Source organism: Cornus florida, unplaced genomic scaffold, assembly GCF_030987335.1.
Source record: "Cornus florida cultivar Cherokee Brave unplaced genomic scaffold, ASM3098733v1 CherokeeBrave_3.0.0_Hap2_Chr06, whole genome shotgun sequence".
Taxonomy (NCBI): Eukaryota; Viridiplantae; Streptophyta; class Magnoliopsida; order Cornales; family Cornaceae; genus Cornus; species Cornus florida.
The window spans coordinates 61727827-61799915 of record NW_026775576.1 but is presented as its reverse complement, the minus strand read 5'-3'; the positions used below and the strand labels follow the sequence as shown (position 1 = coordinate 61799915).

At 36.7% G+C, this 72089-nt stretch overlaps 1 non-coding gene across 1 annotated transcript; it reads right to left on the bottom strand.

The window, feature by feature from the left end:
- Nucleotides 1-28499: 28499 nt before the first annotated feature.
- On the bottom strand, nucleotides 28500-28605 carry LOC132315433 (small nucleolar RNA R71). The gene has a single exon (XR_009483644.1). It is a non-coding gene; the product is annotated as a small nucleolar RNA R71 (small nucleolar RNA).
- Nucleotides 28606-72089: the final 43484 nt, after the last annotated feature.

Here is a 72089-nt window from a genome sequence, read left to right as displayed (position 1 = left end):
GAACATAGCCTGCAGTGGCTGCCTGTGCTGCCTCTCTCTATAGCTGTGCCTGCAGTCTCTTCATGTCCCTGTTGGCTCTATTCTTGCGGCATGAATTGAAGGTCTTATTCCACCGGGCCAGATCGTAAACTCTCTTTGCCCAGTTAGTGTCCAGCTTTGCAATCTCCTCAAGGTCAAGCTGATACCCCTGGTCTAAGAGTAGCTATGTGATCAAATAACCAAAAAGTAAAGGCCAGGTCTCTACTCTAGTGGTAGGCGAAAAATGCAAGTTCTTCCAGAACTTGTGGATAAGCTCCCATATGAGTGCAAGAATAGAGAACCAGTAACCCTGATCTATGCAGTATAAAGCCTAGAAGATCCCCTTTCTCATCTGAGTGCCGTGACCGGTAGGGAAAGCATTGAGGTGAAGCATGGAATCGAAGAACCAGTACCGGGGATCAATCTTGACCAAGTCTGCAAATGTGTGCCCCTCATATGCCACCTGTGGTGATAGTGTAGCTACCATGGTCAACTTAGTAGGAAATGGTAGATGTGTAGGGAACAAAGGCTCCTGAGTATCATCAGCCAATAGAAAAGTGTGGGGGCATCGACCGGCAGCAGCTATGGCCGGGAGAGAAATATCAATCTCCTGACCGTCAATGGTAGCGTGTAGAAGAAGTCTGTTATCCTCATCCATCTAGAGGTGCTGGTAGAAGAGAGCAACCAACCAGGGGTAGACGACTGTGTCTACTGGAGTCATAATAGCATCAATGCCCTGCTTCACTAACTCATCATAAGAACACTAGGTTTGGTCCAAGGTGGAGAATAGATCTTGATCAAATCTATACTCAGTCTCCCATGTCTTACTGGCGTAAAACTCAATTGGGACCTCTCTGATAATGGAATGCTCGGTATCTATAGCAGATGATGAAGAAGAAGATGAAGTGGAAGACTCTGCAAGTAGAGATACAGGTTGTGGCACTTTGGGAACTCTCTTCTTGGCAAGAGTCTTTCTTCCACGCTGCATCTACAAAAACAATTATAAATCAGTGCCAAGTAGAAAATATGGTAAGTAACTGATAAGGAAACACAAAGCATGCCTAAAATAGTTAGAATGGGCAAATAGACAAATAAGATCATGCTTATGCAAGAAGTGATTAGGAAAGCTTCAAAATCATCATTTTACATGCCTCAGTTAAACAAAATAGATCAAATATGCAATGATGACATAGAGGGCAGAAAAGTCACCTATGAGACAATCTGAGCAAAAATATAATCAACAGGACAAACATAGACTATGATGTTCATATCATCAGCCACGTGCATTCACAAACCTAAAACTCAAGAAGATAATGCAATGGTATGACAAGTAGACTCTAGGATGACATCGTATCAATTCTTAGCAAGAATGTCTACAGGTGCAACAATGAAGATCAAAATAGAGCAACAGGATAGCATAGAGCATATAGGCATAGAAAATGTCAACCTAGGACTCAAGAAACAGGCATGTCATGCAATAAAGACTAAGTGAAATGCACGGTTACAAAACACAACAATCCAAGGCATGTTATGATAGACAAGTTCAAGAAAGAATCCTGGACATGGTATGCAACTAGATGGCATATATTTGAATGATGCACAAATAAGAACAACTTCAGACAAAGATATATCCTATATAACAATGCAATAAAATTAACATCCTATGATCACTCATGGCTTGTGACCGCCTTTGATGCTTAAATGAAGCAGAGAATGGTTAAATACTGAGAGTATAAGAAGCTTACCATCTATAAGTCAAAATCTGGACCGAAAAGAACTTCTGTCATCAAAAATAGATCGCGAGTGTATAAGATATCAAGATAATGGCATAGAAATAGATATTTTATAAAATAAAGCAAGCATAGTCTCAGAGTCAAGTCAAATGTATGAGAATATCTTATTGAAACTCAAGAAAATAGATTAAGGCCAAAGAACAGATACAACATCCAAATCATGCAGTTGAAATTCCCAAAATCCATAATATACCCTCAAACTTAGCCAGAAATCACATTTGGTAGGTCTCAAAGTCATTAAGCACAAGAAGATCTAAAGCATGATAAAGAAGGTGAAAAGACGTCAAACTATGCCCTAGCATGGCAAGAATCAAGAATTGGATCACATACAAGTTCAATGGCACTTAGAACATGCAAATGTATGAAAAGGAATCAAATGGAACTAGTTTCAACTCAGTCAAGGCATTTTGGTCAACTTTGGAATTTCTCAACACTTTTTAAGGCAAAATTAGAATTTTTGAAAACTTTGGGGTCAAGACATTCAATTGCATTGTAGAAAAGCTTCATGACAAGAATCATGCAATGACTGAAAACCAAAACAAGGAATCATGCAACTCAACTTCACATTTTGCAATCAAAGTTCAAAAATTTCCCTTTTTAGGCATTTGAAACCCAACAAGTGTGATCACAAAGCATTATAACAATGTAAGATCATTTTACCAAAATAATACACTCAATCCAATCAAAACTTTTCAAAGAAGTCCATTTGAAACATTGTCTATGTATTGAATACAAGACTTGTCATTTTCAATTTCAAAAGCACAAATTCAAGTCAAGTCATGCTTGCAATCAATCTAGACAACTTAGAACAAATCCATGCATTTCTTTTTCAAAAATAAATGAGACAAGGTGGAACTATGCTCACAACAATTCAAACTTTGCAATGCCATTTTTTTCAAAAGCAATATCAATAGCTTAAATTTGTAAAACAATTTAAAACTTCCTTTCTTTTCATTCCAAAATTTACTTGAAAATCCTTTTCAAATTCTAACTCATGTCCCAAAATTAAACCACATGCCATTCGGAATTTTAAAATCAAAGTGTAAAGATTTTTCAAAAATTCGGCATGGTTCCCCCTTAAAAATGGACATCCCAAAATTTTTCAAACATAACAAACATCCATATATAATTCAACACAAAAAAGAATCAATTTCAATAAGGGACACCGCCCACAATTAATCCACAAAGCCAAAAAAATTTGCCCATTCTCCTTTTAAAAAGTACTCAACGACAAACCACATTACATTCCAACTCCAATTTCAATTTCTATGTCACAATTTAACATAACAAGATCAAAAAATCTAGTGTTAAGCAAAGTTCCACAATCAAAGGAATTCAAAAAAACCATTCTTCATTCTCAATGTAATTGCATCAAATGTTCCAATTTTTTTCATTAGGTTTTCCGTAGTTCATTATGTTTATCGGATATAATGAGGAAGGGTATGATTAGTTCTTTGATTACATGATTCTTTGGATTGTGTTTCTGCATCGTCCACTCAGACTAGTTGTGTAGCTCAACTCGTGATTAATTCATAGACTGAGATCTGAGATTTGTTGTTCTGCAATCCAGGTAAGGCTCGAGCTCTACAGATTGAAGCTCGAGCATTAGGTGAAGCTCGAGCCTGACAATTTAAAGCTCGAGCCTTGGTTAACAGATTGTGTATACTGGAAAGTTTTGGATATTTATAGACTTTCTTGGAGATGGTTCGTCCTAATTCTGTTAAACGTGCTAGAGAGATGAAAGATGTGTTGCCTAGTGCATGGAGGACACTTCTAATTTCTTATGAAACAACCTTTGATTATCAGGCATTCATCACTGATCCTTGCACTAGATGGGCTATGAAATTGTACAGTTATAGGCACCTTCTTCATCTCATGTTTCCTGTTACTCAGGTTGCTTATCCTCGTCTAGTTCATTTGTTTTACCTTAATCTTGTTTATAGTGAACATGACCCTTGGTAGCTTAGGACTACGATTGATGGGCATGAGTTGATTGTTAATCCTGATGCTATTACTGCAGCTCTAGAATGTTATCATGTTCTGCCAGAGGTAATAGATGAGCGACGTAGTTGTCCTGTTTTTACACCTTTTCCTAAGGTACAACTTGCAGAAACTCTGATTCAGAAGTTGTGTGATTGTCAATTTGCCAAGAGGAAGCGTTGTAGCACTACCAAGGCTAAAATTCCTAAGAGGTTGTGGATTCTAGATTCTATCATCTATACCAATGTCCATCCTCTTGGACATAAGAATATTAGGAATACCGATTTTCTCCAGACATTGTATGCTATTCAGTTTAAGTATTGGTATTCGTTCCCTAGAATGATTTTCTGTCAGTTATTACAGTTTTGGTCAGATATTGGGCAACACAAAACTGTTCTGACCCATAGGCTACCTTTTCCATACATGATTACTAGATTGTTTGAACTGCAGGGTTTTGTGGTGAGTCTAAGAGAAGAATCATATGATAAATCTCCTAAGTTTGGGATGAAGGAATGGAATAAAGTATAGGGGCATATGTTGGCACATCGTATGGATGTAATAGAGTTTGGTGATAAGGGATACATAGCAGTTACTACTAGGAGGGCAGATGATGAGAGTACAAAGGAGCTATATCTCTCCGATTCCTGACCTCAGGGAGACCCGCTCCTATAGCCCAGCCTGAAAGCTCTTCTCAGGCTGAGATTAGAGAGTTACAGGTCAGGGTGGCCGAGCTGCAGGATGGTCAGACGATGTTGCGGCAGATGCTGACTACACAGCAGAGCATATTGGAGGAGCTATTTCGCTGCACTTCGTCCACTCCATCTTATTCTTCTGTTCTACCACCACCACTTATTGATTAGTTTATAGGACTTTTTTTATTATTTTGTTGACTAGGGCAGTTCTTTTTGATCTATTTATTTTCATATGATGTATATCTACCCTAAGTCTTTATTTTAAAAAGCATTGTACTGATTTCAGATATATATATATATATATATATATATATATATATGTTTTTTGTTTCATTTCCTTGTGTTGATATTTTAGATCATTGTGTTATTTCTCTCTGCTTACTCCATATACTTGATACTCTGATATGTGTTGGAGTTTATTGATTTTGCCAGATACAACAGATTAAGTTTAGGGGTGATTTGACTGATAGCAACCTTGGATGGTTTTGAGGAACCACTATGTTGAAGGAGGAGAAGCTGGAAATTCTTTTTACCCATCTTTGCATAATTATGTTCTATCTTTACTGGTCTGCTTATATGATAATATCTTTCTAATTCTCTTTTGTTCTCTCACATTGAGGACAATATGCACAATAAGTTTGGGGGTAAGGTTGGGGTGAGATAATAAATTTTTGTTGACACAAGGATATGTTTTGATTATTGATGATATAAGCCTGTGCTTAAGCTTGTTGATAGTTATATACTCTGTTTGCAGTCTAATGTTGGCTAGAGATGGTTTGTATGCTAAAAAAAAAAAAAAAAAAAAAAAAAAGTGAAAAGGATTCCTTGAAATTTTTTGAAATCGGTTGATGGCCTGTGGTCCACATTGTTAGAATGATTATTATTTAATGATTTTGATCTCTGAGCTGCTACACTTTGCACCTATTCACACTTGCATGAAGTCTGTGAGGTAGAAATTGGAAGTCTTATTTTGTTTTGAGTTAAACTGAAATGACCAAGTAGAGTTGATAGTTTTGATGACCAAGGCATAGTGAAAAAAAAAAAAAAAAAAAAAAGAACAAATAGAAATAATTTGGTATGTATGAAAAAATTCTTCACCAATGTGAATGAATAAAGAAAAAAAATACAAACAAAAGAAAAAATGATGAAAAATGGAAAAAAAAAATTAAAATAAAAATAAAAGAGTAGAAAAGGATCAAGTTCAGGTTTGTACTTAGATTACTTAAGTGATTAAGTCCTTAGGGGTGTGTTCTGACACCTAATGCCCTAAGATCATCTGGTCTGGGAGTCGCTGGCTGAAAGTTCGTTACAATGGTGATTTAGAAAGCTTAATGGACCTGAACATTGCACATATCCTTTTTGAAAAAAATGCATACCTATGAAAAAATAAATAAAATGCCTTGGGAGTTGAAATTTGAAAAGTCTACTTGTGAATTGAGGAATAACAAGGGGTGAATGTAAGTATGGACAGTAAGCCACACGTTGAATTGTAGGATCATTATCAGCAAGTGTTTCAGAGATTAAGATTGTTGAATAAATTATTAAACTGATATGTGGGGACTATAGTTGCTTAATTGAAATTGAAAGTTGAAAGTGGTTCTAATTACATGGTTGGTATACTTGCTGTATTTGACTGATTAATGAACTGCAGGGATGATATGATTTAAAAACAAGCTTGAATAAGCATGTTGTGCATTTAAGGCACTAATTTGAGAAGTTTGTGGGTATCTTCACTAGAAACCCTCACGAGACTATAACTCGTCCACTAGGGGTAACCTAGTGGTTTAAAGGCTAGTTGTATAGGCTAAATACAACCTTGATTACCCCGAAAGCGGCTTTTTAGTTATGTATTGCTAAGGGACTAGCAATATGTAAGTTTGGGGGTATGATGAGCGCTGAATATATACATATTTGAGCCTCTAAATACATATCTATTAAGGCATAAAGTGATATTTTTATCCATAGTTAGACTAATATATGTGTAATGTGTGTTTGTAGGTACTTCCCTAGATAAATGGTTAAAACCGAGACTTTATGATGATATCGAAGCTTACAGAGTAGTTGCCGGTCATTCAGAGCAAGTCGAGATCTTAAATGGTGAAGTTTGAAGATATTCAAGCCTTAGAGCTCGAGCCCAAGTGTTGAGGCTCGAGCATCACAACAAAGAAAGAAGAAAAGTCAACAAGGCTCAATACCTCGAGCCTCGTACCTTGAAGCTCGAGCCTTACCGTATAGTGCTCGAGCCTTAACCAAGGGTGCTCGAGCCTTGACCCTTAAGCTCGAGCATGAGGCATTGGAAATTACAGAGTTGATTTAATTACAAGGCTATGCTCCCAAGTCTCGTGCCTCATCTCCAGGATCGAGCACCATGCATTAAGGATCGAGCCTGGTGTCCCAAATGATCGAGCCTTGTAACTAGTGGTTGAGCCCAATAAGCTTGAATCGAGCAATGTTAAAAGGATCCAGTCCCAGAAATATTCTAAGTGTTGAAGAAAAAAACGCTTCGGAAAATAGTTGAAGAAAATTGGCTAAGTGTCAATGTGAAAATCGAGCATTATTCACCGACACTCGAGCATCCATTCAGAGAGGCTCAAGCCTTGTTCCTGAAACTCGAGCCTGCACCTCAAAGCTCAAGCCTTGTGTTCTTGAAGCTCAAGCCTTCCATGACATGCGACATTTAAAGTATGGGATTGCTCTCTTTATCAGCCGTATCTCATTCCAGTTGTACCGAAAGACCTAAAAGCCCACCAAATATTATTTTCTTCTATAAAAAAAGGCATAAGCCTTGATAGAAAGGGTCCAAAATTTTTAATGTCTTTGTCGGTGTATTAAGATGGCTGAAGGTGTGGTGGCTTTTAGGATTTCTACAACCTTAAGAGTGAAGATCCTGAAAAGAGAAGTGCCGTCTGTGATGAAGGAGATGAACTCAACACAGATGATATCCAATCTTGTTATGAGTAGCTAATTCCTCTCTTAGGGCACTGATGTAACCCAACCTACATATATTAATTTTAATATATGTATTTTCTTGATTATATGACTATGAGCACTTGAGACAACTCAAGCGATTTTCATGCTTTAATAGATTATAAACTATTACTACCTTATCTTAGATATAATAGTCTGTTTTCTATTCTCAACCTACCTTGTTGTACGGTATCTGGTGGAGCCCTACTGAACACAAGAATAGAGGTCATATAATAGTGTTCCAACGTATTTTGCAAAAGAATGTTTTCATAGTCTATGCTTAGGAAAGGTGGATTGTTTGCAACATAGTTAAAATAGTTAAAGTTGTTAGAGTAGGTAGGCATATAATCCACGTTAACCGCAGATAGGTTATAGTTAGCTAATTTTATAAAACATCTTTCTTTAAACCCCGAATTGAACGAATGTTATTGATTTCAATTCCTTTGAAAAATATCATTATTAAATTCCCAGAGTTATTATAATTAACTGTAGTATGATGGTTGTGGTGAAGTCAAAGCCCTAAGATTCCTCTCTCTCTGATCGCTCAATTTATTTACTTTGCTTTTATATAATATTTTACTTTTAATTCTAGTTTGTTTAACCGTGACAACCAATAAACTTTCCAACCAACTTACCTGTAAACCATAGAACAAAGTTAAAGACTAAATATAAATCTCTTCTCCCTGTGGGTTCGACATCTCTTTTTATAGTACTATTCTGTAAGGAATCGTTCTATTGCGAGTAAAAAAGCAACAGACACTTCCTAAGAAAATCATTGAATCTTTCCCATGCCTTATGAAACAATTCCCCATCCCCTTGAGAAAATTCTCTAATTGGAGTTCTTATTGCATTGGTCGTTGAAACCAGATAGTACTTTTTCAAGAACTCTTATTGCATTTCCGCCCAATAAATTATCGAAAAAGGCCTAAGATTGTTAAACCAAAATTTTGCCTTATCTTTAAGGGTGAAAGGAAAAAGTTTTAATCTCAAAACATCTTCTGGCATGTCTGTGTATTTCACGGTGGAATATACTTCAAGAAACTCATCCAAATACTTGTAAAGTTCTTCACTTGGAAGTCCATGATAGTTAGGAAACATTTGAATAGTTTGCGGTTTAATTTCATAGTGATATGCTCTAAAAGGGGGCAATTGAATGCATGTAGGTGCATTATATTCATTTGACACATAATGATCACGCAAAGCAAGAGGAGGATTCATAATTGGAGGTGCTACATAAGCACCTTGATTACCTTGAATAATGGGAGGTTGTGGAGCAAAAATTGGCCGAGGCATTTCCAATGGAACTTGGCCTTGTTGTTGTTATGGAATGAAAGGTTTTGGCATGCTTAATTGAACTTGAATGTTGTCATGATGCACATTAGGGTGAAGGATGCCTTATTAGTCTATGTGACCGAGGTCTTTTACATGTCTTCCATTGATGAAATGGAATCACTAAAATTACCCATTCCCTTAGAATTACGAATAGTGGATTCAAGATTCAAATTAAGTGGGACAAGAGTAGGATTTAATGACCTACGACCATGTATGCACAAATAAAACACAAACAAGTAACAAGCATGTGGCAGTCACTTCTCTCCGCAACAAATCAATAATCAACAATCCTCCACATACAATGATCCCAGGCTCCCATACTTTGAACAATAGGCAAGAAAAATTAAATTTTCTCCACGCGGGCTCACGATTTATCTATGAAAGTAAAGATTTGCGTGCATGCGGGCTCACAATTTAACTAGAGATAGAGTTTAGAGAAGCTCACAAAAGGTCCTTAAGTAACTTCAAATGATTTTTCAATTTTTTTCTTTGCATTGCCTTGCTTTGCTTTGCAATTTTTATTTTTATTTTTGAGCTTTTTATGCTCTTGCTTAGCTTTGCTTGGCTTCTTTTGTTTCATTTGCTTTAGAGTCCTTTTGCTTCACCCCTTTTTACTCAACTTACGTAGTCAATCAAGAACAAACATAATAAGTAATCAAAATAAATAAAAATAAAAACAAGATCAAAAGAGTACTAATTCTTAATTAATTTCCAATTACGACAGTGCCAATCCCCGGCAACGGCGCCAAAACTTGGTGTGCATCAATACCATAGTATACAAAAGTGTGTAGTGTGGCCAAGTTTAAATTTAGAAAATGCCACTACCACTTCCAACTAAAAATATAGCTAGAGTGAGTAGGGATCGTCCCAATGGAAAGGAGGTGAATTTATGATGGAAACTAATATCGGATTGGTAGGTTGAGTGATCAAAGATTGATTGGTGATGGATTAATTAAACTACAATGCAATTAAAGATTAATGTAAGTAAAAAGAGCAATATAGAAAGTAGGGAAAAGATATAGGAGAGAGGTCTTGGGGTATAGAGTCATCACTAAGCTTTACTTTATCAAACACTAGCAATTGTACATTAATGGGGAAATTTAAATTGTAACTTGTGTGTGTATGACATCAATTGAAACTAAGCATGGATGGCAAATAAGTATAGATTGTCTAGCTGATTTTAATGAATAGCACAACCTATCAAATGAGACCAATATCCATTTAATTAAACCACAATTAATGCACACACAAATATCTAGAGGTATACACTCTTTGCATTCACAAGTATGGAACATCAAGAAACAAGCATGGATTGTTCACTTACCTAAGAAATTAAAGTAATTACACTGCAACTAGGCTAGAGACATGAAATTAAACTAATTAAACTAGAGATATGATACAATCCATCAAGAAACAAGTGTGAATTGTTGTCTGTTTATTTTACACTCGCAATAGAACGATTCCATGTAGGATAGTGCTATAAAAAAAGATGTCGAACCCACAGGGAGAAGAGATTTATATTTAGTCTTTAACTTTGTTCTATGGTTTGCATATAACCTTGTTCGAAAGTTTGTTCATTGTCATGGTTTAATAAACGAGAATCAAAACAAAATATGAAATAAAAGTAAAGTAAATAAATTAAACGATCAGAGAGAGAGAGAGAGATCTTAGGGCTTTGACTTCACCATAACCATCATACTATAGTCAATTATACAAACTCTGGGAATTTAACAATGATATTTTTCAAATGAATTGAATTCAATAACATTCGTTCAATTCGGGTTTTAAAGAAAGATGTTTTACAAAATTAGCTAACTATAACCTATTTGTGGTTAACGTGGATTATCCGCCTACCTACTTTAACTACTTTAACTACGTTACAAACAATCCATCTTTCATAAGCATAGACTATGAAAACATTCTTTTGTAAAATACGCTGGTACACCATTATACGATGGTGGCCTCGTCGTCAACACTCCAAATTTGTGCAAAATAGTGTGGCCAAATTTTAAATTTGTAAAAAGCCACTACTAACTCTAACTACTAAATATAGCTAGGGTGAGTAGGGATCGTCCCAAGGGATTATGGGCGTGTTTGCAATAGAAACAATAAATAGAGTTAGTAGGTCGAGTGATCAAAAGGTGGTTTATTTGGTTGATTAAACTACTAGCTAAAACTAAGCAAGTTTAATGTAAAACAAATAATAACAAATAAATGAGAGAAGGAACAAGAGAGAGAGATGTTGGGATCTAGAGGTCACCACTAAACATCACCTTTCTAGATACTTAATGTATAGTTAATGAGGGGAAACATGTATTACAATTCAAATAGGTGTGATTAATTGCATCAACAAGCATTGATTGACTAATTAAGTATATTGGCTAGACAACCTAATGAATAGCACAATATATCAAACTAAACCATGAATCCTTCCTTTAAGCTCATAATCAGCACACTAACAAGTTAGAGAATTATACTACTTGTATTTATAAGCATGGAACATCAAACAACAAGCATGGATTGTCCTCCCATCTAAGAAACTAAGGCAACTACACTACAACTAAGCTAGGAACATGGAAATTAAACTAATTAAACTAAGGGAGAGGCACAATCCATCAAGAAATAGGCATGAACCATCAAATAAACCACAAGAGTATTCTATTTAAGCACTATGCCTTGACAATCTCTAGATCCATAGCATCAACACACATAAACATGCATCAACAACACAAAAACTAAAGATAAACACATGAACATCTATTCTAGCATACATAGACATATGGATAGAATGAAATGATCAATCAGAAGTATTAAACCACACAAATCATTGTATAAACAAGATTCATATATAAATCAAGTGTCAAGACAACATTACAACACAAATCCCCTCAAAATACAAAGCATTAAGGTCTAAAAGGCATGCTTAGGGCTAACTCTAGCCCCAAGAAGATGTTTAGCCACACATTGATGTAGTCATCCAACCCTCAAGGGTTATCTCCTTGGTAGAAATGTTCTTCTTCTTGATTGAAACCCTGGAAGAATGGAAGAACTCCCAAAAATGTTGTGTCTCTAGTCTCTAGCCTCTCCTCCTCTCTTTTCTTAGTCTCTAAGTATGTGTGTGTATAATTTGAAGATATGAATGTTATTCTTAAAATGGCTCCAAATCCTTATATAGGTAGCTCAAGTGTCACACCGAATGGTCTGGACTCGTGCACTAAAGTCCCTTCAATGATTGCACCATGAGCCATCTTTTAGTGAGTTGGACTCTATTTAATTCAGACTTGAGGAGGTTCGATCGATCGAGTTCAGATGAGATCGATCAAACTTTGGTGAGATCGATCCAATGTTGGCGAGATCAATCCATCCTTGGTGGCGCCTTTTAGAATAAGGACAAATCTGAGATATTTTTAGGATATTTTGGAAAAAAGACAAAAGTGGTAGGTGGGGATAAGATCAAAGGATTTTGATCGATCTGCGGAAAGTTGGATCGATCAAAGATGGTGGATTCTTTTGGATAAGGACAAGGGCTTGGATCCATCTTGAAATGGCTAGATCGATCACTTCCAGATCGATCGAAGAATTGTTGAGATCGATCGAAGATACTGCTTTTTCACCACTTTGCTCCTTTCTTCCTTTCAGCTCAAGATTGCTTCTTTTATGCTCTAATTGGGCTGAATTAGCTTATTTTGGGGATAAGTGCCTGAAGATGGAAATAACATGAAATTAGTCTAAGGTGGAAAAATAAGATAGATAAAGGTCGTAGAATACCTAAGCTTAAGGGGTTTAAATGCGCACTTTTTAGCGCTCATCACACCCCCAAACTTAAATATTGCTAGTCCCTAGCAATGAACTACAAAGTAAAGGAATGAAGTGAACATCTATATAACTATGAACTAGAAAGCAATAAATGGATAACGCCACTTTCGTAAGGAACACGATTGGATTTAGCACATGCAACAAGCCTTTTAAACCCTTAGGTTATCCCTAGTGGACGAGTGAAGTCTCGTGAGGGTTTTCAGAAATGATACCCACAAACATTAAGCTCATTCTCACTAAAGAGGCACCAATATTGCAAACAAGTATTGAGAGAAAATTACCTCAAGTATGCAATTTTTCAACCATTTCCAAGTAATCTTGTAATGCCCCTAATTTTAAAAGGATAGTCCTGGTATTTTAATTAAGTATTTTGTTGCATTTTGAATTATTTAATTGTTTATTTTCTTGGTTATATGGATTAGTTAAATGAATTGTTTTGTTTGAATGAATTGTTTTATTTAAGTTATGTTATGATTTTTTTTCTTTAAATGGATTAATTATTTATTTAATTAAATTGGTTGATTAATTGTATTTTTATTTTCTTTAATTGAATTAATGGTTTTTATTTTCTTTAATTGGTTAATTGTATTTTAGATTGGGAATTTACTTGTTTAATTTGATTAAATTAGTATAACTGTTTTAATGTTAAAAAAAAAAAATAGGTTTAATTATGTTATATCACGTATCGGCTGACTCTCGTTTAATTAGGGTTCCCATCCTAGATTAATAGTTGGACTTAGGGTTTTATTGGTGCCTATAAATACATGTGTATAAGTTCTGCCAAGGGTTTTAGAACCCTATTCACGGCATAGGGAAAACAGAGACATAACAGAGAGAGGGTTGAGAGAACAGAGGCATCGTAAGGGCTACCAAGGACTAAAATAGAGAGGACCAAGGAGGTTTTGTTATGGATTAAACTAGAACAATAGGAGGCTTGATGGTCTTCAACAATTGCCGAAAACTTAGTGACGATGCCGAGATTTCATAACTGAAATCACAGGCAAGTTCTTTTCTTTCTCTCTCCCACTGGCCTGTGTTCTGTGCACCTAGATAGTCTCTAGGGTTTAATTGAACATTAACTAAAACTTACATGTTTATCATATGTTATATTGATGATCTGTATATGTTGAATAAATTCTGTTTACAGTTCTTGCTAGTCTAGGTTTCAGTTTGCTCTTTAAGCATGTTAAATCGGTAGCAGTTTTAATCACTGTAATTAGTTCCAACTGTTGTAAACAAACCATTGGGATGCTACTGGGTTTAAATAAGACTCCTAAGTTCAGTTTTAAAAATAAACAGAAAGGTTGGAAGTGGCCGGAGTCAAAGCAGACAGTCGGAGACGCACCAGAGCTCTCAGAGAGGGAGAGAGCCGGCTCCATGGAAGAGGGAGCCAGCTCCCTAATCTTTAGAGCCAGCTCTGGGGAGTCCAGAGCCAGCTCCTAACCCTCTTGAGTCGGCTTTATGCTCTACAAAGCCTGCTCTGTTGTTTTAAGAGCAAGCTCCCATGTTTTTATGTGTTTTGGGTTTGTCCGGGTGAACTGTTTGGATGATTTTTGTGTCTTGAACTGTTTTGGAAGTAAACTGGGGTATTTAACATGAAATACAAGTGTTATTAAAAGCTCTCAGTGCATAGTTTATACGGCTATGCGAATAGAATAAACAGTATGGAATTAAACAACTTTGCATGCTATTTACAGATGGAATGGAATTAAATTGCCAAACTTTAAATTGGTGATTTAATGGATTATAGCATGAGTTTAAAACTTATTTTAAATGTATAGTAGGGTACTTTAATTAATAGATTGGACCTATGCATGCTTTGGACTTTGGTTGCTAAACTACTCTTTATAATTATGTAGTTTACATGGTTTTGAACTAGATTATACTTTAGGTTTTAATTGCTGAAATATTACACATTATTCTGTAATTAACTGGATTATGGTTTTGGATTTTAATTGTTCAAATAATTATACATTATTCTGCGATTAACTGGATTTTAGTTTCGAACTTAAATTGCTGAAATATTATACACTATTCCGCAATTTCCTGGATTATGGTTTTGAATTGGATTATGGTTTTGGACTTTAATTGTTGAACTTTTATTTAGGTTTTGTAATTATTATGGATGTTGTGGATTGTATGCACCGGTATGGGATGGTGGCATATTAGGAATGGTTTTGCTCAAAACGCTAAGACCTAACCTATTGGAATAAAAGAATTAATTATAAAATATTGAATCCTAGTTATGTTTAAGTCAGATCAACTGACTAAGTTGAATGACTTCCTGGATTAGTTGTTTGTAGCTATGTCATATCAACTGAATGAGTTAAGTGACTAACTGGATTGTAAATTGTATGTTAGATCAATGATGTAATGACCCAGTCATTTTCTTTCTTTTCCTTTTCTCAGATTTTTTCAGATATTTTTTTTCGGTTGATCTTTTCATTTCTGAGTTCGATTTCTCGTCACTTAGTGTCATCTTGAGTACTCAGGAATGGTTTCTGAGACTCTTTTCTTTGGATTGACGACTTCCTTTGAGGACCGAATCATTTTCACATTTTCACTTTCTGACACTATTCACTTTTCATCTTTTTCTCGATTGTCACTTATTAGCGTAACCTCACTTTTTGTGTTCGGATTTGATTCTGGTTTTACATGCATCCACAATATTTAAATTCCATACTATGTGTATTTTCACTTTCCTAGAAAAGCATGCTAAGTGTTTACTTTTCTTGTAAAGGGTATAGAGCATAACCCTTTTGTAATATTCTAAACTTGAGGGGTTTTTGTGTAATTAAATAAAGTAATTATTTTTCATCTTGGGGACCATTTTGTAATTTAATTTGGAAGATATTTTAAAAAAGGACCTTTGTGTAATTTCTGAAAAAGTGTGACAAGTGTTACACTTTCATTGATCCACTTGTTGACATTTGTGTGGAAACACTTTGATGCCTTGGATGATGACATGTAGAGGGTGGAGATTCACCCACTTGTTGGCCTAGGATTGGTGCACTTGTTAGCTTGGATGGTTGATAAGTGTAGGTTTGAGATTAAGCCTAGGATGGAGCTTAGGATTTGTGACAAGTGTATGCTCCAAATTAAGTCTTGCAATTGTTTTTGGACCACTTTGGGATTATGGTTTTAAAGCAGGGTTTTTGTACAATTGACCATAGATGTGTGCGTTGACCATGGTGTAAGAGCACATAGTGAGTGGAGGATTTCTATTTCCTCCACTCACACATTTTCACATTATTTCATTTCCTTCCTCACCAAAAACCCTAGCCTCCATGGATGGAGCTTGAAGCCTTCGGTCTTGACCTTGATTTTTGAAAGCTTTCCATTGATTTCCAAGCTTGAACTTAGGAATACTTTTTGTTCCCCTCATCCTCCTCTTCATAACCCTTGAAGGGTTTTCCATTTTGTGTTAATTTGCCTTGGATTCTAGAGAGACACTTCTCTAGTGAGGTAGGGGATGTTATAGGGTTATATTTTTGTTTATTGCATGCTATTGATGCTTTTATAAGTTGTATGCATGTATTTTGTTAATTTGAGAAATTAGTGATTTATCATATCTTGCATATAACTCATTTTAGACTTTGTAAATGACATTGCCATGAGTTAATCTTTGATATATATTAATTTGGGATGATTTAGATGAGGTTTCAAATCTAGAGATTAAATGGATTTAATTTGATTTAAATTATAGTAAATTGTATTTTACTTGTATTCCATTTTAGACTTGAGATATGGTATGACCATGATTTGGTGCATGATATATATTAATTTGGGATCATTTGAATAACTTTTGAAATCTAGAGATTTGATTAATTTAAATTAATTAAATTCTATATGATGCTATCTTGCTCATTTGACACCTTTGATTTGATATATATAATGAGCATGCTATATTGTTTAACATATATTAATTTGAAGTTATTCGAATTTGATTTGAAATCTAGAGAATTTGATTATCTTATTTAATTAAATTTTATCTAATGGCTCCATGGATCTATTGGTATTTTAAAAGTTGTTTCTATATTCAAATCATGGACTTGAACTTGTTATGTATTCACTTTGTTGTGTTTTGAGCATTGGACAACTTTGTTGTTATATTTATATTCATGAGAACATGTTTTCTTTATGGAATATATTGATGCCATGTGTAATGAATTGCACACTTTGTAATTGACATTATATATGCCATTTTAGAATTGAAACTCTAAGGCATGGATTGTGTAGTTTCAACCTACTTGTGCATTATATAAATTACGTATAAGTTGTGAACTTATTTGATTATTTTGGAGTCTTTGGACATTGTTACAAGTAACATGACTAGAGTTTGGCTCTAGTGCGGGAGGTATGAGTTCTCCCCAATTGAGATAGTGCGCACTAGGGTGGTTTTCCTAGCGGGTTAATGCCCAGAATAACCATTTAGTTCTCGGCAGAAATCCGAGACGTGATGTCCAAGTCTTTCATTATTTGATTTCGCATTCAATTCCAAGTTGACAATCATGTTTAATTGTGACTTGTGGTTTTAGCTATTGACGATTGATGTTGTTAAGTACATCCATACTAAATTGTTATATTTAGTTGTTTTCACACTTTTAGATTTCAAGTTGATAACTTAAAGAATCTATGTCTTGATGTGTGGTATTAGAAATTCTAATTGTACTAAATTGTTATATTTAGTTGTTATTGTATTTTAGATTTCAAGATGATAACCTTGAGAATCTATATCTTGATACCTTGTGTAGCATGCTTCTATGTTGGTTAATTACGTAGATATTGTGATTTGTGCTTTGTTGTTCAAATGTTACTTTGGAATGATCCTATAAATTCACTTGGGACATAAACTTTAGGTGGCATGATCTACTACAATTGTTTTAGCATTTTAGATTTCAAGTTAGTGAACTTGAGAATCTACATCTTGTTGCTTTGTATAGCATGCTCCCATGTTTCTTGAATTGCACAAATGATGTGATTTGTAATAGAAATGATCTTAGGTAGCTTAGGATGCTCCATGGGTCACACTTTGATATAGACGTTAGGTGGCATGAGCCCCTTTAACATGTTTCACCATAAGGTGATAAAATTGTAAAAAGTTAGGTCGATGCATACTCATCTCCTACAAGTAGCTTTATGTTACTCACCCACGTTGTGGGGACATTTTTTAGGTACAGGAATTAAAGTTGAGACTCTCATTATGCTTGGATGGTTTGTAGACTTGAAGGTTTCCATCTTTGTGAAGGTTGGCTTGGAATGCCATTTGTAACCTTATTTGTCAAATGTGTATATTTGATTCTAAACTTGTAGTGTGTACCTAAGTACACATTTTGATTCTCATTTTATATATATGACATGAGGCCAAGGGCCAAACTTCTTTTGAAATCACACATATGTCATGGATGTTAAATTTTCCCTTTAATGAGAATATATTAAAATTTTGCATTTTAGTATGTTATTTTGCACCGGAGTGTGCATTGTGTATAAGATTCATCCATTAGCATTCATTAATCATGTATAAAGTGTGGCCAAGGGCCAAACGGTAATTTCCAATCATTTGTTAATTTTAGTTTCCAAAATTTCCATTTCAAGTTCATTTTCGCCTTCTTGGCCGTTGGGGGGTCGGATTTTGTATCGACCATTTCTGGGAGCCGCGGACCATTCCCGCGTGCTCAAAATCACTTATTACATTTGCGTGCATATTCGTTTCAGCCTAGAAGTGCATTTGGGGTCAAATGTATGTTTGGTGCAAACTCACACTTTTGCCGTTTTGAGCCTAAACGGAGCATAAGGGCATTTTGGGATTTTCACATGAAAAATAAAGTTTTCTTTTGGCATGGTTGGCTAGAAATCATGATTTTAAGGGGGATTACTTTACAACTTTTTTCCAAAAAGGGCCCAGAAAGTCCTCAAAATCACATTTCAAACTCAGTTTTCTACTAAGCCTTTAGCAGAACGAGCGCTAGAAGATGTCGCACGAGCACTCGAAGATGGGGCAGAGAGTTCAGGCCCTTGGGTGTGTGCTGTAAGAGTGATCGAAGCCCTTGCACGAGCACTCGTGTTACTGTTCATGGGTGTGTGTGTGTGTGTGTGTCTTGGTTCAGCACTGCACCTCTGACTTCAAATCATCATATCTTCTTCATTTTAACTCTGAATTGGTCCGTTCTTGAGTCTAAATTGACTGCATTGAAATAACCTTTCCAATGGTACCAATTAGAGCTTTAGATTCTTCTTGTAGCTCAAGAATTCAAGTTTTAGTAAGGTAGTGTCTGTTTTTGGTTCGAACCGGGATAAGGTTTCCCTTCCTTCAACTTCAGAACTTGATATCTTTGTCGTCTGGACTCTAAATCATGCAATTCTTGAGTCTATTCTTATTGATTTTTCATTATATTTCCAATGATGTGTAGGGTGGCACCCATTTTAGTGTGAAATGACTATTTTGCCCTTGGTTCATTTCTTTTCGGGTTTGGCATTCTCGTTTCATTGCCTGGCTCATTTAAGTTCCATAGCTTTATGTGGAGTCATTTTGGTGCCTTAAGGATGACGTACATCTCTAGAGGTCACCTTCCTTCTTTTGTTTCCGCATTTTGGATCCGTTTCGAGTCATCACAGGACACATTGGGTTGAAAAATCCAAGGTCATCACAAATGAACAATTGAATGACATGCTCTGGTTTTGGACGAACTTTAAATATATGGTTATGGTACCATGAGATGAGCATGAGTCTCAGGCTCATTGGTTAGGATGCGTATATGCAGTGGATGCGTAGTTGGCTATGATAGGTTGAGGTATACCATGTTAGGTCTAGGGACTCATGCCCACCTTTGGGTGCGTTTTTGCATGTTACCTTCTATTCAGGTTGAGACCCCTTCGTAGTCTAGTGAATGTCCCTTAGTGTGGATATATATGTATATATGAACTAGATAGATATTGTGAGATATCTAGGGTGTAGCTGCGTATTGGGTCACTATATGGATTGCAGTTAGATTAAAACTTATTCGTGGGTCTGGCCCACTCTTATATTTTTCAGGTATCAGATGGTTCCAGTCTTAGGCTTGATCGTGTTGAGCAGAGACTATCGTTCACTTTACCGACGACGTAGGATCTCATTCCATGTTTTAGATTTGGTTTTATTTTTAGCTATTTTATATTCAGTTGGGATTTGATTTAGGGGTCCACTAGATGGATTCCCGAGTTGTACTCTTGGAGGTTTTGGATAGTTGGGTTTTATAAATCTTTATTTGGAGGATTTTCTATTTAATAAATTCTTTCAGTTTTATTAGTTAATTCTGAATTCTTTTTATATTCTGTGTTCCTTTTAAAATATTAATTGCTTGATATTCCCCCGGGTTTGGGCTTGGGCCTGATCAACCCGTGTCTCGGATCCGAGGGGTATCACAGTTGGTATCAGAGCACTCCAGGTTCAAGTGTCTCTAGGATGTTTCATATTAAGACTTCCATGTAGCATTTTTTCTTGATTAGAGCTTAAGTTTAGGATTCATTGTATTTCTTTAAGGTTCGTTTAAACTCGTACTGATGTCTGTCACAAGAGTCCTTTTAGAGTTTGTGAAGGACCATCAATTCTCTATACAGAACCATCCAGGGAAAGCGAATGTGGTGGCGGATGCACTCAGTCGCTGACCTATTGCTAGCCTTTCTGCTCTATTCACTACTGAGTGGAATGCGTTAAAGACGGTGGATAAGTTGTCAGATGTTTTCATGGCTTGCGTGGTAGTTACACCTTCTATCATTCACAAGGTTTTGAAGGCACAACTCACGGATCAACAGTGCATTGACAAGATTGTAGAGATAACTTCTAGGGAGGTCCTATTTTACTATGTTGGGACTGATGGAGGTTTTAGGTATAAGGGACGGTTGGTGGTACCTTCTGTTGACAATTTGAGGAAGGATGTGATGACTGAGACTCATCATTCTGAGTTTTCTGTTCATCCAGGAGGAGACAAGATGTATCAGGCTATGAAGCGGCAGTTTTGGTGGGCAAGTATGAAAAAGGACCTTGCTATTTTTGTCTTTCGATGTAATACTTGTCAGATGGTCAAGATCGATCATCAGCGGCCGCAAAGAGCTCTACAACCACTACCGATACCTGAGTGGAAATGGGAGAGCATTTCTATGGATTTTGTGGAGGGATTGCTTAATTCTTTTAAGGACCACAATTCCGTTTGGGTCATAGTGGATAGGTTGACTAAATCAGCTCATTTCTTACCTACTCGCACTGACTTTACTTCTGAGCAGTTGGCGAGACTTTATATTTAAGAGATTGTGAAGTTACATGGCATTCCGTTGTCTATTATATCGGACAGCGATTCGAGATTTGTGTCAGGATTTTAGAAGAATTTTTAGCAGGCTTTGGGTATAGAATTGCATCTTAGCACTGCTTATCATCCTCAGACTGATGGACAGACTGAGAGAGTTAATCAGATTATGGAGGATATGCTTCGGTCGTGTGTTCTTGATTTCAAGGGCCATTGGGAGGATTATTTGGCACTTGTGGAGTTTTCATATAATAATAGTTTCCAGAAGACTACTGGGATGGCACCATTTGAGGCATTGTACGACCGACTGTGTTGATCGCCTGTTTATTGGATGGAGGTTAGCGAGAGCATGTTCTTGGTATCAACTTATTTGGAGCCACCGTGTCGTATTGTCGACCGTCGAGATCAAATCCTTCGTAATAATGTTATTCCTTTGGTGCGTGTTTAGTGGTGTCATCACATTGAGGCTAAGTCTACTTGGGAACGGGAGGATGTTATTCGTTCGCAGTTTCCTGAAATATTGGAAGAAGGTAAGAGCGAATTCCGAGGACGGAATTCTTTTTGTTAGGGGGGAAGAATGTAATACCCCAAATTTTAAAAGGATAGTCCTGGTATTTTAATTAAGTATTTTGTTGCATTTTGAATTATTTAATTGTTTATTTGGTTGGTTATGTGAATTAGTTAAATGAATTGTTTTGTTTGAATGAATTATTTTATTTAAATTATGTCATGATTTTTTTTCTTTAAATGGATTAATTGTTTATTTAATTAAATTGGTTGATTAATTGTGTTTTTATTTTCTTTAATTCAATTAATGGTTTTTATTTTCTGTAACGACCCTGGATTTTTCAACCCAGTGTGTACTGTAATGAACCGAAAGTTAACTCGATAACGGATCCAAAATGCGGAAGCAAAAGATAAATCCAAAGTCTATAGAGATGCAAACCATCCCCAAGACACCAATGTGACCTTCTATGAAGTTAAGGAGCTCAAGGAAATAACCGGAAGCAAAAACTAACATGAAAAGGGTCAAATGGTACCCTATGGCACTAATGACAACCAAACGGGCAAAATCTAGTTCAAACTAAACCAAGAACACCACTAAATGGCTTACACAAGATCAACAAGGTCAAGTGGGAAGTAAATTGATTGATACAAGCCTGAAGAAACAACAGCTAAACAAAATCAACAAAGCAGCTCCATTTCGGTTGACCGAAATGGAGCTTCGGTCTATAGAAATAAGCCAGGAGAAAGAAGGAAAAGAGTCTTCATTTCGGTCGACCGAAATGACAAACCGGTCGACCGGTTTGAGGCTCGAAACTGAAAAATGCTGCTGGAATTGAGATTTTATTGTTCAATTGAAGTTCAAAGGGGTTCGGTCGACCGAAACAAGCCACTGGTCGACCGAAACAGGTAGAAATGCAAAAATGAACCTGTTATGCACCAAAACTGAAAAGAAATTCCTAAGTCTTAAATGGATCCCCCATAGCATGATCAAATTGAATTATATGCAAGTGTGTTATGATATGAACATACACGAAAATGTAAAATAACAGTTTGAACATGTTGAAATGGCCTGTGGTCTTATTACAATTCATTTACAACATTTGACATATCAAACCTCCAAGTTAGGAAAATTACATTTCATAGGCAAAACTTAAACATGCTAACACTTGCATATGAACAAGAATGCTTCTAAAGAAACTTCAATTCTATAAATCACCCAAAGCAAGTGCAAATCTCCAATCTTGTATCCTGTACCTGAAACATACCCCAGTAACTTTGGGGTGAGCAACATAAAGCTACTCGTAGGAAATGAGCATGCATCGACCTAACGTTTTACAAGTTTGCATGATTTAATCATTATTATTCATTCCACCTAACGTTTTACAAGTTTGCATGATTTAATCATTATTATTCATTCCACCTAACGTCTATGTCAAAGGTGAGATTCAGGGAGCATCCTAAGGTACCTTAGAACATTTCTAGCATAAATCATCTCATTCATGTAATTTAAATAACATAGGAGCATGCTATACAGAGCAACAAGATATATATTCTCAAGATAATCAACTTGAAATCTAAAAGTATGAAGACAACCAATATAACCCCTTAGCATAATTAGAATTTCCAATTCCACACATCAAGACATAGATTCTCAAAGTTATCAACCTGAAATCCAAAAGTGTGTAAATGACTAAAATGGGTCATACCACCTAACGTCTATATTCCAAAAGAATCTATAGGATCATTCCAAAGTCATATTTGAACAATATGGCATAGATGTACTTAACAACATCAAAATTTATAATGATTCATTAAAAATCATAAAACATGAATGTACTTAACAACATTAAAAGCGTACTACGATTCATTCAGAATCATAATGCATAAATGTACTTAACAACATTAAATCACCAATAACCAAAACCACAAGTCACAATTAAACATTGGTTGTCAACTTAGAATTGAATGCGAAAACAAATAGTGGAAGACTTAGACATCACGTCTCGGACTAAACAAAGAACAAAATGGTTATTTTGGGCATTAACCTGCGGGGAAGACCACCCTAGTGCGCACTATCTCAATGGGGAGAACTCATACCTCCCACACCAGAGACAAACTCTAGCCATATCACTGTAACAATGTCCCACGACTCCAAAATAAATAAGTTAACAACTTATATATGAAATATATATATACAGCACGAAACTACATTCCATGCACAAGTAGATTGAAACCACACAATACATGTTCTAAATCCACAACTACTATAGGATAACAATGTCGAATATTTAGAGCGTGATTCGTTACACGCTATAATTACATCACATGTCGAATCTTCAGTGTGCGATTCGTTACACGCTATAACAATATAATTCAATATTGAAACATAATCGCATAAATCCATTACAAGTCTAAAATCATGCTTCAAACATAATTTCAATGTTAAACACATGATTTAATCAATAATGCAATAGAAACGGAAATTAATTATATAACCTAATTAATTTCTCTAAGTTTCATATCTCAATCAAATGAACCCTAATTAACACATGTTAAACAATATAACTTATTCATTACATGAATCAAATCAAAAGCTTACTTAGGTCATTGGACCAATATGATAGAATTTAATTAAAACATGATAATTAAATCCTTAAATTCTAAAACAACATCAAATGGTCCTAAATTAATATATACTAGTATACAAGTGAGTCCTCACAATTATCAAGTCAAAAACTTAATTAAACCAATGGAACCTTTAAATAGATTTTAATTAATTATTTTAATTAAAATCTCTAGATTTTCATACTTATTCAATTGCTCTCAAATTAAAGTATGTTAAGGAACATGCCAAGACTTAATGTAAAAGCATATTACAAGTTCTTTTCATGCATGGTATGACCATGGGAATTCATCTTTCACAAAAGAAAAATATTAAATAAAAAGTGCAATTCTTATTTAAATAATCCCAATTTAATATATGTTAACAAACATATTAAAGCCTAATTTATCATCATGCCATAATTCAAATCTAAACTATATACATCCTTGTAATTTAAATCTCATACAAAGAAATAAATATTACTAACTTTCTAGATTTGATACAAGGCATGCAACTAAGTTGTATAATCATGGGAAACACTCAATACAACATATACATAATCCTAAAAAATCCCCTACCTCAATTTGAGATAAAAATCTCAAAAGCCACTAAAATGAAACGGCTCCAAATCCTACGATACTTCGGGGTTTTGTCGGGGACAACGCCGTGAACAATAAACTCCAAAGAGGACCTACCAAAATCCTAACTTGGCCTAAAACCCCAACTCAAAAATTGGCCAAAACCGGGTTCTTTATAAGGGTGAAAGATGCGTCTCGTCAAGACGAGCAATAAACACAAAGGCACTTCAATATTTTGATAAAGAAAAGAAGTTCAAAAGAGGAAAGAGGTTGTGGTAACCTATGGTTACCATAGAATCCGGCCAAGAGAGAGGAGAGAGAGAGAGAGAAAAATCTGGTTTTTCAACTTTAAGTCCCCTATTTATAGAAAATCTCAACAAGTGCCCCGAATGGGCCCTGCCGGGTCTGAAAAAGTGGAATAGGGGACTTAAAGTTAAAAAAGTGACAAACGAAAAAAAGACAAAATAGGGAAAAGAACGAAATAGGGAAAAGGACGAAAAGTGAATAGTATCGAAAAATGAAAAATGTGGAATTGACTTGGTCCTCAAAGGAAGTTGTCAATCCAAAGAAAAGAGTCTCGAAAATCACTCCAGAGCACTTGAGACGACACTAAGCGGTGAGGAACTGAACTCAGAAAGGAAAAGATCAACGGAAAAAAAATATCCGTGAAAATCTGAGAAACAGAAAGGAAGGAAAAAAAAAGGACTGGGTCATTACATTTTCTTTAATTGACTAATTGTATTTTAGATTGGGATTTTACTTTTTTAATTAGATTAAATTAGTATAACTATTTTAATGTTAAAAAAAAAATAGGTTTAATTCTGTTATATCACGTATCGACTGACCCTCGTTTAATTAGGGTTCCCGTCCTAGATTAATAGTTGGACTTAGGGTTTTATTGGTGCCTATATATACATGGGTATAAGTTCTACCAAGGGTTTTAGAACCTTATTCACGGCACGGGGAAAGCAGAGACATAACAGAGAGAGGGTTGAGAGAACAGAAGCATCGTAAGGGCTACCAAGGAGTAAAACAGAGAGGACAAAGGAGGTTTTGTTATGAATTAAACAAAACATGATGCAACCACCATCATAGCGACGTCGAATGACATGATGCAGCAACCATCATAGTTATGTCGAATAAAGCAAGTATGGTATGAGTGGTAGCACACAAAGCCCATGGATCGAATAATTTCACTTAAATGACTGAACCATGCTCTGGGAGATTGCTTCAGACCATAAAGAGACTTCTGCAACCAACATACTTTCCCAGCATACTCCCCTTCTGCCTGAAATCCAGGGGGTGGATTGATGAGCGCTGAATATATGCATATTTGAGCCCCTAAGTACATATATGTTAGAACCTAAAGTGATATTTCTATCCATAATTAGACTAATTTATGTTTAATGTGTGTTTACAGGTACTTTCCCAAATAAATGGTTAAAATCAGTACTTTATGATGATATCGAAGCTTACAGAGTCGTTGCCGGTCATTCAGAGCAAGGCAAGAGCCAAATTGGTGAAGTTTAAGACAATTCAAGCCTTAGAGCTCGAGCCCAAGTGTTGAGGATTGAGCATCACAACAAAGAAGAGAAGAAAAGTTAACAAGGCCCAAATGCTCGAGCTTCATACCTTGATGCTCGAGCCTTACTTCAAGGTGCTCGAGCCTTAACCAATGGTGCTCGAGCCTTGACCTTGAAACTCGAGTATGAGGCGTTGGAAATAAAAATAGTTGATTTAATAAAAGGCTATGCTCCTAGGTCTTGTGCCTCATCGAGCACCATCCACAAAGGATCGAGCATCATCCACTGATGCTCGAGCGTTGAGCCCTAGATGCTCAACCCTGGAACCTAGTGCTTAAGCCTATGAAGCTTGGATTGAGTAATGTTAAAGGAGTTCAACCCAAAAAATATTCTAAGTGTTGAAGGAAAAGAAGCTTCGGAATATAGTTGAAGAAAATTGGCTAAGCGTAAATATGATGATCGAGCACCATTTATTGAAGCTTGAGCATCTATCCAGAGAAGCTCCAGCATGAACCCTAAAGCTCGAGCATCCGTTCCTGAAGATTGAGCCTTCCATGACATGTCAGATTAAAAGCTGCGGGATTACTTTCTTTATTAGCCGTATCTCATCCCAGTTGGGCCAAAAAACCTAAAAGCCCACTAAATATTATTTTCTTCTATAAAAGAAGGTGCAAGCCTTGATAGAAGGGGTCCAAAATTTTAATCACTTTTTAAGGTGTTATTCAGAAGACTGAAGGTTTGGTGGCTTTTAGGGTTTTTACAACCTTGAAAGTGCAGATCCTGAGAAGAGAAGTGAACTCGACACAGATGTTATCCAGTCTTATCCTTATTTGCTAAACCGTAATTTAAGGTACTAATGTAACCCAACCTAAATACTATGGTTTGATTCTTTTAACTCTGGAATTAATTTTAATATATGTATTTTCTTGATTATATGACTGTGAACACTTGAGACAAATCAAGTGGTTTTCAAGCTTTAATAGATTATAAATTGTTATTCTCTTGTCTTAGATGTAGTGGTTTGTGCTCTATTCCCAACCTATCTTATTGTGCGGTATCTGGCAGAGCCCTGCTGGACACAAGAATAGAGGTCATGTAATGGTACTTTAATGTTTTTTACAAAATAATGTTTTCATAATCTATGCTTAGGAAAGGTGGTTCATTCGCAAAGTAGTTAAAGTAGGTAGAGTAGGTAGGCAGATAGTCCACGCTAACCGCAGATAGGTTATAGTTAGCTAATTTTATAAAACATCTTTCTTTAAAACCTGAATTGAATGAATGTTATTAAGTTCAATTCTTTTGGAAAATATCATTGTTAAATTCCCAAAGTTAGTATAATTAACCATATTATGACGGTTGTGGTGAAGTTAAAGCCCTGAGACTCTCTCTCTCTGATCATTAAATTAGTTTAATTCGTGTTATTTAAATATTGTGTTATAATTTTAGTGTGCTAAATCGTGACAACTAACAATTTTTCCAACCAGTTACCTGTAAACCAATAAAATGAAATTGAAAACTGAATACAAATCTTATCTCCTTGTGGGTTCGACATCCTCTCTGCGTAGAACTATCCTACACGTTATTGTTTGACTGCAAGAGACACATCAATTTTTGGCGCCGTTGCTGGGGACATTAGTTTTTATTTAGTTTTTAATTAGTTATTTTGGTTTACCAGTCTTCAAACTTTCTGATATCTCATCTTACTTCTTTTTCTTATTAGGTACAAGTTAGCAGTGAGGGTAAAGACGCTTAAGGGAGAAAAAATTTCAGTTTATTTAACCTTTTTGTGAGTTTTTACTGTTTTCTATTGCTTGGAATATTTTATTTTTGCTACTGTTAAGATTAGTGGAACCAGTGCATGTTAACTCGCAATAATCGGATAACACCTTTAGTGCATGATCCTAAAATATTGAGAACTCTTAGGTAATTAAGAAAGCTTAAAAAACATCTAAATTCGATTGGAAGTTCTTCTGATAATATGGCTGAACAACGTAATGCACCGGGTAATAATGGTAATGGGATTCGAGAACAGGTTCCACATGTTCCTCCACAACCACAATTGAGGGACCATTTTATTCCTACTACATATACTTCCCCTTCGTGCTTTGTTTTTCCGGATGCTGATGCAACCCATTTTGAGATCAAGCTAGCTATGATCCAAATGCTTCCTATCTTTCATGAGTATGCAATAGATGATCCTTATAAGCACTTGGATGTGCTTTTGGAATTGTGTTCAACTACCAAGTTGACCACTCTAACCAATGATTCATTCAGAATGTGTTTTTTTCCAGTTTTCTCTCAAAGACAAAGTAAGAACTTGGTTGCAGTCCCTTCTAACAAATTTCATATCTATATGGGACATGTTGTAACAAGAGTTCTTGAAGAAGTACTACACTGTGGGTAAAACCACACAAATGAGGTAAAAAATCATGGCATTTTCCCAAATCCCAGGAGAATAGCTCCATGATGCATGGGAGAGATATAATGATCTTTTGCGAAAGTGTCCACACCATGATATTTTTCAAAACTTTATGGGGTAGATAAATCTACTGAGTTAGCTACTCAAATAGAAGCCTTGAACCGTAGGTTTGATCAAATTTTTTCATCTAGCTTTACTCCTGTTGCTAATCCACAAACTGCCTTACCCAAGGAAGTTTGTTCAATCTGTGTTAATCCAAACCATTTTGCTGACGCTTGCCCTATGCTGGGACAATCATTTGAGATCCCACAAGAGCAAGTGAATGCTACATTTTCTAAACCAACCTATAATCCATATTCTTCCACATACAATCCTGGCTGGAGAGATCATCCCAATCTGTCATGGCGTAATCCAAATCAAGGCAACACTGCTTCCCAATCTTAGAGGCAGTATCAAAATTCATCCAATCCTATGCCACAAAATAATTCTTCTAGTATTTACCGTCCACCTCAGTTTAGAAATCAACCAACTCAAGCTCCTAATCTTCTAGCTCCTCCTAGAAATTCTGCGTTTGAGGAACAAGTACTCAATGCTCTTGTTTATCTGAAAGCCAATACCCAACTTCTTAATTCTCATTCTCAAGCCATAGCAAAGCTAGAGGCACAGGTTGGGCAAATAGCGAGTACTCTATCTCCAAGAAAGGATGGAAAGCTGCTTAGTCAGCCAATAACCAACCCGAAAGGGCAGACTTACAAGATTGATGAAACCAATTCCTCAGGCATTCTTCATGAGTAAGTTCAGGCTATCACTACATTGAGGAGTGGTCGAGTAGTTGACAACCAAGTTGAAAAAGGATAGGAAGAAAAAGAAAGGCTTAGGACTGCCATAATTCCTATCATTCATAATCCACATCCCAATGATGTTTCCTCAAGCGTTATTCCACAATCTACAAAAGGAGTTAAAGGTGGGTCACTTCTTCATCTGTTCCTAACCCTGAGATAGCTTATGAGCCAAAAGCACCTTATCCTGAACATCTCAAGGAACCCTCCCACTTTGGTAAACAATGGGAGAAAATTTAAGATATGATGGAGGTCTTTAGACAAGTCAAAATCAATCTTCCTTTGCTCGATACTATAAAAAAAAATTCCAGCCTACTCTAAATTTCTAAAGGACTTGTGTACTCTAAAGAGAAAATTCAAAAGCCAAGTTCCTACGAAAGTTTGGCTCACCAAGCATGTCAGTGTTTTTCTTAAGTACAACACTCCTCTAAAGGTTAAAGATCGTGGAGCTCCTATAATTTCTTACACCATTGGAAACAATGTGATAGAGCGAGCACTCCTTGACCTTAGAGTAAGTGTTAATCTTATTCCTTACTCGGTGTATGAGAAGTTAGGTTTGGGAGAGTTAAAACCTACGTCGGTTGTTTTGGAGCTTGCTGACCGTTCTGTAAGACAACCACGAGGTATTACTGAAGATATACTCATAAAAGTGGACAAGTTCTATTTTTCGGTCAATTTTCTAGTTCATGATGCAGAACCAGTCCACGATTCCAAAAAGTATATTCCAGTCATTCTTGGGTGACCTTTCCTAGTCACAACGAATGCTTGCATTAAGTGTAAAACTAGAGCTATGGATTTATCTTTTGGAAATATGAAAGTTAAACTAAACATTTTCAATGCTATTCATCATCCCCACGATGATAGTGAATGCTTCTTCCTTGATGTTATTGATGAGTTGGTTGAGGAATCATTCCCAACTATTTTATCCAAGGATCCTTTAGAAGCTTGTCTGAATCACTTCAGCTATGAAGATTTCGATATCGATGCTTTAATAGCTGAAGTGAATTCTTTGCTAGATTCCACTCCTATCATAGATTTTCCTCTATGAAAATCTAGGTTAGAGCCGCTTCCACCACTTTCTAGTACTCTGCCTATTCCTTCTTTAGAGTCTCTACCTACGCTTGAGCTTAAGCCACTACCGAAAAAGCTCAAGTATGCTTTCTTGGGTTTAAATAACACCCTCCCGGTGATCATTGCTTCCAATCTTACAAGTTCCCAAGAAAGTAGTCTTTTAAAAGTTCTTGAGCAAAATAAAGAGGCTATTAGGTGGAATGTGGCTGACTTGAAAGGAATTCGCTCCATAATTTGAATGCATCAGATTTATTTGGAGGAGGATTCTCGAACATCTCGAGAACTCCAACGAAGATTGAATCCTAATATGAAGAAGGTAGTGTTAAAGGAAGTTGTGAAGTTGGTAGATGCGGGGATAATCTACCCCATCTCAGATAGCAAGTGGGTGAGTCCTACTCAAGTAGTACCCAAAAAGACAGGTACTACAGTAGTTGAGAATTCTAAGGGTGAATTAGTTCTACAGCGCACCACCACTGGATGGCGTGTGTGTATTGATTACCGAAAACTCAACTCCGCTACTAGAAAAGATCATTTTCCACTTCTATTCATTGATCAGATTCTAGAGCGATTGGTTGGCTAGAGCTATTATTACTTTTTAGACGGTTATTCTAGCTATAATCAGGTGGACATTGATCCTAAGGATCAAGAGAAAACTACTTTCACTTGGCCATTCAGTTCGTTTGCATATAGACGGATGCCATTCGGATTATGTAATGCACCAGCAACATTCCAAAGGTGTATGCTGTCTATCCTTTCAGACATGGTTAAAAATTTTCTCGAAGTCTTTATGGATGGCTTCTCTGTTTTCGGGTCTACATTCGAAAACTGTCTTCAAAATCTTTCCCTAGTGCTTCAGCATTATAGGGAAATGAATCTTATTCTTAGTTGGGAGAAGCGCCATTTTATGGTTCAAGAGGGTATTGTTTTAGGACATATCATTTCAAAGAGAGGTATTGAAGTTGATAGAGCTAAAGTAGATTTGATCTCTAAGTTACCTCCTCCTACCTCCGTAAGAGGATTGCGATCATTTTTTGGGCACGCTAGGTTCTATCGACGCTTCATTAAAGATTACAGCAAGATTTCCCATCCTTTGTATAATCTACTTGCAAAGGACACTCCTTTTGTCTTTAATGAATCGTGCCTTGAAGCCTTTGAAAAGCTTCGTTCTCTTCTTTCTTCAGCTCCTATCATGAATCCTCCGGATTGGGCTCTTCCATTTGAGATTATGTGTGACGCATCTAATTATGCTATGGGTGCTGTCTTAGGACAAATAGTGGATAAACTTCCTCATGTTATCTACTATGCTAGTAAAACTCTTTCGGATGCACAGTTGAATTATACCACTACTGAAAAAGAGTTACTTGCAGTTGTCTTTGCTTTAAACAAATTCAGATCATATCTATTAGGTTCCAAAGTCATAGTCTATTCTAATCATTCTGCTTTGAAACTTTTTCTGTCCAAAAAGGAAACCAAACCCCGTTTGATTTGATGGATCCTCTTGCTTCAAGAGTTTGATTACAAAATCCGGGATAAGAAAAGGTTAGAGAATGTTGTAGCTGACCATCTTTCTAGAATTCTGATTAAGGATACCTCAACTTCACTTCCAGTCTGTGATTCCTTCCCGGATGAACAACTGTTTGAGGTTTCACATAAGGATTTGCCTTAGTTTGCTAATATTGTGAATTACCTCGCAATAGGCAAAATTCCTTTATCTTGGTCAAAACAGGAAAATAATCGATTCTTCTCCCAAATTAGGATATACTATTGGGAAGATCCTTAGCTATTCAAATACTGTGCTAATCAAATCATTCATAGATGCGTTCCTGAGAGTGAGATTCATAGTATTCTGACCTTCTGTCACAGTTTGGCATGTGGAGGTCATTTCAGTGCAAAGAAAACTATAGCTAAAATTCTTCAATGTGGTTTCTTTTGGCCTTCACTCTTTCGAGATGCATATGTATTCTGTATGTCATGCCTTAGATGTCAACAACTAGGATCAATTTCTAGAAGAAATATGATGCCCTTAACTTCAATCCTAATTATTGAGGTTTTTGATGTTTGGGGTATTGATTTCATGGGTCATTTTGTTCTGTCCAATAAAAATGAGTACATTCTTGTGGCTGTTGACTATGTGTCTAAATTGGTTAAAGCAGTAGCTACTAAAACCGCCGATCACGCAGTTGTGGTTGAGTTCATACAAACGAACATTTTTTTGTCGGTTTGGTATGTCACGAGCAATCATTAGTGATGGGGGTGCTCATTTCTATAATCGATATTTTCGTACCTTAATGTAAAGATACTCCGTCACTCATAAAGTTGATTTTGCCTATCATCCCCAAACAAGTGGCCAAGCAGAAATATCCAATCGTGAAATTAAGAGAATTCTTGAGAAAACGGTTAAGCTAGATCGTAAGGATTGCTCTTGTAGACTGAACGATGCTTTGTGGGCTTACCGTACTGCATATAAGACTCCGATTAGTATGTCACCTTACCGTCTCATCTATGGTAAAGGATGCCATTTTCCTGTAGAGTTAGAACACAGAGCTTTCTGGGCTATTAAAAAGCTCAATTTTGATATGACATCTGCTGGTTCTAACAGGAAGCTTCAATTGACTGAGCTTGAAGAATTACGTAATGATGCTTTTGAGAGTGTTAAGGTTTACAAAGCAAAGACTAAGGCATTTCATGACAAGCATATCTTGTGTAAGACTTTTGAGCCTGGGAAGAAGGTTTGGTTGTTTAATACACGACTAAAACTTTTTCCTGGAATGTTAAAGTCATGTTGGGAAGGTCAATACATGGTTATTTCTATTACACCTTACGGTGCGATAGAGATACAAGATTGTAAGATTGGACAATTGTCCAAGGTTAACGGACAGAGACTTAAACCATGCATAGAAGGTAGTATGCAGAGAGGCACAGTTGAGGCAGTGGAACTTCATGATCCTATTTACTTGGACTAGAGAAGTTAGGTTTTCGTCGAGCTATCGACGTTAACCTTAGCATTTGTATGTTCTACCGTAGTTTATCTTGATTTTTATTTCGTTATTTTAAGTTTTTGATTTAGTTATTTTCTTTTCTAGAATTTAGGTTCATATTAATCTTCATTTAGCTTTAGGTTAGCTTGAGTTTAAATAAAATAGAAAAAGAAAAATAAAAATTGAAAAATCCAAAAATACAAAAATTTGTCAAATTGATCGAGCATGAAAGTTGAGGCTCGAGCATCAGTACCCTAAGCTCAAGCCTTTTATCATCATAAGATCTAGGGTTTTCAGCGGCCATGCTCGAGCATCCCAATTGATGCTCGAGCCTCTGTACTTTAAAATAAAAAAAACCCTCGAGCCCTGATGCCTTTGCCTTCTTTCGTCCCCAAATGCTCCCAATTCTCTCAAATCTTTTCATTTTCTTCATCTACATCATCTCAGGCTTCGATTGTCCTCAAAAGGTAAGAAATTTATTCTTTTATATGTATATATATATATGTATATATACATGTATATGTTATATATATATATTTAATTTTGCACACCATTCTTACATCAAAATACATAGAGAGATAATCATCTAGAATAATTTCTAATCATCCACAAACTTGCGAAAATTTTGAATCTCACTTGGATTTGACGAACACGAGTTCGGTTGATTAGAGGTGTATTGAGCAAATATACGAAGTTATGGGGTTGTTTGGTGATACAAAAGGAGTATTGGGGTAGTGTTGTTGTGATTTGGAGTGGTTTTGGAGGATAGTTGAGGGTGATTAGCTTCAGTTAAAAACAAGGAAGCTCGAGCCTTTAGATTGAGGCTCGAGCATTTGCTTACAGCAGGCTCAAGCATCAGGACATAAAGCTCGAGCATTAGCTAGTACCAGGCTTGAGCATTAGTACCTCAGGCTCGAGCATTGGAGCATAGAGTTGGGGGTTTAGCTTGGATATTGTTCTTAGATTAGAGCGATGCCGAGATGGCTGAGGCAGAGAGTTGTTAGGACACCGGCGATGGCATTAAATGATGCATGGCGGTATAGTAAGATCTGCGATGAGACAGATTTTGTTATAGAGGACTTTCAGAGGCACCACGATACATTCTAGGCAGTAGAGGCCCTGCAGGCTCGCCAGCTTTCTGGGTTGTTGAGGCATCCAACATAGATTTCATACCCTAGGCTGGTGCGAGCTTTCTACCGCTTCTTATAGTTCCATGTAGGAGACGAGGAGGAGGATGAGGAGGACCACTTTACAGCCACTGTCGAAGGCATACAGCTGACAGTGATCTGTAATACTATTGCTGTAGCTATGGGTTACCATCACAGGTACCCAGCCACTCTTATTAACAGATTTCCACCGATTCCCCCAGGCACGACTCGAGAGGCTATGGTCTATGCTTTGGGCCAGGGACAACGGTCCACCACCATGGAGACGATCCAGAAGTCATAGCTTCTGCGACGTTTTTGGTTTCTCGATGCGGTCCTAGTGGCCAACACTCGCCCTATCGGTCGCAAGATAGTGCGGTATATTGAGATGGTGGATGCAACCTACGCATTCCACATCGGCTACTAGGTGTTTATTCCCCAGTTAGTTCTGCTATAGCTTGTCGGCTATACGACGAGATGGGAGAGGCCCGACGCCTTCTTATTCATCATATTCACTTTCCCAGGCTAGTCACATGCCTGATGGAGATGGCGGGGGTTCTGATACCCCCGACATAGCCTACTGTGACCATCTTCACCCAGTACCATTTCACGCAGTGGAACAACGTCTTCGGGTATATGCCTAAGGAGAGGAAGCTGGAGTGGAGTGTTGACGATAAGATCCGAAAGGATCGACGGCGTAGGGACGCCAAGGCGAGGGGTGTGCCTTATGTGCTACACTTTCCACCTTATCCACCCCCGCCTACTATTCTTTCTACCGACCCTGCTGATGTGGTAATGGCAGCGGCGGACGATGATGATGAGGAGGCTATGGATGAGGAGGTACATCTCTCCGATTCTAGGCCCTAGGTTAGAAGGAAACCGGCTACTGTAGCCCAGCCTGAGAGTTCTTCTTAGGTTAAAATTAGAGCTTTATAGTCCAGGGTGGCCGAGCTACAGGATGGTCAGACCGTGCTGTGTCAAATGTTGATTGCACAGCAGAGCATATTGGAGGAGTTGTTTCGCCGCACTTCATCTGATCCATCCACTTCTTCCGTTCCACCACCACCACCTATGGATTAGTTTTAGGAATTTTCTATATTTTTGTTAACTAGGGTAGTTTTTTTGCTGTATTTATTTCCATATGATGTATTTCTACCTAAGTCTTTCTTTCAAAAGCATTGCACTGATTTATGATATTTATACATGCTTTTTGGTTATATTATCCTTGTGTTGATATTTCTATCTCTGCTTACTCCATATATACATGTTACTCTAATGTGTGTTGGAGTTTATTGATTTTGTCAGATACAACAGATTAAATTTGGGGGTGATTTAACTGATAGCAACCTTGGGTGGTTTTGAGGAACCACTATGTTGAAGGAGGAGATGCTGGAAATTCTTTTTACCCGTCTTTGCATTATTGTGTTCTATCTTTGCTGGTCTGCTTGTATGGTAATATCTTTCTAATTCTGTTTTGCTCTCCCACATTGAGGACAATGTGCATAATAAGTTTGGGGGTAAGGTTGGCTTGGAAAATTAAATTTATAATTGGAAAATTTTTAATTTTTAATCTGCTTACACAAGGATGTGATTTGTTATTTGATGATATAAGCCTGTGCTTGAGTCTGTTGATAGTTATATACTCTATTTGCAGTCTCATATTGGTTAGAGATGGTTTGTATGCTAAAATAAGGTGAAAAGGATTCCTTGAAATTTTTTGAAATCGATTGATGGCTTGTGGTCCACTTTGTTAGAATGATTATTGTTTAATGATTTTGATCTCTGAAATGCTACATTTTCCACAATATTCACACTTGCATGAAGTCTGTGGGGTAGAAATTTGAAGTCTTATTGAGTTTTGAGTTAGAATGAGATGATTAGGTAGATTTGATAGTTTTGATGATCGAGGTATAAAAGAAAAAAAAATAGAGAAATATTGGTATGTATGCAACAAAGAAAAAAAAATTTCTTCACCAATGTGAAAAAAAAAAAAAAAAAAAAAAAAAAAAAAAAAAAAACATGATGAAAAAATAAAGAAAGAAAAGTAGACAAGGATCAAGTTCAAGTTTGTACTTAGATTGCTTGAGTGATTAAGTCCTTAGGAGTGTGTTCTGACACCTAATGCCCTAAGATCGTCTGGTCTGGGAGTCATTGGCTGAAAGCTTGTTACATAAGGGGTTTAGGTTGCCTAAATTACTTAAACAATTAAGTCCTTAGGGGTGCTTTAACACTTAATGCCCTAAGACCATCTGATCTCGGAGTCAATTGGCTGAAAGTTCACTACAAGGGTAATTTAGAAAGCTTAATAAACTTGAACATTGCACAGTATCCTTGTTAAAAAAATGCATACTCGAAGAAAAATAATAAAATGCCTTGGGAGTTGGAATTTGAAAAGTCTGCTTGTAAATTTAGGAATGGCAAGGAATGAAAGCAAGTATGGACAGTAAGCCACACGATGAATTGTAGGATCACTTTCAAAAAAACATCTTTAAGGATTAAGATTGTTGAATAAATGATTAAACTGATATGTGGGGACTATGGTTGCTTAATTGAAATTGAAAATTGAAAGTGGTTCTGATTACATGATTGGTAAACTTGCTGTATTTGACTGATTAATGAACTACAGGGATGATATGATTTGAAAACAGGCTTGAATAAGCATGTTGTGCATTTATGGCACTGATTTGAGAAGTTTATGGATATCTTCACTGGAAACCATCACGAGACTATAACTTGTCTACTAGGGGTAACCTAGGGGTTTAAAGGCTTGTTGCATAAGCTAAATGCGACCATGATTCCCACGAAAGCAGCTTTTTAGCTCTGTATTGCTAAGGGACTAGCAATATGTAAGTTTAGGGGTGTGATGAGCGCTAAAGATATGCATATTCGAGCCCCTAAGTACGTATATGTTAGGACCTAAAGTGATATTTCTATCCATAATTAGACTAATTTATGTTTAATATGTGTTTGTAGATACTTTTCCAGATAAATGGTTAAAACCGAGACTTTATGATGATATCGAAGCTTACAGAGTCATTGCTGGTCATTCAGAACAAGCCAAGAGCTAAATTGGTAAAGTTTGAGGCAATTCAAGCCTTAGAGCTCGAGCCCAAGTGTTGAGGCTCGAGTATCACAACAAAGAAGAGAAGAAAAGTCAACAAGTCCCAAATGCTCGAGCCTCATACATTGATGCTCGAGCCTTACTTCAGGGTGCTTGAGCCTGAAGCTCGAGCATGAGGTGTCAAAAATAAAAATAGTTGATTTAATAAAAGGCTATGCTCCTAGGTCTCATGCCTCACCTCCTGGATCGAGCACCATCCACAAAGGATCGAGCATCATCTACTGATGCTCTAGCACTAAGCCCCAGATGCTCGAGCCTAGTACCTAGTGCTCGAGCCTATGAAGCTTGGATTGAGCAATGTTAAAGGAGTTCAACCCCAAAAATATTCTAAAAGTGTTGAAGAAAAAGACGCTTCGGAAAATAGTTGAAGAAAATTGGCTAAGTGTAAATATGATGATCGAGCACCATTTACTGAAGCTCGAGCATCTATCCAGAGAAGCTTGAGCATTGTTCTTTATGTTTAAGCATAAACCCTAAAGCTAGAGCATCCGTTCATGAAGCTCGAGCCTTCCATGACACGTCAGATTAAAAGCTGCGGGATTACTCTCTTTATCAGCCGTATCTCATCCCAGTTGGGCCAGAAGACCTAAAAGCCTACCAAATATTATTTTCTTCTATAAAAGAAGGTGCAAGCCTTGATAGAAAGGGTCCAAAATTTCAATCGCTTTTTAGGGTGTCATTCAGAAGGTTGAAGTTATGGTGGCTTTTAACGTTTCTACAACCTTGAAAGTGTAGATCCTAAGAAGAGAAGTGCAGTCCATGACGATGGAGATGAACTCAACACAGATGCTATCCAGTTTCACCATGAGTAGCTAAACTCTTTCTTAGGGCACTGATGTAACCCAACCTAAGTACTATGGTTTGATTGTGACGAGGCCGCTCGTATACGTCAAAATAATGTAGTGAATGTGTGGTTCAAGAAAAGCCTTTTAGGTCAAATTTAAATTTATAAAAACTACTACCACCACTACTACTAACGTAAAAAGAGTGAGTAGGGATCGTCCCAAGGGATTATATATGTTGGAATTTAACTTTGACTCTAATGTATCACAAGATTGCAAAGAGATTTAATGAGGTGATTAAACTACTTCAATTAATGAAAATGCAATTAAAATAAAACTAAGTTAAGATAGAGATTTAAGAGATATAAAGAGAGGTCTTAGGGTGTTGGAATCACCACTAAACTCATGTAATTAACCACTTACTTTCCATTAATGGGGAATACATTGTTGTGAACAAAATGCGACTACCAATTGCAATATTAAGCATGGACCATCTAATTTATGTATGAATTGTCTACCTAAACTAAGTGTAGCACAACCCATCAATTTTAAGCATGACCCATCTAAGTAGCAACAATTATAGCACACATTAATCTAGAGAATCATGGAATTTGCAATAATAAGCCATGGAATATCTAAGCAAGCATAGATTGTGTACCTACCTACAAACATGAATTAAATTGTAGAACAACCCATCAAGCATAAGTATAAACCATCAAATTAATTGACAAACCCATTCAATGAAAACCCATGCTTAGCCATCACTAAATCCTTAATTAATCACACATAGACATGCAACCAACATAGAGAATCTAGTGTAGAGATCAATTTCCCAAATAATCATACATAAGACAACATGTAATCAAATAGAGAATCAATAGAAAGAATTAATCCATATGAATCATGTAAGAAATAATTCCTAATTTAATCACACATAGACATGCAAATAAACTAGAGAATTAATAGGAAGAATTAAACCATAGAAATCATAGAAATATACCAAGATTCATTAAATTCACAAGGCTAGAACACTAATCACAATAATATATATATAAATCCCCAAAAATTGAAATTCAAGGGTTTAGATTACACAAGACTTAGGGCTCATCTAAGCCCTAAGTGTAGATCTAGCCAATCATGGATGAGGTAGATGTGGTCATGAAATCAAGCTCCAAATATGGCTCCATCTTCTTCTTCCTCTTTTCTTCTTATTCTTTGAAGCTCTAGAGATGGAGAGAGAGAGTCGTTTAGAGAAGGATCTTGAGATGTGCCTCTACTTCCCTCTTTTCTTCTAACCCTAATCTCTAACTTTGCTAGAGAGAGAAATAAAAAATACAATGTAAAAAATAAAAAGATAAAAAGCTCCTTTACAAATGGGTCACTTCCCTTTATATAGAAGGTCTTTTTCTTAGTCACTAAGTCAGGAATATAGCCCCAAAGGACTTTTTGGCGCGCACAAGAATAAGACAACTCGCTGCCAGCAAAAGTTCGATCGATCAGAGAAAAGTTTGATCGATCCAACTTTGATTTTCGATCGATCCAACTTTTATTTTCAATCGATCCAACTTTGATCGATCTCAGAAAAAGCGATCGATCTCAGAAAAAGTTGGATCGATCCAACTTGGCAGATTTTCAGCATCAGCCTCTTTTTGCTCCAAATCAGCCTCTTTTTGCTCTGGATCATCACTAAGACTTAGTTTAACTCCAAAAAGGCCTTAAAAAACCATTTTTAGCCCATTTTAACAATATTGACCTGAAATAAACAAAAACACAAATAAGTACTAAAATGGGAAAGTAAGATAGATAAAGGTCATAGAATACTCAAGCTTAAGGGGTTTAAATACGCACTTTTCAGCGCTCATCAGATTGTTTTAACTTTGGGATTAATTTTAATATATGTATTTTCTTGAGTATATGACTATGAGCACTTGAGACAACTCAAGTGGTTTTCATGGTTTAATAGATTATAAACTGTTATTCTTTTGTCTTAGATATAATGGTTTGTGCTCTATTCCCAACCTATCTTGTTGTGCGGTATCTGGCGGAGCCGTGCTGAACACAAGAATAGAGGTCATGTAATGGTACTTTAATGTTTTTACAAAAGAATGTTTTCGTAATCTATGCTTAGGAAAGGTGGCTCATTCGCAAAGTAATTAAAGTAGGTAGAGTAGGTAGGCGGATAGTCCACGCTAACCGCAGATAGGTTATAGTTAGCTAATCTTGTAAAACATCTTTCTTTAAAACCCGAATTGAATGAATGTTATTGAGTTCAATTCTTTTGGAAAATATCATTGTTAAATTCCCAGATTTAATTAGCATAATTAACCATATTATGACGGTTGTGGTGAAGTCAAAGCCCTAAGACTCTCTCTCTCTGATCATTTAAATTAGTTTAATTCATGCTATTTAAATATTGTGTTATAATTTTCGTTTGTTAAATCGTGACAGCCAACAATTTTTCCAACCAGTTACCTGTAAACCAATAAAACGAAATTGAAAACTAAATACAAATCTCATCTCCCTGTGGGTTCGACATCCTCTCTACGTTGAACTATCCTATACGATATTGTTCGATTGCGAGAGACACATCATGGATCCATATATATAGTCTCAAGTAAGTCTCCATTAAAAAATGTATTCTTAACATCTAACTGATGCAGAGGCCAAAAATAAGCAGCAGCCAAGGAGACAAGCAGTTGCACATATGTCAACTTTGCCACATGAGCAAAAGTAGCACCAAAGTCTTTACCCGAAATCTGAGTGGAGCCTTTCGCCACCAATTGAGCCTTATACCGATCAATAGAAACATTAGCTAAGTACTTCACACTAAAGACATATTTGCATCCAACCATTTTCTCCCCAGCAGGTAAAACAACAATTTCTTATGCATTATTACGCTCTAAAGCATCCATTTATGCTGTCATAGCAGACACCCAATTAGTATCTTGGAGAGCCTTTGACACTGATCAGAATAGAAATGGACCCAATCTTACCCAGGAAGGATATATATGCACTTGAAAGACTATCATATGAAACATACTGGGAAATAGGGTGGTTAGTGCTACTAGAGAAACTATACCAATAAGGAGGGTGACAAACACAGGTAGGATAACAGAATATATGCTTGTGAATGGTAGTAGCCATGGGAAAAGGAGAGATTCCTGGATGCGGTTTGAAAGATGATTCTGGTAGGGGGAGGTTAAGTGTGATGGCGACGAGAGTAGACTTGCAAAGGCGGAGTGGACATGGGTGGAGAAGGAGATTCCAAGACAGCTTGATCTTCAAATTTAGGAATAGGACGGGAAATAGGAGAGATCTCCTTCTCCAGACCATAAGAGAGAGAATCTTGTACCACATAATTAGCACTATAAAAGGAACAGTTTTATGAAATATCACATCAACAGAATGGTACATATGTTTAGCCACAGGATCATAACAATGATAGCCCTTTGACATAGCAGAATACCTCAAGAAAATACACCTAATAGATTTATTATCAAGTCTATAACGAGAATGACTACAATTATGAACAAAACAAGCACAAATGAAAACACGAGCCAGAAGGTGAAACAAGGTATAATTAGGCTAAAGAATCTGAAGTAGGGCTTTACCACTCAAAACTAGACTGGGAGTATGATTAATCAGAAAAGTAGTTGGAAGAACAACCATATGCCAATAGAGTTTAGGCACATATATACCACTTAAAAAACATCGGACCACAGACATAAGATGATTATTTTTGCGTTCAGCCACGCCATTTTGTTCAGGAGTGTAGGGGTAAGTGAGTTGATGTAAAATCCCCTTTTTATTAAGTTCAGAACGAATATTACAAACAACAATGTTATAATGGGTTTGGATAATTTGAAGAAATTAGGTAAATAAAAGAAGCACTTTAGATTTCTTTTTCAATAAATAAACCCAAGTACTACAAGAATAATCATCAATAATTGTCACATAATATCGATGCCCAGAGAAATCAATAATTGGAGATGGCCCCCAAACATTAGAGTAAATAAGATCAAATATACTAAGAGTACGACTCATATAAGAAATATAACTAGTTCTAGTATGTTTAGAAAGATCACTAACTTCACATTGAAACTTATGGTCCTTACATACTTTATTTAACGAAGGAAACAACAAACATAGATACTGAAAGTTTACATGCCCCAAACGGGCATGCCATAGACTAAAAGTGCGAAAAGAAACATCATAAGCACTAGAAACAAGTATGACAAAAGATTGAAGACCCATTCTTGACAGTTTCCCAAAGTAGTAAAGCCCATCACGCTCATAACCCCTGCCAAAAATCCTCTTTGAATGAAGGTCTTGCAAAAGACAATGATCTGGTAAGAATATAACTGCACATTAGAGGTTTTTTCCAAGCCGACTAATAGATAAAAGGTTAAAGGCAAATTTAGGTACATGAAAGACATATGAAAGAGTAATATCAGGAGATAGATAAACATCACTCTTACAGTGAGTGTAAGATATAGAGCCATCCACAAGACACACAGATTGTGTAACAGGTATGACATTGGAAGAAAAAACTGATAACTCACCAGTCATGTGATCACTGGCCCCAGAATCTAGAACACAAGTAGGCTGCTTGGCTTTAAAATGAAATGCAGTTGGAGTACCTGTAGTAATAGTGGCAGTGGAAGCAGCCGGAGGAGCACTAACTATGGAAGCAAAGGAGCCAAGCTGGTCATAGATCTGTCCAATTTGGGACTGAAGTTGGCTCAGTCTAGAAAGTACAGTAGGTCCACCAGTAGTAACAGGAGTCTCTGCAATAGTAGCAGTACGAGAAGAACCAGTTTTAGATGAATGATTCCTAACAAATTTTTGCTTCAGTTCAAGATGAAGTTTAAAGCAGCAAGCCTTAACATGTCCAACCCCTCCACAATGGTGACAAATAATCTAACCTCCAGCCATATGTTATCCAGAGTTGGTTACAAAAGCCATACTATCCCTAGCAGGCTCTGGTGGAGGAACAAGTGAGGGCTGAATTAACTGGTGCCTGCATTATTCACCATCAACAGTAGTAAAGGCTTCCAATAGGGTTGACATTGGTGATGCATTCAAGATCTGAGACTTAAGTGGTTCAAATTCTGGGTGTAATCCCATAAAAAATTGATAGGTTTACTGGTGGTCAAGACGTTTGACAAGAAGAGAGGCTGTATCGGGAGGAAATTCACTCAGAGGCTCATATTGAGACAGTTCCTCCCAACGAGATCTCAAATACCCAAAGTAATCACTTACAGACAAATTCAGGCCTTCTTACAAGGCTTTAGCAATATCTTGCTATAACTCAAAAATACGAGCATCATTCCTAGAATGAGTATACATTTGTTTCAAAGCAGTCCATAAGTCATGAACAGAGTTATAAAACATGAATATATTATAAATTTTTTCCTCCATAGAATTAAACATCCATCTTAAAATAGTGAAATTGTCTATATCCCACTGAGCATATTTAGGGTCATTAATATCAGGCATCCTTTTAGTACCCAAAGGCCACCCTGATTTGCCTTTTCCACCAATATAAAGGCAGAGGGAACGAGACCAGGATGCAAAATTACGGCTATTCGACAGTATACTAGTAATTCGTTGAGCTGATGTATGTTGCGCCGAAGGGAGAATTTCTTTATTATTACTTGAATCAACCATAATATTAAATAGAACAATTCAACAGATCACCAATAATTTCAAATAAAGGAGGAATAAACCTAATTTTGATCAAACGAAGAAGCCAGAAATCCGGCGGTCCAATCCAAAAACACTGCCGAATATCCCGGCAGCCCCAAAAAATTCTAAACACGTCTTCTGATCCTTAGTGCATGAAAAACACTAAAGGAATACCCCTACAGGATCGAACCTAGACAAGATTAGCTCTCCCTAGGACTGTCAGAACAACGGCCTAAAGAAGAGAGAGCTAGAGTCTATGATGAAAAGAAAGATGGAATGGGCTGTGACAGGATAGAGAGAGAAAGAGGAAAAAGACGGTGAAAGAGGGAGAGAGGAGAGGCGTAGGTTTGAGGCTCTAATACCAAAAAGTGATTTAGTAAAATTGGCGTACTCAGTTTTAGAGCTTGACTATCATTATATACAAGTGAAAAATTACAAATATGGAAAGAGAATAACAATCAAATCGAGAATAAAAATCAAATCCCTAAACATAAACCTATAATGAATACCCAATAAATTTGCCACAATCATCGACTCAATTTATAAATATGATTTCCGATAGTTACCATAATATTTCCATCACTCAGGTATTTGCTACTATCACTCTGTAGCAAAAGAATAATAGACCAGAAATGATCCATCAGGAACCAAAAAATTAATATCAAACAATGGCTATTTTGGTAGAATATACGTATAACAACTTATTTACTATCAAATTCAAAAGTAAATGGCGTACTTGATTTAAAATCCAAAAATCACCATTAAAGTCATAATTTTAGTCATTTGAGTCATGAGTTTGATAGATGACAGTTAAATTAATTTACCACAATGCTCTATTATAATGTACTCCCCCTGACACTAGTTCTATGGAGATTAAGATTAAATTTAAAATGATTAATGCATACGCAAAAAAATTAAAAATTTAGTAAGATTATATATAGTTAATATTTTTCCTTGAGAGAGAATAAGAAAAAAAAAAGAAAAAAAAAAAAGAAGAAGAAGAGAAGAAAGCTTAGGCTTATAATTCAATTGTTATATTTAAATTTCTACCTTTGCTCATATTATAGTAGCCGTCCTTGAAACTTCAAAAAGTCCAACAATTATGCAGTGTCTTGTGGGTACTCAAAAAAAAAAAAAAAAACATATACTTAAGTAAATGATATGCTAGAATATATTATTGCTATATTGTATAATATATTTTAACCTCATATAGGATTATCAAATATAGGTTTACCTTATATAGGATTACCATATGTATAGTTACCATATACATATAGGGTTTACTTGTTCATTACACATTACCCCTCTTATATAAACTCCATTTGTATACATCTTATTTTACATCAATGTAGAATACAGAGTTTTCTCTTTTCTATTTAACATGGTATCAGAGCCAAGTTCTCTGTATACTTTATTTTGAATATATATATATATATATATATATATATATATATATATATATTTTCTTTCTCTTGATGGCTTTCAATTAGTTCATCAAGCATACATCCTATTAGGGGTTTAAATTTGAGTTTTCAGTAAGTCCTTCCGCAATTATGAGCATACCAGGTGAAAGAACACACTCAGATCATCACAACGCCACCAAAAACGGTCGGAAAACACCTTACATACGCCCCCACGCGCAGCCAGAAGTCAGCTTTTTCTGTTAACCATACGCCGCAACTGCCACGCACCCAAGTGCAGTAGATCCACGTGCGCTGCCACATCATCAAGCCACATCAGTTGCCACGCTAGCAAGTGCCATGCCAGCACTGTCATGTCAGCATTTTGCCACGTCAGCGCCATATCAACAATGTCTGAATTTGTTTTCTTCTGAAAACACCTATCCAGCCCAGTTTTTCGCGCTAATTCTTAATTTGCAGTCCGTTTTTGCATTTAGAATTTCTAAATGGCCCAAAATGAGGTAACCCACCCTATTTTAACTATTCTTAATGGTGACTGATGTGTGTTTTTCTTTATCAATAATAAAAATAAAATGAATCCTTGTAAGATAGGGCTATATTGAGGGTGTCAAACCTCAAGGACTATGGTGGTTTATCGAGTCTTCAATTAATACTATTTTAATTGAGAAAGAAGATTTGATTTGTTATGTAGTGCTGCAATTCAATAACATAATAGAAAATAAACAGAATAAAAGGATTGAGATCAAGGGAAAAAATACTTAGGAATTGACTTCACCACGAACCTCATATTATGGTCAACTGTTCAACTTTGGGATTTTAATAATTATGTATCATATGGAATTAAACTCAATAACATTAATTTAATTCAGATTTAAAGAAAGATGTTACATGAATTTTAATTAACTATAACCTATCTTTGATTGGCATGAATTATCTACCTAACTACTTCTAACTAATTTTGTAGTATAACTCGTCTTCCCTAGGAATAGACTACGAAAACATTCATTCATAAAAAACGTTTGAATACTATTACATGATCTCCATTCTTATATCCGATAGGCCTCCACCAAATACCATCCAATAAGAATGAGTTGAATATAGTTTAAGAACAATTAAATCTAAGACAACATATTAATTATTTAAAAACTATGTAATCAATAAAAACTAATTGAATTAAGTCAATTGCCCATAATTATGCAATCAAAATACATAATATATTAAATTCCCAAAGTACAGAACAATCAAACCATAGTATTCGGATTCGGGCTACATCAATGCCCTAAGAGAGGAATTAGCTACTTATAACGACACAAGATATCATCTGTGTTGTTGTGGTCTTCATTGCCATGGACTGCCAAAACTCCTTTTGGATTTTCTTCTTCAAAACCCTAAAAGCCGCCGTGAGAGAGAGATATATGAGAGACTGCCGATATAATGGCCTTGTGCCTCATTTTATAGAAGAATTAACTTCTAATAAGGGTTGGATGGGCTTTCAGGTTTCCTGGGGTAATCTGGGCCCATCTGGGATGAATTATGACTCAATTAAGACAAATCTCGTAACTTGAAAATTCTTACTTAACAGCAAAGCTCGAGCTTAAGGTACAAGGCTCGAGCTTTCAAGAATAGGGTTCGAGCTTTGGCTACAGTGCTCGAGCCTTACTTCTATACTTAGCCAAATTTCTTCTAATATTTTTCGAAGCATCTTTTCTATTAACACATACAATATTTTTGGGTTTTTCTTTTAATAATGCTCGATCCCCCTTTCATGGTGCTCAATCCTTGACTTTTTGGTCTCGGCTCGAGCTTTTTGGAGCAAAAGCTCGAGCTTTAGGTATAGAGCTCGAGCTTTCAAGAACAAGGCTCAATCCCATGCAATTTTGACCTATTTAGAGTGCGAATCTCGAGATAACTATTAGAGACAAAAACATTGGCCTTCAAATCTTCTTTCCAAAACCGCCAAGTTTGCTCAATTTGGAGTTTCAAATAAAAAGTTATGCCTAAAATACTGAAGTAGGTCAAAAATTCTCATCATTTTTACTCCAAGCTTGCTTTAGATGACCGGCAACGGCCCTATAAGCTTCAATATCAGTCTTTTCATCCTAAGATCACGGTTTTAACTTATTCTTTGGGAAAGTACCTACAAAGACGTAATAAATATAAATCAGTCTAAAACTGGATAGAAGTATTACTTAAAGTCTTAACATACGTATATTTAGGGGCTCGAATATGCAATATTCAGCGCTCATCAATGACAATTACTCCTTTTGGAGTCAATCTATGCCTAATTTTTTAAAAGGGCACAAGCTATGGTCCTATATCACTGGAGATCGTGCAGTGCCTACTCAAGCCAAAGAAAAAACATCAGATGCTTATGCAACACGTATTGAAGACTGGGACAGTAACAATCACAAGATTATCACATGGTTACGCAACATATCCAATTCTTTCATTGGTATGGAATTTTGGAGTTATGAGACAGCTAAGGGAATCTAGAACATGCTTGTCTCTTTCTACTCTGGTTCTGATGGGGCTTACCAATTTGAATTAATGGTTTAACTTTCTACTTTTAAACAAGAATCAGGTCAGCGAATTAATGAATTCTTCTCTCAAATGAAACGCTTATAGGATCAATTAGCTTTTTCTGAACCATCATGGGAACATTCTTCTGAAGTAAAGAAATTTCTTGAGTATTGCAACCAGATTCGACTTTATCAGTTTCTGATGAGTCTTCATGATGATTTTGAACCAGTATGTAGTCAGCTTCTCAATCATTCACCTCTTCCATCACTTAATTAAACTCTCAATGAAGTTGTTCGAGAAGAGACACGCTTGTAGGCTCGTTATTCTCATAATCAAATCACTGTTTTAGCCATACTATCTTTTGCTCCTCAGTCAGTGCTATCTCAGTCAGCACTAGATCACCCTGCCACATTTTTTCGACAAAATGGACGCAACAATACTAATCAGTCAAGTTCCAATGGACGCAATAAAATAATCGATATAGTTCTCTGCAATCCAACAACAAATTAAAAATACCGTTCAGGTCTTTACTGTATTCTATGTCAGCTTCTGGGCATAACATTGACTTTTGTCGTATTCGTGCTCGACTCTCCACTACAGTTGTGGCTAACACAAAATATCTGTCACCACCATCTTCAACACCAGTTAACAACTCTTCTGGCGAATCTACATTTGCCTCATCTGTTTTCTCTATTATTGACCTTGAGGCAGTTCTCTACTAGGTTTTATCTCAATATCCAAGTGTTTCTTCCACTACTTTTTCTACTATACCAGGTAAACATGATTCTTGGAATTTTAACTCTGCTTGCTGCAATCATATGACACCTGATCCTACCTTACTCACATCCCAGACTCCTACTTCTCACTCCCCTATCATATACACGGCCGATGGTTCCACTATGGTTGTTAGTCACATAGGAACTATTTCTCAATCTTAGTTATCTACGCCCCATATTTATATATCTTGTTCCAAATCTTTCTCTTAGTATTTTATCTGTTGGATAATTAACTGAGTTTGGACTGACCATAACATTTTCTTCTAATGGTTATGTTGTACAGGATCTTTAGACAGGACAGATCATTGGGACAGACCGTAAGATAGGACGACTGTTTGAACTTTCCTTATTACATCTGCCTACTACCACTATTTCTGCTGCCTCTACACAATCCACATCTCATACTCTTGAGTTATGGCATTCTTATTTGGGTCATGCATCATTATCTTGTGTCAAAACCTTGCATTTACGGGTTTGTTAGGTTAGGTTATATTTGAGTCTTTTGATTGTATTTCATATCAATTGGGAAAACAGCCTGCCTTACCATTTAATAAAAATGAGTCTTTTACTTTTGCTTTATTTAATCTTATTCATTCTGATGTTTGGAGACCTTCGATTATATCTACTATAGGAGGATCACGATAATTTGTTATTTTTTTTTTTTGATGATTTTTCACGATTCACATGGATTTTTTTAATGAAAAATTGTTCTGAATTACTTAAAATATTTTGTGATTTTACACAAATGATTGCTACTAAGTTTTCCAAGCCAATCAAAATGTTTCGATTTGATAATGCTTAGGAGTATCGACAACATGAATTTCAAAAAATTCTTCAATATTATGATACAATTTGTCACACTCCTTATATTGGTACATCTCAATAGAATGGTCGAGTTGAACGTAAACTTCGACATATTTTAGATTTAACTTGTTCACTCACTCTTTCTGCTTTTGTGCCTTCATCTTTTTGGGTGAAGCATCTCTTACTACTGTTTATACCATGAATCGTGTTCCTACACCACTTTTACAATATCAAACACCCTATGAACATCTCTATGGAAAACTTTCCAACTATAGTCATCTTAGAGTCTTTCGGTGTGCCTGTTTTGTTCTTCTTCAACCTCATGAGTGAAATAAGTTTCAACCACATTCTTGACTTTGTTATTTTCTTGGCTATAGAATTGAACAAAAGGGGTATAGATATTATGATCCTATTAATGAACGCCTCAAAATTTCTCGTCATGTCATTTTCTAGGAGCATAAACTGTTTCATGCATTATCTAAGTTTAGTGGTGTTCATGATAAAGCTTTTCCTTTTCCCCTATTTGACACCTCTACAGATCTCTTTCCTGATTCTACAGAATCATCTGATATAGTCAACCCTCTACCAGCTGAGTCCCACTCATTTGCTCAGTTCGAGGTTCTTGACAGTGCGCTTACCACATATCTTCGCCCTCATTCAACTCGAGTAAGAAATCCATATGTACATCTTAGTGATTTTCATTATTATCATGTTCTTACTACCTGACATGAACCTCAAACTTTTTGTGAGGCATCCTCTGACCCCATATGGAAGCACGTAATATAAGAAGAGTTAGATGCACTATCCAAAACTCATACATGGGATCTGGTTTATCTGCCTCCTGGAAAGTCTGTTGTAGGATGCAAATGGGTTTACAAGATCAAAACTCGTTCAGATGGGTCTGTTGAGCGTTACAAAGCTTGACTTGTTGTTATAGGGTTCATACAAGAATATGACATTAATTTTGAGGAGACATTTGCTCTTGTTGTACATCTTTCCTCTGTTCGAACTCTTATTGCCGTGGTAACTTCTAGTCATTGGGGAATTTTTCAGATGGATGCTAAGAATGCTTTTCTCAATGGTGATTTACTCGAGGAAGTATATATGCAACCTCCTCCAGGTTCTCCTCATCCTTCTAATAAGGCGTGTAAACTTAGATGTGCCTTGTATGGTCTCAAACAGGCACCGCGAGCTTGGTTTGCCAAATTCAGTTAGACTATCTCTCAGCATTGCTACTTTACTAGTCCATATGACTCTGCCTTATTTGTTCGACATAACAATCGAGGTATCATTCTCCTTTTACTTTATGTTGATGATATGATCATTACTGGTGATGATTTGATGGGAATTCAAGAGCTCAAACAGTTTCTCAATCGTCATTTTTAAATGAATGATCTTGGACCCCTCAGTTATTTTCTTGATCTTGAGATAACTACATCTGCAGATGGTTACTATCTTACTCAGGTGAAATACATATCCAATCTTTTCTCAAAATCAAGTTTCACTGACAGCAAGATTGTTGATACCCCCCTTGAGTGCAACACAAGACTTAATCTATATGATGGAGAATCTCTTTAAGATGGTACTTTGTATCGCTAATTGGTAGGTAGTCTGGTTTATCTTACTGTCACTCGTCCCGACATCTCTCATGCCATCTATATAGTTAGTCAGTTCATGACTACCCCTCAGTCCACTCATTTTGCTGTTGTTTATCGCATCCTTCATTATCTCAAAAGCGCTATGTTTTATGGACTGCATTTTTCTTCCCAATCATCGCTTATTCTTCGTGCCTATTCAGATGTAGACTGGGTAGGAGACCTTACAGATCGTCGTTCCATCGCAGGCTATTGTTTCTTTCTTGGTGATTCACTTATCTCTTGGCGCAACAAGAAACAGACTGTGGTTGCATGATCTAATACAGAAGTTGAATACAGGGCAATTGCTGATACTACTTCTGAGCATCTGTGGTTACATTGGCTCCTTCAAGACATGGGAGTTTTTTCATCCACTGCCACTCCTATTTATTGTGATAATAGGAGTACAATTCAGATCGCACATAATGATGTTTTTCATGAGCGCACTAAACATATTGAGATTGACTGTTATTTTATCTGTCATCATCTTCCTTAGAAGACCTTACAATTGTGGTCCATCACTTCACATGATTACATCACTTATGTCTTCTCTAAATCGCTTCTGCCATGTCGCTTTCAAAATCTCATTTCCAAACTCAGGCTGGTTTCATTTAATCCACCTTGATTTTGAGGGGGGCTGTTAGAATATATTATTACTATATTGTATAATATATTCTAACCTTATATGGGATTACCATATATAGGTTTACATTGTATAAGATTACCATATGTATTTTTACCATATACATATAGGGTTTACTTGTTCATCACACATAACCCCTCCTATATAAGCCCTATTGTATACATCTTATTTTACATCAATATAAAATACAAAGTTCTCTCTTTTGTATTTAACATGATATATGAGCACAGTCATTGTGTGGTCTATTGAGTCCCAAATGAGTCATTTTTTTTTTCCTGAATCCCAAGTGAGTCATTTGGTGTTTATCAATATATTATATGAAAAAGGAAGGTATTTTTCTACGTTAAAGAATTTAAACTGGGTATAATAAGTTTTGTTATAAATAATAAAATTTTAATAATAAGTTAATCATTTTAGAAAATACTAGTTACAAATTTTTTAAAAAACTTTTTTTATGATAAATTGATACTAATAATAAAATTAAGATGAATAGTATAATCAATATTTAGATAAGAGACAAGATAATAAAAATTATTCAAAAAGAAATGACAATTTAATGAGAAATAGTAAAATAGTTTTTTTCGATGGGGTTTATCCTAGTTTTTTTTTTTTTTTTTTTTTTTAAGTTAAAAGGTAAGCTAGTGTATAAATGAGAGAGAATGTACAATGAGTCCCTGAAGAGGGAAGGGAAGAAAAAAATAAACTCTACAATAATCTTCATAGCACTAAAATACCCTAGCAGCAACAACTAACATTACCAACCATATGCTTTTATAGCATGACATCAAAAGGTTAACATGGTTAGGATGGCATGACATCAAAAGGTCAACATGGTTTGGATAGTAGTCAGGTATTATAAGGGGAGACTTGTCCAACATCGGATCCCGATAGGAAGAGACATGAGTATAAATAGGTGGGTATGCAACACTACCCAATAGCTTAAGCTTTTAGGTAAATGGGTAAGTGCCCACCCGTTACAGTTGGTATCAAAGCCAGACCCAGTCCTTGATTCAATACCAATCCCAGTGCTCGGTCTGGAAGGCGTCTGGGTATGCTACCAGGGTAGGTTGGTTGGCCTAACCGCAATGAGGGCGTTGCGAGTTTGGGTTGGGAATGTGATGGCCCTTGTTTTTAGGCCTACGTATCCTGTGATGAACTGAACGTAGATCCGATAACGAATCCAGAATGCGAAAGCAAGAAATAAGACAATGGTCTCCCAAGGAACAACACACCTCTAAGTCACTTTGATGACCTTCTATGAGGTCATGGAACTCAATGAAAACTGACGCGGAAGCAAAAGATCATAAAATAACAATTAAGCCCCTAGGGGCAAAATAGTCATTTCTAGAACTATGGATTCGGGTGCCACCGAGCACACCAATAGAAAGACAATGAAAAACTAATCAAGATGGACTTAAGAATCGCATGATTCGGAGTCCGGATGAAGGAAAAACGGCATGACAAAGAAAAACGAGCACCTAAGGCAAAAAGGGTAAACTGGTAATTATCTAAGAAGATCTGGGTGCAACTGAGCACACCGTTGGAAAGACAGCAAAAAATTAGTCAAGTTAAAAAAAAAATTCACTCGATTTGGAGTCCAGACGAAGGAGTACAAGCAAAACAAAAGTCGACGTCACAACGTCGAGACAGGCACCCCACGAGCACCCCGACAAGCACCATGACATGCTAGGGGAAGAAAAGTTCCAGCCAGAATAGAGAGCCGAAACGAGGTCCGAAACAAATTTTTCTAGGAAAACACGAAGAAGAAACCCCCCCCCCCCCTAAAATTGAGTTTTCTACCCGACTACGTGAAAGAAAATGAAAAAAAACTCAATGCGAGATCTCTAAAATGCCCCTAGATCAGAAGAGGTCAAGAGGGCAAAAAAGATGGTACAGTAACTGTCCACATCTGAGATCGAAAACGGGCTACCAAACGTATTTTTCTGGAAAAACAATAAGAGAAAACCCCTCCCAAAATCAAATTTTCTACCTAGTTGCATAAGAGGAAATGAAAAAAATACACTGTTAAATGGCCAAAATGCCCCTAGATCAGAAAAGGCTTAAAAACTCAAAAAATGCAACTTTGCACCAAGTATGCATTTGACCCTAAATGCATTTCTAGGTTGAAACAAATATGCATTTCTAAGCGCACGGGAATGGTCCGCGGCTCCCGAAAAGCCCCGACTCAAAATCCGACCCCCCGACAGCCAAATATGAGAAAAATTGACTTGAAATGAAATATTTGAAATCCAAAAATATGAAATGGAGTCAAATTACCATTTTGTCATTGGTCACACTTCATACATGATTAATGAGACCCTATGAAAGAATAAAAACGGAATTTCCACACCCGATGCAAAAGTAATGAAGCAATGACTTACGAATTTTTAATATTTTCATAACATTTCATGAAATCAAGAATAACATAAGATGCAACATAACTGTCATTCGCCTTCGGCCTCATTTCACACAAGTCAAATACATCGTAAAAGGTGTACTTACGTACATATTATATATATGGAATCAAAGATACAAGTTTAGATGTAATGACCCAGATTTTCAAAGATATTTTTTTTCCGTTGTCTTTCCTTTCTGAGTTTAGTTCCTCTTCGCTTAGTGTCATCTCGAGTGCTCTGGAGTGATTTCCAAGACTCTTTTCTGTGGATTGACAACTTCCTTTGAAGACCGAGTTGTTTCCACATTTTTCGTTTTTCGACACTATTCACTTTTCGTCCTTTTCCCTATTTCTTCTTTTTCCCTATTTTGTCTTTTCCCCGTTTGACACTTTGTTGGTGTAACCACACTTCTTGTATTCAGAGTTGGTTTTTGACTTCATGTATCTCCATCTTGAGCGGTTTTCACAAAATACGTATCTTAACTTTTGCAAGAAAGTACTCTAGTTGCTCCCGGTGTCCATAGGGGCATGGATGTAAAGTTCTTTGAAATTATTTTCTTTTCTTGGGGTGTTTTTCGTAAATATCTTTTGAAGATATTTTATTTCAGGGGTTTTTAAGAAAATATTTTTGGAAGATATTTTCATTCTGGGCCATTAGTGCAGTTTTCACTTTTTGGAGGGGCTACTGCGCATTTAATGAAAGTTATTGCTAAATGCCTTGTTTTGACCCTGAATCCTCGTACGGCATTCATTTTCACATTCCGTTGAGTTGTGTACTCTTGGAATTTCCTCCTGGTCGATGTTTTCTAGTTTCAGGGTTTCTGGCCCCGGTTTGCGTCAAACTTATTTTGGGCATAACTTTCTGCTCGGAACTCGCTTTTGACACCGATACTTCCGTTGTTCATATTTTATCATTTTGAATCTTTTTTGTTCACAAAGTTTTACCATTTGAGCGCGTCTGCTCAAATTTTACTTTTTCAGACTCGGCGGGGCCCGTTCGGGGCACTTTTTGAGATTTCTATAAAAGGGGGGGTGAGATATTTCATTTTTCATCTTCTCCCCTCTTCATGCACAACCTGAAGCTCCCATGGCAGCCCAAGGGGTGCTGCCATCTTCTCTTTCCTCTTTTGGTTCACTTTTCCTTGATGGAAAGTCTTCGGCCTTAACGTTTGTTGTTCCCCTCGCCATGCTTTACCTTTCCCCCTTATTAGAATTCAGTTTTGACCATTTCTTGAGTTTGGTTTTAAGGTCAAGTTATGATTTTGATGGGGCTTCCTTGGGGGTTATGTGCACGGTGTAGTCGCCGACAAAACCTAGAAGTTTCGTCGGATTTGGAGCGGTTTCCATTTGGTGGCTTTTGAGATTTTCATCTCAAACTGAGGTATGGAATGTTTTAGGCTTTTGTGTGTGTTGTATTGAGTGTTTAGCATGATTACATAACTTAATTCCATGCCTTGTATTAATTCTAGAAAATTAGTATTAATTGTTTCTTTGTATGAAATTTAATTCACAAGGATGTGTATAACTTAGAATGGAATTGCGGCATGCTAGAAAATCATGTTTTAATATGTTTGTTAACATATATTAAATTGGGATTAATTGAATAAGAATTGCACTTTTTATTTAATATTTATCTTTGGTGAAAGATTAAATCCCATGGCCATACTTTTCATGAAATGAACTTGTAGTATACTTTTAAATTAAGTATTAGCATGTTTGTTAACATACTTTAATTTGAGAGTATTTGAATAAGTTTGAAAATCTAGAGATTTTAAATTAAATGATTAATTAAAATCTATTTAATGGTTCCCTTGGCCCAATTAAGTTTTTTACTTGATAATCATGATGACTAGGACTTGTGTACTAGTATATATTAAATTGGAACCATTTGAAGTTGCTTTGAAATTTAAAAGTTTAATTATCATAATATAATTAAATTCTACCTTGTTGTGCCATTGGCCTAATTGAGATTTTAGTGAATGTATGTATATACCATGCTATATTGTATAATATGCATTGATTAGGGGCCGTTTGATTGAGATTTGAAAGCCAGAGAATTTAATTAGTTTATTTGATTAAATTCCGTTTCTATTGCTTTAATAATTAAATCCTGAAATTGGCATTGATAATATGTTTGAAGCATGATTTTAGACTTGTAATAGATTTATAAATTATATTTTCAATATTGGATTATATTATTATAACGTGTAGCGAATCGCACACTGAAGATTCGACATGTGATGTTATTATAGCGCGTAACGAATCGCGCTCTGAAGATTCGACATTGTCATCCTATAGTTGTTGTAGATTTAGAGCATGTGTTGTGTGGTTACAACCTACTTGTGCATAAAGGTAGTTTCGTGTACTATTTAATACGTATATAAGTTGTTAACTTATTTATTTTGGAGTTGCTTGGGACATTATTAAGCTGTGATGGCTAGGGTTTGGCTCTAGTACGGGGACAAGAGTCCTCTAAGTCAAAAGTTCGCACGTTGGGTAGGCTACCTGGGGGTTAGTAGCTCCAAATTTGCCTTGTCTCAGCGGAAATCCAAGCTGTGATGTCCAAGTCTTTTACTATTTGATTTCGCATTCAATTCCAAGTTGACAACCAATGTTTAATTGTGACTTGTGGTTTTGGTAATTGGCAATTTGATGTTGTTAAGTACATCCATACTAAATTGATATATTTAGTTGATTTCACACTTTTAGATTGCTAGTTGATAACCTAGAGAATCTATGTCTTGATGTGTGGTATTAGATATTCTAATTATGCTAAATTGTTATATTTAGTTGATGTTGCATTTTAGATTTCAAGTTGATAACTTTGAGAATCTTTATCTAGTTGCTTTGTGTAAGCATATTTCTATATGGTTGTTTTGTGTAAGCATGTTTCTAACTAGTTGCTTTGTGTAAGCATGTTATATCTTGTTGCTATGTGTAGCATGTTCTTGTGTTGTTGAAATTGCATAAAGGATGTGTTTTATGCTAGAAATGATCTTAAGTAGCTAGGATGCTCCCTGAGTTTCACCTTTGACATAGACATTAGGTGGAATGAACCACAATGATTAAATCATGTACACTTGTAAAACGTAGGTCGATGCATGCTCATTTCCTGCGAGTAGCTTTATGTTACTCACCCTTATGATACTGAGGCATATTTCAGGTACAGGATACAAGATTGGAAATTGCAATTGCTTGGGTGATTTGCTGAGTTAAGCTTCTTTAGAAGCATTCTTGTTCACATGCAAGTGTTAGCATGTTCATGATTTGTCTATGAAATGTAATTTTTCTAACTTGGAGGTTTGACATGTCAAATGTTGTAAATGTATTGTAATGAGGCCATAGGCCATTGTAGCACATCTATTTTATCATATTACATACACTTGCATGCTCACTTTGTCAAACAATACCTTCCTTAATGAAACTAAAACCTAAAGTTGCATATTTTTTTGTTTGATCCTATTCTATTACAGGGGCATTTTGGGTATTTCAAAATGAGTTTTTTTTTTTACTTTTCCTCACGTGTCACGTAGAAAACTTGATTTTGAGGGGTTTATTTTTTGTGTTTTTCCAGAAAACATCATCTTGACGCTCAAAAATCCATATTTTTCCAGAAAATCCTTGCTGTCAGGTTTTGCAAATTTTTAGTACAAATTTAGTTGGTACTATTCATCGACTTTTTTTAAAAAATCGTCACGACCGATCCGAAACTTCCGAAGGTCTTGTGGGTGTATTTTAATATTGCATTTTCAATTTAGGCAGTTTAAAAACCTCCCGAAGCCCTATTTCTAAAACTTGGGCAGCAGCTCGGATTAGTTTTTTTCCTCTTGACCTGATTTTCTTGGGGGCATTCTGGGCATTTTACAATGTATTTTTTTTGTTCCGTCTGCAATTGGGGTAGGAAACTTGATTTTAGGGGGGGTTTCTTGTTTGAGTTTTTCCAAAAAAGTCCGTTTAGATGCCCGTTTTTACTATCAATTGCAGCAGCGGTGGGTTGTCCTCGTTGGGCTGCTACGACATCATTTTTGTTTTTGACCTTTCTCCCCTGTCCGGACTCCAAATTGAGTAAAAAAAATTTTGAACTTAACTAATTTGTCATTGTCTTTCCAGCAGTGTGCTCGATAGCACCTGAATCCACTTTTTACAAAATAACCATTTTGCCCCTAGGTTCTTGTTGTCCGTTTTTGAAATGACACTTCTACATTTGTTTCCTTTGGGTTCCGTGACCTCATTAAGGGTCACATTGGTGTCTTAGAGACGCATTGTATCTCTAGAGACTGTTGTTTCACCTTTCGCTTCCCATTTTGGATCCATTATCGGGTCATCTTTTGGTCATCACTAATGCACCGGGTTTCCAAAACTTGGGCCTTCACAAGTGGTATCAGAGCTCCTAGGTTCGAAAACCTTAGGACGACGGGTTTTGGGTGCATATCATGCTTTTATTGCCATGCTCTATGTGTTTATATGCTTTATGATAACATGTTTATGTGCTTACGTGCTACATGTTGTACGCCGTTCGTTTAGCATTGTTTTATTCTAATGTAAAGAGCATGACATGTGACGTATGCTAGATTAGAATTGTATAGGCATAATTGTGTTGCATATTTGGCATGACACGGGATGGGTCATTGAGGCACGAGTTGAGGTTGATGGTGATTGTAGTCACAGTTTCGTGGTAGTATAAGTTGTTGTCGACTTTTTTAAGGTAGGTGGATGGTCACCTTTTGTTTAGGCTCTCATGAGATGAGTTGTTTGGCGTTACCATAGAGCTGGATTTGTTGGTTTGGGGCCATTATAAGGTTATGGACCTCTTAGGATCCTTGATTGTTCAGGATGATTCCTCTGGAACTTGCATTTTTCGTGGGCGGGTGCATGGCACTATCATGTTACCGTACTGGCATGCTACATGTGCAGTTCGGATGGAATCAGTGTCGATTTTGTTTTGATAGGCATTGTCCTTTTGATCGATGATGATGGTGTTTGTTTTGAGGATCAGTCGTAGTGATTGATTTGGTTGTTGTTCGTATGGCTGTAGTTGCCATTTTCTTTGAAGAGTTCTTGCGTGATGACCCTTTTGGGATCAAGTCGATTGATTGATCCTTCGGGTAGAGTGAGAGCACTGTATTGTTAGTGTCACTTGTAGTGTCGCCTCTAGTTTCAAAGATGGATTGTTAGAGTCTTACCATTGTGGTAAAGGCTCCCGTTTATTTGGAGACAGGTTATTGTTGCACTGATTTTTGGAGACAGTTTATGGCTAGAAATTACTTTCCTTTTTACCTAGGCATTCTAGAACATGATGTCCATAGGGTTCATTATTGCATCATTTTTTTTATCTTCTGTAGTTTCGTTTTTTACTATGTTAGTAGTTTGATACATGATATTGTGATCCCTGAGTAGGTGGAGGTCTATCCATATTTGCCTTCTTGTCGTGTGGCATTAGCATGCCTTCTTTATATGCTTAGAGACGCCATGTTGTTATTGCACTTTAGTGACATGCTTTTGTGCTTACGTGGAGACGTGTTGCATATACCTTTGATTTTTATCAATGTGAGTAGATTTTCCTTCTAGTAGCTGCATTCCTTGTCATATGCATGATTTTCAAGGTTGGTTTTCGCTTTTATTTTCCCTCGGTTGCACGTAGAATATATGTGGGTTTCCGTAAGGGTTTCGCTGTGAGATTCCTTGTAGAGGAGTTGTCACATCTGTTTTGTCTTGAGCTGTCCATTTCCCTAAGGTGGGAAGGATGCTCCATTTTTGTGGTTGTCATATCGACACTTGTGGGAGGATAGGGTTTCTTCTCTCTTCTTGGCTCGAGTAAGGGACTTCACAAAGAGTGAGTTTCTTCTCTTCGTTGCGTGGTACAGAGTTTTGGGGTTGGTTAGTCCGTAAGGATCACTATCGTTGTTTTGAGTCCTTGGTGAGGATTTGATGGGATTTTTATCGACTTACTTCCATGTAGGGGGTGAAGTATTTGACCTTATTGTCTTCCATTTCAGAGATGGATTCGTGCTGTTATCCTTCTTAGGACTGGTGGTTTCCTTTCTTCCGTGTCTTCCCTTGGGGATTTTTTACCGTGGTTATTGACGGTTGTAGTGCTCAGAGTGAGTTAATTGGTGTGAGGTCATTTTACGGGGACTTATGTCCATATCATTGAGGATTTGTTTGATTCGTGAGGTTAGCTCGATGCACTTTTGAGAATGTCTTCTGGAGACTTGTTTTCATTTTGGAGGCCTTGATGTGGTTGACTCTTAGGAAGAATTTTGGAGGATCGCTGTTGGATATGGCTTGTTGTGGAGTTTCTCGTCCTAGTTATAACTAGGCATGGTTTTGAGGAATCGTAGTTCCAGTGGTTGTTTATGGATCGATAGAAATTGAGGAATCTTGATTTAGCTTGGTGTTGCCAAGCATGGTTTTGAGAGATTCATCTTGGGACCTTAGTTGTTGGCATTTTGATGTGTGTGCCACTTGGTGGATTTGTATTTTGAGGATTTAGTTATCTATGATAGGGATGTGGATCTGATGTTTGATCATGGTGATTGGTCTTGTAATTGATCTATTTCAGGGAGAAATGTGAAGGACTTTCGATGAAATGTCTTATTGTGAGGTTCGTTTTGATTTCTGTAGGCGTTGATTTGCTTGTCAAGTTTTGGATTCCTGATTAATGTTATTAATAGGGGAATTTTGAGACATTGGAGATGTTGGTTTTGTTGTATTGAGGATTTAAGGCCTTAAGCATAGCGGTACCTATGGCATTGTTGTCTGAGTTTTGGGATTGGCTAAGATGGTCTGGCCAGACATCTTTAGACCATATCTCAACTCTCACAAATTATTGGTCTCCGTAATGCTTTTGGTAATGATCATTTTTTAAATTGATGTCATTTGTATCGAGAGGTTTCTTGGGTAGACCTAGTGGGGGGCAGGTTATGAATTAGTGCCTTATAATGCCATGCTACCGTACAACCGTACAAAGTTGTGTGTTGTGGGTGAGTACTAGTTGCCGTCGATGCTACCTTACTGATGAGTAAGTGTGGGCGGGCACTAGGCACTGTCATTGCTACCACACATTTGAGTACATCGTGGGCGGGTTCTGGTCGCTATTCGTACTGCCGCATCGTCTTGTTCGGTACCCTGATATGATACGTGGTTATCTTGGAGATCTTTTGGTGGTCGTTGTTGGATCGGTATGATGGTTCATCTAGAGGGATGTTTACAGTTGTTGTCTTCCGTTCCTTTATCTCACCTTGGGTTCTTTGTGTGAGTTCCGACTTGTTGGGTGGCCATTTAGTCACTTTCCTTGTGAGAGGTTGTCCTGTCATTAGCACGTGGGTGCGAATGACATTGGTTTGTGCGTTGTCTTTCAGCTTTGGGATAGCTTTTGTATCGCGTTGTGTGGGATACTCGGAGATGTACTCCATAGTTATCCTGGTTTCGCCTTTTGGTTTTGGTTGGGGCTGGATTTCGGGGACAAAATCCCTTTAAGTTGGGAAGGTTGTAATGACCCGGATTTTCAAGGATATTTTTTTTCCGTTGTCTTTCCTTTCTGAGTTTAGTTCTTCTTCGCTTAGTGTCGTCTCGAGTGCTCTAGAGTGATTTCCGAGACTCTTTTCTGTGGATTAACAACTTTCTTTGAGGACCGAGTCGTTTCCACATTTTTTGTTTTTCGACACTATTCACTTTTCGTCATTTTCCCTATTTCGTCCTTTTCCCTATTTTGTCTTTTTCCCGTTGGACACTTTGTTGGCGTAACCACACTTCTTGTGTTCGGAGTTGGTTTTTGACTTCATGTATCTCCATCTTGAATGGTTTCCACGAAATACGTATCTTTACTTTTGCAAGAAAGTACTCTGGTTGCTCCCGGTGTCCATAGGGGCATGGATGCAAAGTTCTTTGAAATTATTTTTTTTTCTTGGGGTGTTTTTCGTAATTATCTTTTGAAGATATTTTATTTCAGGGGTTTTTAATAAAATATTTTTCGAAGATATTTTCATTCTGGGCTATTAGTGCAGTTTTCACTTTTTAGAGGGACCATTGTGCAATTAATGAAAGTTATTGTTAAATGCCTTGTTTTGAGCCTGGATCCTCGTACGGGATTAATTTTCAAATTTTGTCAAGTTGTGTACTCTTGAAATTTCCTCCTAGTCGATGTTTTCCAGTTTTAGGGTTTCTGGCCCCGGTTTGTACCAAACTTGTTTTGGGCATAACTTTCTGTTCAGGACTTAGTTTTTGATTCCATTTCTTCCGTTGTTCATATTTTATTATTTTGAATCTTTTTCGTTCACAAAGTTTTACCATTTGAGCGCGTCTACTCAAATTTTACTTTTTTAGACCTGGCGAAGCCCGTTTGGGGCACTTTTTGAGATTTCTATAAAAGGAGGTGAGATATTTCATTTTACATCTTCTCCCCTCTTCATGCACGACCTGGAGCTCCCATAGCAGCCCAAGGGGTGCTGCCATCTTCTATCTCCTCTTTTGGTTCACTTTTCCTTGATGGAAAGTCTTCGACCTTAACGTTTGTTATTCCCCTCGCCGTGCCCTACCTTTCCGCCTTATTAGAATTTAGTTTTGACCATTTCTTGAGTTTGGTTTTGAGGTCAAGTTGTGATTTTGATGGGGCTTCCTTGGGGGTTATGTGCACAGTATAGGCCCCGACAAAACCTAGACGTTTTGCCGAATTTGGAGCGGTTTCCATTTGGTGGCTTTTGAGATTTTCATCTCAAATTGAGGTAGGGAATGTTTTAGGCTTTTGTGTGTGTTGTATTGAGTGTTTAGCATGATTGTACAACTTAATTGCATGCTTTGTATCAATTCTAGAAAATTAGTATTAATTTTTTCTTCGTATGAAATTTAATTCACAAGGATGTGTATAACTTAGAATGGAATTGTGGCATGCTAGAAAATCATGTTTTAATATGTTTGTTAACATATATTAAATTGGGATTAATTGAATAAGAATTGCACTTTTTATTTAATATTTATCTTTGGTGAAAGATTAATCCCATGGTCATACTTTTCATGAAATGAACTTGTAGTATACTTTTAAATTAAGTCTTAGCATGTTTGTTAACATACTTTAATTTGAGAGTATTTGGACAAGTATGAAAATCTAGAGATTTTAAATTAAATGATTAATTAAAATCTACTTAATGGTTCCCTTGGCCCAATTAAGTTTTTTACTTGACAATCAGACTAGGACTTGTGTACTAGTATATATCAAATTGGGACCATTTGAACTTACATTGAAATTTAGAAGTTTAATTATCATGATATAATTAAATTTTACCTTGTTGTGCCATTTGCCTAATTGAGATTTTAGTGAATGTATGTATATACTATGCTATATTGTATAATATGCATTGATTAGGGGCCATTTGATTGAAATTTGAAAGTTAGGGAATTTAATTAGTTTATTTGATAAAATTCCGTTTTTATTGCTTTAATGATTAAATCCTGAAATTGGCATTGATAGTATGTTTGAAGCATGATTTTAGACTTGTAATAGATTTATAAATTATGTTTTCAATATTGGATTATATTGTTATAGTGTGTAGCGAATCACACATTGAAGATTCGACATGTGATGTTATTATAGCGTGTAACGAATCGCGCTCTGAAGATTCGACATTGTCATCCTATAGTTGTTGTGGATTTAAAGCATGTGTTGTGTGGTTACAACCTACTTGTGAATGAAGGTAGTTTTGTGTACTATTTAATACGTATATAAGCAGTTAACTTATTTATTTTGGAGTTGCTTGGGACATTGTTAAACTGTGATGGCTAGGGTTTGGCTCTAGTATGGGGACAAGAGTCCTCTAAGTCAAAAGTTCGCGCGTTAGGTAGGCTGCCTGGGGTTTAGTAGCTCCAAATTAGCCCTTTAAAGTTCGCGCGTTGGGTAGGCTGCCTGGGGGTTAGTAGCTCCAAATTTGCCTTATCTCGGCGGAAATCCGAGCTATGATGTCCAAATCTTCCACTATTTGATTTCGCATTCAATTCCAAGTTGACAACTAATGTTTAATTATGACTTGTGGTTTTGGTAATTGGCGATTTGATGTTGTTAAGTACATCCATACTAAATTGATATATTTAGTTGATTTCACACTTTTAAATTGCTAGTTGATAACCTAGATAATCTATGTCTTGATGTGTGGTATTAGATATTCTAATTATTCTAAATTGTTATATTTAGTTGATGTTGCATTTTAGATTTCAAATTGATAACTTTGAGAATCTATATCTAGTTGGTTTGTGTAAGCATGTTTCTATCTGGTTGCTTTGTGTAAGCATGTTTCTAACTAGTTGCTTTGTGTAAGCATGTTATATCTTGTTGCTATGTGTAGCATGCTCTTGTGTTGTTGAAATTGCATAAAGGATGTGTTTTATGCTAGAAATGATCTTAGGTAGCTAGGATGCTCCCTGAGTCTCACCTTTGACATAGACGTTAGGTGGAATGAACCACAATGATTAAATCATGTACACTTGTAAAAAGTAGGTCGATGCACGCTCATTTCCTATGAGTAGCTTTATGTTACTCACCCCTACGATACTGGGGCATATTTCAGGTACAGCATACAAGATTAGAGATTGTAATTGCTTGGGTGATTTGCAGAGCTGAGCTTCTTTATAAGCATTATTGTTCACATGCAAGTGTTAGCATGTTCATGATTTGTCTATGAAATGTAATTTTTCTAACTTGGAGGTTTGACATGTCAAATGTTGTAAATGTATTGTAATGAGGCCATAGGCCATTGTAGCACATCTATTTTATCATATTACATATACTTGCATGCTCACTTTGGCAAACAATATCTTCCTTGATGAAACAAAAACCTAAAGTAGTATATTTTTTTGTTTGACCCTATTCTGTTACAAGGGCATTTTGGGTATTTCAAAATGAGTTTTTTTCATTTTTCCTCATGAGTCACGTAGAAAACTTGATTTTGAGGGGGGTTTTCTTTTTTGTGTTTTTCCAGAAAACATCATCTTGGCCCTCAAAAATCCATATTTTTCCAAAAAAATCCTTACTGCTAGGTTTTGCAAATTTTTAGTACAAATGTGGTTGGTACTATTCATCAACTTTTTTTTGAAAATCGTCACGACCGATCCGAAACTTCCGGAGGTCTTGTGGGTGTATTTTAAGATTGAATTTTCAAATTAGGCAATTTAAAAACCTCCTGAAGCCCTATTTCCAAAACTTGGGCAGCAGCTCGGATTAGTTTTTTTCCTCTTGACCTGATTTTCTTGGGGGCATTCTAGGTATTTTACAATGCATTTTTTTGTTTTCGTTCATGGAAGAGGTAGGAAAATTGATTTTAGGGAGGGTTTCTTCTTTGAGTTTTTCCCAAAAAGTCCGTTTAGATGCCCGTTTTTACTCTCAGTTGCAGCAGTGGTGGGTTGTCCTTGTCGGGTCGCCACGACATCATTTTTGTTTTTGACCTTTCTCCCCCGTCCGGACTCCAAATTGAGTAAACTTTTTTTTCAACTTGACTAATTTTTCATTGTATTTCCAGCGGTGTGCTCGATAGCACCTGAATCCATTTTTTGCAAAATGACCATTTTGACCCTAGGTTCTTTTTGTCCGTTTTTGAAACGACACTTCTGCATTTGTTTCCTTTGGGTTCCGTGACCTCATTGAGGGTCACATTGGTGTCTTAGAGATGCATTGTATCTCTAGAGACTGTTGTTTCACGTTTCGCTTCCGCATTTTGGATCCATTATCGGGTCATCTTTTGGTCATCACTGACGCACCGGGTTTCAAAAACTTGGGCTGTCATAAGTGGTATCAGAGCTCCTAGGTTCGAAAACCTTAGTACAACGGGTTTCGGGTGCATATCATGCTTTTGTTGCCATACTCTATGTGTTTATATGCTTTACAATAACATGTTTTGGTTGCTAACATATTTATATGCTTAGGTGCTACATGTTGTATGCCATTCGTTTAACATTGTTTTATTCTCATGTAAGGAGCATCACATGTGACGTATGTTAGATTAGAATTGTATAGGCATAATTGTGTTGCATAATTGGCATGACACGGGATGGGTCATTGAGGCACGAGTTGAGGTTGATGGTGATTGTAGTCAGAGTTTCGTGGTAGTATAAGTTGTTGTCAACTTTTTTAAGGTAGGTGGATGGTCACCTTTTGTTTAGGCACTCGTGAGATGAGTTGTTTGGCGTTACCATAGTGCTGGATTTGTTGGTTTGGGGCCATTATGAGGTTATGGACCTCGTAGGATCCTTAATTGTTCAGGATGATTCCTCTGGAACTTACGTTTTTCGAGGGCGGGTAAGTTGTGGGCGGGTGAATGGCACTGTCATGCTACCGTACTGACATGCTATATGTGCAGTTCGGATAGAATCAGTGTTAATTTTGTTTTGATAGGCATTGTCCTTTTGATCGATGATGATGGTGTTTATTTTGAGGATCAGTCGTAACGATTGATTTGGTTGTTGTTGGTATGGTTGTAGTTGCCATTTTCTTTAAGGAGTTCTAGCGTGATGATCCTTTTGGGATCAAGTCGATTGATTGATCCTTCGGGTAGAGTGAGAGCACTGCAATGTTAGTGTCACTTGTAGTGTCTCCTCTAGTTTCAAAGATGGATTGTTAGAGTCTTACCATTGTGGTAAAGGCTCCCGTTTGTTTGGAGACAAGTTATTGTCGCACTGATTTTTGGAAACAGTTTATGGCTAGGAATTACTTTCCTTTTTACCTAGGCACTCTAGGACACGATGTCCATAGGATTCATTATTGCATCATTTTTTTTATCTTCTGCAGTTTCGTTTTCTACTATGTTAGTAGTTTGATACATGATATTGTGATCCCTGAGTAGGTGGAGGTCTATCCACATATGCCTTCTTGTCGTGTGGCATTAGCATGCCTTCTTTATATACTTAGAGACGCCATATTGTTATTGCGCTTTAGTGACATGCTTTTGTGCTTACGTGGAGACGTGTTGCATATACCTTTGATTTTTATCTATGTGAGTAGATTTTCCTTCTAGTAGTTGTATTCTTTATTATATGCATGATTTTCAGGGTTGGTTTTCCCTTTTATTTTCCCTCGGTTGCACGTAGAGTGTATGTGGGTTTTCGTAAGGGTTTCGTTGTAAGATTCCTTATAGAGGAGTTGTCACATCTGTTTTGTCTTGAGCTGTCCATTTCCCCAAGGTGGGAAGGATGCTCCATTTTCGTGGTTGTCATATCGACACTTGTGGGAGGATAGGGTTTCTTCTCTCTTCTTTATTCGAGTAAGGGACTTCACAAGGAGTGAGTTTCTTCTCTTCGTTGCGTGGTGCAGAGTTTTGGGGTTGGTTGGTCCGTAAGGATCACTATCGTTGTTTTGAGTCCTTGGTGAGGATTTGATGGGATTTTTGTTCACTTACTTCCATGTAGGGGGTGAAGTATTTGACCTTGTTGTCTTCCATTTCAGAGATAGATTCGTGGTGTTGTCCTTCTTAGGACTGGTGGTTTCCTTTCTTTCGTGTCTTCCCTTGGGGAGTTTTTACCGTGGTTATTGACGGTTGTGGTGCTCAGAGTGAGTTGATTGGTGTGAGGTCATTATACAGGGACTTATGTCCATATCATTGAGGATTTGTTTGATTCGTGAGGTGAGCTTGATGCACTTTTGAGAATATCTTCTGGAGACTTGTTTTCATTTTGGAGGCCTTGATGTGGTTGACTCTTAGGAAGGATTTTGGAGGATCGTTGTTGGATATGGCTTGTTGTGGAGTTTCTCGTCCTAGTTATAAGTAGGCATGGTTTTGAGGAATCGTAGTTCCAGTGGTTGTTTATGGATCGATAGAAATTGAGGAATCTTGATTTAGCTTGGTGTTGCCAAGCATGGTTTTGAGAGATTCATCTTGTGACCTTAGTTATTGGCATTTTCATGTGTGTGCCACTTGGTGGATTTATATTTTGAGGATTTAGTTATCCGTGATAGGGATGTGGATCTGATGTTTGATCATGGTGATCGGTCTTGTAGTTGATCTATTTCAGGGAGAAATGTGAAAGACTTTCGATGAAATGTCTTATTGTGAGGTTCGTTTTGATTTCTGTAGGCGTTGATTTGCTTGTCAAGTTTTGGATTCCTAATTAATGTTGTTAATAGGGGTATTTTGAGACATTGGAGATGTTGGTTTTGTTGTATTGAGTATTTAAGGCCTTAAGCATAGCGGTACCTATGGCGTTGTTGTCAGAGTTTTGGGATTGGCTAGGATGGTCTGGCTAGACATTTTTGGACGATACCTCAACTTTCACAAAATGTTAGTCTCCGTAGTGCTTTTGGTAATGATTAATTTTGACATTGATGTCATTTGTATCGAGAGGTTTCTTGGGTAGACCTAGTGGGGGGCAGGTTATGAATTAGTGCCTTATACTGCCATGCTACCGTATAACCGTACAAAGTTGTGTGTTGTGGGCGAGTACTAGTTGCCGTCGATGCTACCTTACTGACGAGTAAGTGTGGGCGGGCACTAGGCACTATCATTGCTACCACACATTTGAGTACGTCGTGGGCGGGTTCTGGTCGCTATTCGTACTGCCGCATCGTCTTGTTCGGTACCCTGATATGATACGTGGTTATCTTGGAGATCTTTTGGTGGTCGTTGTTGGATCGGTATGATGGTTCATCTAGAGGGATGTTTAAGGTTGTTGTCTTCCGTTCCTTTGTCTCACCTTGGGTTCGGTGTGTGAGTTCTGACTTGTTGGGTGGCCATTTAATCACTTTCCTTGTGAGAGGTTATCCTGTCATTAGCACGTGGGTGCGAATGACATTGGTTTGTGTGTTGTCTTTCAACTTTGGGATTGCTTTTGTATCGCGTTGTGTGGGATACTCGGAGATGTACTCTGTAGTTATCCTGGTTTCGCCTTTTTGTTTTGGTTGGGGCTGGATTTCGGGGACGAAATCCCTTTAAGGTGGGAAGGTTGTAATGACCTGGATTTTCAAGGATATTTTTTTTCCGTTGTCTTTCCTTTCTGGGTTCAGTTCCTCTTCGCTTAGTGTCATCTCGAGTGCTCTGGAGTGATTTCCGAGACTCTTTTCTGTGGATTGACAACTTCCTTTGAGGACCGAGTCATTTCCACATTTTTCGTTTTTCGATACTATTCACTTTTCGTCCTTTTCCCTATTTCGTCTGTTTCCCTATTTTGTCTTTTCCCCGTTTGACACTTTGTTGGCGTAATCACACTTCTTGTGTTCGGAGTTGGTTTTTGACTTCATGTATCTCCATCTTGAGTGGTTTCCACGAAATACGTATCTTTACTTTTGCAAAAAAGTACTCTGGTTGCTCTCGGTATCCATAGGGGCATGGATGCAAAGTTTTTTGAAATTATTTTCTTTTCTTGGGGTGTTTTTCGTAAATATCTTTTGAAGATATTTTATTTCATGGGTTTGTAAGAAAATATTTTTGGAAGATATTTTCATTCTGGGCATTAGTGCAGTTTTCACTTTTTGGAGGGGCCATTGTGCAATTAATGAAAGTTATTGCTAAATGCCTAGTTTTAAGCCTGGATCCTCGTACGGGATTCATTTTCACATTTCATCGAGTTGTGTACTCTTGGAATTTCCCCCTGGTCGATGTTTTCCAGTTTCAGGATTTCTGGCCCCGGTTTGCGCCAAACTTTTTTTTTGCATAACTTTCTGTTCGGGACTCGGTTTTCATTACCATTTCTTCTGTTGTTCATATTTTATCATTTTGAATCTTTTTCATTCAAAAAGTTTTGCCATTTGAGTGCATCTGCTCAAATTTTACTTTTTCAGACCTAGTGGGGCCCGTTCGGGGCACTTTTTGAGATTTCTATAAAGGGGGGTGAGATATTTCATTTTCATCATCTCCCCTCTTCATGCACGACCTGGAGCTCCCATGGCAACCCGAGGGGTGCTGCCATCTTCTCTCTCCTTTTTTGGTTCACTTTTCCTTGATGGAAAGTCTTTAGCCTTAACGTTTGTTGTTCCCCTCGCCGTGCTCTACCTTTCCCCCTTATTAGAATTCAATTTTGACCATTTCTTGAGTTTGGTTTTGAGGTCAAGTTGTGATTTTGATGGGGCTTCCTTGGGGGTTATGTGCACGGTGTAGTCCCCGACAAAACCTAGAAGTTTTGTCGGATTCGGAGCGGTTTCCATTTGGTGGCTTTTGAGATTTTCATCTCAAATTGAGGTAGGGAATGTTTTAGGCTTTTGTGTGTGTTGTATTGAGTGTTTAGCATGATTATACAACTTAATTGCATGCTTTGTATCAATTCTAGAAAATTAGTATTAATTTTTTCTTCGTATGAAATTTAATTCACAAGGATGTGTATAACTTAGAATGGAATTGTGACATGCTAAAAAATCATGTTTTAATATGTTTGTTAACATATATTAAATTGAGTTTAATTGAATAAGAATTGCACTTTTTATTTAATATTTATCTTTGGTGAAAAATTAAATCCCATGGCCATACTTTTCCGGAAATGAACTTGTAATATACTTTTAAATTAAGTCTTAGCATGTTTGTTAACATACTTTAATTTGAGAGTATTTGGACAAGTATGAAAATCTAGAGATTTTAAATTAAATGATTAATTAAAATCTATTTAATGGTTCCCTTGGCCCAATTAAGTTTTTTACTTCATAATCATGATGACTAGGACTTTTGTACTAATATATATTAAATTGGGACCATTTGAAGCTGCTTTGAAATTTAGAAGTTTAATTATCATGATATAATTAAATTCTACCTTGTTGTGCCATTGGCCTAATTGAGATTTTAGTGAATGTATGTATATATTATGCTATATTGTATAATATGCATTGATTAGGGGCCATTTGATTGAGATTTGAAAGCTAGGGAATTTAATTAGTTTATTTGATAAAATTCCGTTTCTATTGCTTTAATGATTAAATCCTGAAATTGGCATTGATAGTATGTTTGAAGCATGATTTTAGACTTGTAATAGATTTATAAATTATGTTTTCAATATTGGATTATATTGTTATGGCGTGTAGCGAATCGCACACTGAAGATTCGACATGTGATGTTATTATAGCGCGTAACGAATCGCGCTCTGAAGATTCGACATTGTCATCCTATAGTTGTTGTGGATTTAGAGCATGTGTTGTGTGGTTACAACCTACTTGGGAAATTGTTAAGCTGTGATGGCTAGGGTTTGGCTCTAGTACGGGCACAAGAGTCTTCTAAGTCAAAAGTTCCCTCGTTGGGTAGGCTGCCTGGGGGTTAATAGCTCCAAATTAGCCATTTAAAGTTCGCACGTTGGGTAGGCTGCCTGGGGGTTAGTAGCTCCAAATTTGCCTTGTCTCGGCGGAAATCCGAGTTGTGATGTCCAAGTCTTCCACTATTTGATTTCGCATCTAATTCCAAGTTGACAACCAATGTTTAATTGTGACTTGTGGTTTTGGTAATTGGGGATTTGATGTTGTTAAGTACATTCATACTAAATTGATATATTTAGTTGATTTCACACTTTTAGATTGCTAGTTGATAACCTAGAGAATCTATGTCTTGATGTGTGGTATTAGATATTCTAATTATGCTAAATTGTTATATTTAGTTGATGTTGCACTTGAGATTTCAAGTTGATAACCTTGAGAATCTATATCTAGTTGGTTTGTGTAAGCATGCTTCTATCTGGTTGCTCTATGTAAGCATGTTTCTAACTAGTTGCTTTGTGTAAGCATGTTATATCTTGTTGCTATGTGTAGAATGCTCTTGTGTTGTTGAAATTGCATAAAGGATGTGTTTTATGCTAGAAATGATCTTAGGCAGCTAGGATGCT